At 36.8% G+C, this 72,089-nt stretch overlaps 1 protein-coding gene and 1 pseudogene across 1 annotated transcript; both read left to right on the top strand.

Moving 5' to 3' along the window:
• The first annotated feature begins 38,460 nt into the window (after positions 1-38,460).
• Positions 38,461-52,376, top strand: LOC143614322 (protein BONZAI 3-like). The gene is made up of 16 exons (XM_077087796.1): positions 38,461-38,622; positions 48,298-48,344; positions 48,558-48,707; positions 48,814-48,862; positions 49,285-49,341; positions 49,832-50,008; positions 50,111-50,245; positions 50,378-50,439; positions 50,567-50,666; positions 50,776-50,890; positions 50,953-51,029; positions 51,149-51,286; positions 51,392-51,556; positions 51,628-51,741; positions 51,823-51,919; positions 52,025-52,376. Exons 1-16 carry the CDS (start codon positions 38,461-38,463, stop codon positions 52,162-52,164), a joined length of 1,785 nt encoding a protein of 594 aa, XP_076943911.1. The 3' UTR covers positions 52,165-52,376.
• A 5,164-nt stretch (positions 52,377-57,540) lies between these two features.
• On the top strand, positions 57,541-64,088 carry LOC143614321 (protein BONZAI 3-like; annotated as a pseudogene).
• The last annotated feature ends 8,001 nt before the right edge of the window (positions 64,089-72,089 follow it).

Here is a 72,089-nt window from a genome sequence, read left to right as displayed (position 1 = left end):
AGTTATGACATGTGTTCTTTCAGTTGCTGAAAATTAGTCGGTCATTCTTAGTAAGAAGGACACATACTTGTATGTGGTCGGTCCAGTTGATCCATTGGATCTTCAGGATAGCCGTTTACCTGACGACTTTGACGTGATCGGGGCGATTGAAATCAAAACCTTATGGGAAATGAAATTACTTTTCAAGTCTAATACTTCGTATGAAGTTCTTTGCTGTGTTTAACAGAAAATTGATCCAACCTTGGAAAATGATATATATACTGATTGTGTGTGCTTAACTAGTGAAGTTATTAGGCTTAAAAGGCTTTAGAACAGTCATTGTATGTCATGGTAAATTTTCATGGTGCGTAATAGTGTATGTGATACTAACTTAAACTACTCGAATTTACGTGGAAACTCCTTAAGAGTTTTGAATGTCTTCACACATATCTTTCCGAATGATAGGCAGAAAAGCGACTACCCAGTCATACACGAGCCCGTGAGTGTTCTGATTCCCGTGAAGAAAGCATTTCAAGACACTGCAGTGATCCAGATACGGGACTTGCAGTGGTTTAGTACTCCGAAGTCAATAAGAATGTTTGGTTTTAAAAAAAAAAAAAAAATATATGTATAGTTTTAGTACTTATGAGACATAGTAACAATCAAGACTTCTCAATTCTGGAGTAAGAAGAGAACGGGAAGCAGACAACGAGTATATACAAGTTAATCAGACACTATGGGTCGAAGTCAACTCGGGGTGACTTGGGTATAGCCAAATACGCTTTGAGAATAGATAGAAGACATCATTATCTCTGAGTTGGTACCCACTTAAAATTTTGAGCTTAACTGAACCTTAATCCGTATCACAGAAACGATGAAAACCATTTAAGTTATTTACATGCTTACAACCTGTTTCTCTATGTCATAATACAGCTAAACACGGATCCAAGTGCCAGTCACATAGTTAGTATGATTCCTGTTAGGATCTTTTTTAAAACGTAGTAGTCCCTGACTAGACTGAAATTTGATCCCTTATTTCGTTAAATTTTTTAAGTTTTTCTATTTTTGTAGTGGTATTATCTTATAACTGGTTACTTGGACATGATCTTTTTTGTTTAACTCTTTTTGGAAATTTCTAATGTTAAGTGCAAGATTATTCAAACTTAAAGGGCTGATTTTGAAATTACGGGCGAAGTTGTTGAATTTGGCGAAGTTGTGCTTAACTTCGCCTAGGCGAAGTTAAGCTTAACTTCGCCTGAACCAACTCTGCCCTATATAAGGCTTTTGATACAGTAACAGTATCATTATTTTCGAAATTCCGGCGAACTTATTATCAAAACCAAAGTATTCCGGCGATCTTGTTTACATTCCGATTTCGATCGTTTGTTTCCAGATTCTTGTGTTCATTGACGGTATGTGTTGTCAATATCATTCCCAAACTCACTCGTTCGTAATAGTTTTACCCGGTTCGAGACCTCGGGTCGTCGAACTTTCAAAACCAAGTTTTTCACCCGTGTATTACGTGTTCATGGACGACCTTTACGTCTCAAAATCATTAATCTATGTTGTTCTTCACTCCTAAATCGTCAAATCGTTGCGAAAACATCGGATCTAAACCTTTGAATCTGAACAGTCGCCGTTTCAGATTCAGGCGAAGTTAAGGTTTAGGCGAAGTTATCCACAACTTCGCCAGGAGATTAATTTCGCCTGTGGCGAAGTTATCCGTAACTTCGCCTTGAACTCAAGTTCGCCTGTGGCGATGTTGTGATAAGGCGAAGTTATCACCAACTTCGCCTATACCCATTTACTTAACAGTTTTTTGACGAACTTACAGTTGAAGCGAAGTTGTTCCCAACTTCGCCTCACCTATAAGTTCGCCTGTACAGGTTTAATCACAACTTCGCACGTGGTACAATGCGAACTTGTTAGTTGCTTAACTGTTCTCTAACTTGTTTTGTTTTGTGCAGATATGGCTGCTGTTGGAGGTGCTGGTGGTGACGACGGTGATGATCAAAGACAATTCTTTCCAGCACATAACCAGTACATCACTTTAGATCCAGACGCACGAGGCGTAGAAGACTACAGGGAGATTATCACGTTTCTCCTGCGATCAAGAGTCTTTCACGCGCTCACAAATACACTGCCCATTTCTCTGCCTAACATTGAAGACTTTTGGCAGACAGTGTATTATGATTGCAGGCCTGAGCCTCCGGTGATGCGAGCAACCGTAAATGGTCATAACATACAGTTTTCCTCGGAAGACATACGGTTGGCTCTGCAGTTCGGTGAAGAAACAAGAGATGACCCAACGGAGTTCGTAGCTCCTTTCCGTGATGGAGCTTATTTGAGGATGGGTTATTCGGGTCCGCTGGGGGACTTGCAGAGGAGGAAAGGGTTTCTGCTGGATCAATGGCGCTTCCTGATGCATGTACTGATTGTATGCATGTCCGGCAGGAAGGCAGGAACAGATGGGATGGGCGCGACTATGCAGTCGGCCATGATAGCGCTGACTTACAACCGCAGATATTCTTTTAGTCAGCTAATATTCTACGAGATCGATCGTCAGAGAAGGGCTGTGGCGCGCGAGCGATTCACTATGTATCCTCGTTTCTTACAAATGATTTTGAATCATGTCGCTCCGTCGCTACCGCAGAGACGCCCGATTAGATACGTCGAATGCGTGACGAAACGTATCTTTGCTCAGTGCCGCACTTCGAGCACTCGTAGCAAGCCTGAGCTGCGTCCCAGGCATACTCCACTGTTCGGGTATCTTATCAACCCGGGGTATGTTCCTGCAGGAGGGGACGAGTTCAGAGACCCACAGCCACATCAGGCGGCAGCACCACATGCTGTATCAGCTGCGCCTGTTGTATCTACTGTTGCCTCTGCTGCTGTGCCAGCTGCGGTATCTACTGCTGTGTCTACTGCTGAAGATGTTGATCTTAATGCTGCCTTTGGCGTACATGGTGTGTTTGATATGGATGTCTCGGGTCCTCAGTTTGTGGATGTTACTAGAGCAGTTACTTCGGTAGCTGACTCCGATCTAGACGAAACATTTGCTGAAGCGAGACGACTTATGGTGTCTCGGGAGAGAATTACAGGAAAAAGGCCGAGAACGGTAGACGAGGATGAGGACGAAGTTGATGAAGAGGAGGCAGTGCAGATTGTGATCAGACGTTCACGAAGAGAACGGACAGGTATGGGTTCCGGAGCTGGAGAATCTTCAAGGCTGGTACGTTTTGCTCCACCTGCCTTGTCTGGTATGTCTCTTATTCCTACGACAGCACAGGTTACTGCTGCCGAGACGTCGGCCCCAGCAGTTGTGTCTCTACCACCCCAATCGCTTACTACACCGGTGGTGGTTGCACGATTTGTGGAGTCGACAGTCACTACTACTGCAGGGTTACCAAGTGTACCACCTGCGGTCACTTCTGCTACTGATGTCCCGCCGACTCCAACGCCTACTTCAGATTCCGAGAGGATTACATCACTAGAGCAGATTGTTGCTGATCAGACAAAGACCATTCAGAGCCTAGTGGAATCCAATCGACTACAAGCAGCCCTCCTGGTTGAACACGGTAGAGTTATAGATGCCTTCAAGGCATTCTTGGCATCTCAGGGGGAGAAGACGTGTAGGGGAGATGAGTTGAGGACGAAACGGAGAGAAGATCATGACGATGATCCCAATGCACCAGAAGGTGCAGGTGGTGAGCTGCCAAGAACCTCTCAGGCTCTTGGGGCTTCCACAGCTGAGGGGGAGTCTACAAATGCAGCTGGTGACGATGTTGTAGATGGTGATGATGATGCTGATGTTGAAGATGTTATCGACGCATTGAAAGAGTTGGATGAGGAGGATGATGAGTTTATGATTGAAGATGATGTGTTGCCAGTTGATGAGATCGAGAGGATTGGAGAGCAGATTACGGTTGAAAACGTGTTGGAGGAAGGGGAGATTGTTGATGACTCCGTGGAACATGAGATTCCGGAGGTTGAGAGACCAGGTTTGGGTGATGAGAACGTGGAGGAAGATGCTGAGTGGGAGGAACAACCGAAGTGGAAGGAGGGTTGTGCCCACTGGTTCGTAAAGACGAAGAAGCCGGCGGTCCCTAAGATGTTCAGAAAAAGTTACAATATTAAGGGATACGCGGAAGCCAAGAAAGGTATTATCTGCTGGTTATACGACGAGCAGCTGCGGCTCTTCGTGATCAAGAGATACGATGGCATTCAGTACTTCCAGAGAAAGTTGAGATCTCTAAACACACTGCCAGAATGTGAAGTAAAAGATTTAGCCAGATTGGGATTGGTAAACAGAAGTGAAGACAACATGGCGAGAATCATTGCGAAGATCGTGTGGAAAGAGTGCGTTAAAGAGAAAACGTTTGAGCTACTGAAACCACAAAAAGGGAAACTTGTCGAAGACAAGGATAGAGGTCTGAGAGTTGATGGAAAACCTTGGATGGTCATGAAATACAAACCGATCCGGTGCCTTAAAGAAGTACCGATGAAGTTCATGCCCAAGGACGTGCTCAAAGATCTAAAATGGTGGTACGTGGATTGCGAGACAGCTGATGCGGTAATGGAAGATGAGGATGAACAAGAAGTACTTCGGGTTTACGACCCGATGCATCTTGTTAATCTATCGCAGGCTGATCTGAAAGTGCTCAACGAGAAGAAGATCTTCTACATTCCTGCTTGGAAGGATCAAGCTAGGAAATATCAACGGGTGGTGTCGGTATGTGTTAGAGAAGGAGCGCACGCGTAGAGATGTAAGATTACAAGACTCAAGATTTGAAGATCAAGATATGAAGCTACTGCCAAGGGGGAGTCTGTTGGTACATGTGTGTCAGTAGTTCATAGTCTAGCATTTGTAATCGAGTCTGTAATGCAATTATGTTTTGATTATGTTTATTTGTGTAATACGCGAAGTTGTCAACAAGTTCGCTATGGCGAACTTGTTGAACCAGCGAAGTTATTGACAACTTCGCCTGTGGCGAAGTTGTCGTGTTTATATACTGTTTCAGCGAAACAGTTTGTGTTGGTCGTTTAGGGTTTTGTTTCAGTTATTCAGTAACCGAGTTACGTGTCATAGTCTGTAACAGTGACCTCGGGTCACGTGTTTTGTTATCAATATAACGTGGTTGGTTTATTGCTTGTGTGTTCGATCTCTACATAATCTACACTCGTATCTACCTACGCAGGGATTCCGCACCTGCGTTGTTAGCGACATCCCGTGTACGATCCGTCCAGGAACCGACAGTTCCCAATATAACAAGGCGTACTTGTGCTCCGTACAAGTACTTACTACATGTCTTGATACATTGCCTTCGGGGACGCAAGGGTGGCTTTGACGAATGTCGGATTATGCTTCAATCCGCATTTGTAGCTCTAATATTGCACAAGTCGTTCAATTTATCTGAGCTCATCTTTTATCATCTGAAAGAGAACTGCTTGATCAAGAATCGTCGTAGCAAGTTCCTCGTGTATACACGCTTTGTGCAGTTAATTATTCGGGACTTAATTCCTGATCTGGTGATTGGTCAGTCATTACAGGATGATTTGTTAAAGTTGGAACACATGACTACCGATACGATGAAGAGGATGAAGACTTATCGTGGTAAAGAACCAGAGGATCGTCCAAGAACCAAGTGTTTGATTGGTCACTTGGCGAATCCAGCTTATGTATGTCCTTCTGATGATCGTTGGATTCACAACGACTCAATTTCTGAATGTGAAGAAGGACCAGGTGGGAACGATGGTGGAGATGGTGGTAATGGGGGTGACGATCGACGTATTGACGTTGAGGCAGCCAACTCACACGCTGCTCAACAAAAACGAAAGGGCAAGGAAAACTTGCAAGATCAACAGCCAAAACGATGTATTAGGCACGATTCAGGTGTGGAGTTTAATCCACAGGTGCCTAAGTCGTTTGCACAACAACGGCCGGTGGTGTCGCTTACCCCGGCATTACCTTGACGATGACCATTTCATCTTATCCTAGGCTTGGCGCAATTCCTCAATCTATTTTATCTCCTATGCTAACGCCTCCTGCTACATCAACGGTGATGTCTCCTACTCCTATGATGATGCTGACACAACCTTCGCCTTTATCATTTTTGAGAATCAGCGTTCCACAAGTTCCGGTGCAGCCTGTTCCAGCTTCTTTTCATGCTTTGCCACCCACACATCAAATGGACATGCTTCTCAGTCTGATTCATTTATATGAGAATCAAATGGCGGCTGATCGTCAACTTCAAGAACAAATGATAACGAATCAACGTCGTTTGATGGGGTATGTGTCGTTTTATCAGAAAGAGACAAAGGAGTTGCGTGAGATTTTTGCAGCTCAGGGGTGAAGATGAAGGAACAAGAGTACCTTATTCTTTAATTAACATGCAAAGAAGATGCGTTAAAGAAATTGAAAAATGATGATGAAGATAAGGATCCGGATGCGGCCGTTGCTAGTGGAAGTGAGCCAAAAAAAGCTTACGCCTCGACCTATGCAGGTACGAGTGGTGGTGGTTGTAAGGCCCCATTACTGGTGCCCTACTTTGGATGTTGGATTTACTCATAAACGCAGTTCTAAATACCAGAGTTAATTAAAACTTTCGCGGAATAACATAAAACATCAACAGTCGTTACAAACATTCATAACTTGTCTTTAAAACATAGCTTAAAACATGTCTTTTAGTTCAACATTTACAAGTAAATCTTCAGATGCCAGCTTTTTTATTCATCCGCCATGTGTCCCTCTCAAGCCAACTGTCTCATCCTACTCACCTGCGTGCATACTAAAAGTCAGCTACACTGAGTGAGTTCTAGTTAATCATACAACATACTACATATTCATAATTACACACTTTCATACGTACCCCAAACTTTCATACTTTCGTATATATATACTTACTTAGTTACTCTTTTTCTTTCATATCCATACCTTACGTTATAAAAAGCATTTCTCCCTATAACCTTCGCATATATTATTAGGGTATGCAACCCCTTAACCTTCGCATATATTATTAGGGTATGCAACCATTTAACATTCGCATATATTATTAGGGTATGCAACCCTTTAACCTTCGCATATATTATTAGGGTATGCAACCCTTTAACCTTACCTTACCTTTCATTATCATCACCATTATCATATCCATACATTTAATATCATACATATCATAGTCGTACATACTTCCTTATTCACATACGCATAACATACATACTACACTATATATGCCTTAACGATACGTGCAATGCCCGAAGGTCGTTCACGTACTGTCAAACATACATTCATAACTATCATATTCGTCATTAAGACATACACTTACCATTCAAGGTAAGTGTATTAACATTCACATCGAGTATGCACACAGCCCCGAAAACATAACAAGGAAGTGGGGCTAGAAACTCACCTGAATGCGGTTACGTTCACCGTTAATCGTAATCCCTTTTCTTGAGCTGTGCACGGGCTAACTGTATAATATTTACATGTATCAATTAACTATTACTACTCATATCGTATTTCTATCTTTATAAAACTCACAACGAACGGGGTCCGGGGGCAACGCCCCTGGCAGCAGGGTTCTAGGGGCCGAGCCCCTGGCTGGGGTTAAGCTATTTTCATTAACTGTCTTAACGCATTTTCCATTAGGATTTTAAGTTATTATTTTATTCACCTACTCATTCATCAGCCCGATTCGTGGTCTAGTATTGGATTACTTTTACTTAACATTTTAAGCGAACTTAACGTTAAGCGACCTCATCAGTGGCGAACTTAACGCCAGCGAACTTATAGCAGCAAAGTTAACAGCATGCAAACTTGTATGCGGCGAAGTTAACCATAGGCGAAGTTAACCCCAGGCGAACTTGCATACGCGCGAACTTATCATCAGGCGAACATACGGGTAGGTGAAGTTATCTACAGTAGTGACGGGTTTTGATTTTAACCCCATAAACATCTCTGTTCAACCCGTAACCCCTGAATATGATGTTAATCAATCCCACGAACATTCACATGGTCATTTTTGGATAAGATTCGGCCCGGAAACGCATAAAGTTTGGACCATTAAGCTAAAACGTTCAAAACCAGATCTACGGTTTATCTTAAACGAGCCGTTTATGTTCGCGGGCTCATTAGATTCGTTTTAACATCAAGTTTACAACTTTACATTTCATTTAGACCCGATTTATCATAGTTTCAAGTTTTGTGGTTAACCGTTTATAAAAACGTAAACTTTAAGATCAAAACATACCTTTTCATGTGTGTTTGGCTTAGTTATGGACTTTAGATCTTGTATTTATCCTGTGTATTGAAGGATCTATCAAGAATCACGTTTGCTTGGCCTTGGATCTCACTCTCTCTCTCGGCCGTGTATATGTGTAGGTCTATGTGTGTGTTTTTGAGTGTGTAGGAAATATGGAAAGATGGAATGAGGATTAGGGTTTTAGGATGGTTTAAGGGGATATTTATATCCTTTTAATTCCCATGGACCTAAGGCCCATTACCCTTTAATCCATCTTAATTAATCCAAGTCCATGATCTTTTCTTTATTAAACACTAGCTAATATTATTTAACGCTCGACAACTTAACACAATATTCCTTTATTTAATATTATAATATTTAGGACGTTCAGTGGTGAAGGAAATGATCGGCATATAGTAATTTATCAAGACTCGACTAATGTTGAGCCTATCGAGTCGATCAAAGCCAACACTATATTATATATGGATTATGAAAAGGGGGTGGTGATGAGTCCCGCTAATGCTGAAGAGATCGGGGAGGGTGAATTTGTTAATCATGCTCTGTCTCGTGATCAAATGTCATTATTGTTGGGGTTAAATGATGATGAGATGGATGCGTTGGAGGCTAAGTGTAGGTCCCCCCGAGGACGTCGCCGATCGATACGAGATCCGCACGAGGTCTAGGAGTGCGGAATCCTCCTAGACTCGTTTATTGGTGTAAAGATAAAGAACACAAACACGTACACGAACAAATACAAGAACGGGATAAACAAATCTGCAGATTCTTTATAATAATAATTAAACACGTTACATACCGTAACATAAACAGAAACACGTCCGACCCGAGGTGAGCTCTACCTCGGGTCGTCCCTCACGACACTTCCTCTCTTTGTTTGTTCTCTCTCGACACTCAAACTGTAACACACAATACTCTAATTTCTGGATACAAAACCTAAACAAGACACACATATATATAGACAAAACATCTTCTCGGGCTTGGGCTTGGGCCAGTAGGCGAAGTTGTTCATAACTTCGCCTATGGCGAAGTTGTGATAACTTCGCCTAAGGCAGAAGTTGTTACAACTCAGCCGTTGGCGAAGTTGTTCTAACTTCGCCTAAGGCGAAGTTGTGCTAACTTCGCCTGTGGCGTTCCGCTGGTCTGAATTGCATAGCGACGGTCACAAAATGCACCAACACTAAGGAGGATGTAGAGGTTGTGAATGATAAAGAGGTTTTGTTTGACATGAGTATTCCACATGGGAATACGTCGTATATTTATGAAGATGAGGAGATTGAGATGGAAGATGTTACAGCAGAGGAATACCCTGATCTTTATCATCGTTCAAACGTTGATCAGGGTGTTCCAACATTAACTGATGAATATGTCAAAGTTTCCGAAGATCATCTCGTCTGAACATGATATAGAAAGCTGGTTCAAGAATCGAAACAACAAGACTCGAGCTTTGAATATCGTTGAAGCTTATCAGTATGTTGATCAAGAACACCAACTCGATGTCATTGCACACGCCAAATCCAATCAGAAAACCACATTCAAATCTGTGCAATCTATTAAAGGTGACATCGTCTCTTGGCTTTTAAATATCTTACTGATGTTCTCTCACTGTCGAGGTGGGACGTTAAGAGTTTGTATTATTAACTGGGAGAACGGCGTCCAGTATTTTAAATATCTTACTGACATTCTCTCACTGTCGAGGTGGGACGTGCGTACGCTCGCCAATCGTCCATTTATTAACCGTGGTGGAAATCAATTAGCAGGTTGGTTTCATCATCCATCTGCTCTTTGAGGTTAACCACGGGTTTAAGTTCTTTAAACCACAGGTTCCAACCCGAAAGTATATTTATGAGATTGATCCTCGCACTAGTTGGAGGAATCTATTACTTAAAGTAAAATCGCCTAAGACTATGAAACGTGTACCGATGAAGACCTTTCCGCAAAATCTTCATCTGTCATTCAATCGATGGTACTACGACAACAACACGGACGAGGCAGTCATTTTTCTGGGTAAAGGGCTGAAGACTAATTTTATATGAGTCATAGATCCAATGTGGCTCGTTAATTTATCCAAGACAGACAATGAGTTGCTGTTCAAGAACAAGATCCTCTTCGCCAAACGTGAAGACTATGATTGGGCTATGCAATTCTAACATGTTGCTCACGCATTTGGAGTTCATAGATGTGCTGACTGGAAGATGAAAAGGTTCAAGTTACTTAAAGATAAAGAGCACGAGACGAAGGGGTGTTTGTTAGGGTACGGTTTTGGTCGTCTCGAGTCTTTGTAATCGTTTGTAATATATTATTAATTTATGTAAGGGCATTTTAGTAATTCATAAGTCCCGGTAGTTTAAGTTATGGCTCATTCGCTAAGGATGTTTAATGAATGAGTCCATTCGTATTTATTATTGTTCATTCGTTAAGGATGTTTAATGAATGAACCTTAATCGTTATTGTTATATGTCCATTCGTTAAGGATGTTTAACGAATGGACCTTAGTCGTTATATATTGTATCCATTCGTTATGGAATGTTGATGAATGGGGTATAGCGAACGAGTCGTTCACTATACCATTTTGGTTATTTGTGTAATGAAGACGAATGAAGGCCATTCACTACGGAATGTGTAACGAATGGTATTCGTCTTCTACATATAGGTTGTTCAGCCAAAGTTAAATTTAAGTGTTGATAAAGTTATTACTCTCGTGTCATTACTATGCCCAATTGTCCTCCTAAACACTTCTATTAATATTATCAAGTCTATTATACATAAACATATATCAGATAACTAGATCCATTGATCAGTTGATATGCCGGAATCGATCAATTGAAGCTCAATTGTTTTCCACAACTAGGGCCTTACATCACTACAATTTCCTTTCATAAATTAGTATCACATCCAAAGCATTCACTATAATCTCAAAATACAATATGAGTTTTGCTTCATAAAAAGTTTGAATAAACATTTAGCTCTTCTCGGTTTTGATTATTCCTCAATACATAATATGACAACTCTCCCGCTCTTTCTAACAGCAATCATACTATTGAAAACTAGGATAATTTGAGCACAATGTCACTTATGGTAATCAAGAACTCATTTAAATAAATGTTATCACTAGAGTTATTCTAAATTCAGTTTTTCCTAAAACTAATCAAAATAACTCCTAAGATGCATGCATTACTTCTAAATTCTAACTATATGGTTAAATGACATTTGTGAATACATCATAATGTACAATACCATGATCGATAAAATTAAGGGCTCGCACGTGGAAATAAATGTAATTTTCTGGTACATTACATACCAAAAGTTTTCACTAGTAAAATTTGATTCATTAAAAATCAACTATAAGACTCAGAAGTACCAAAGGAAAATGAGTGTATTGATCATCAACATATGTACAAGAAAAGAAATATCTTGTACTGGAAAATAAGATGTCATTCAACGCACTACCACTATAACCTAAAAGAGGATAGTGCTAAAGTCCATGAACGAAATACAAGTACTTATTTTAGCTTTAAGTTATCTAAGGAGAAATATTGTTGTAAATATTTAGCATTAAACTAGACATGAGCAACGAGACTATGCATAATTCAAAAGAACAACTGACTAAAATCGGTAATCAGCTATTAATAGTATTTTGGTCTGATAATCCTAATATTCCAATTAACAAATGATAGGTTGAGTCTAATTCTATACGTTTCGTTACCCAAAATCAACAAATAACTAACATGAGGGTTAGTGACAAATTTAAATGTTAAGGCTACTAAAGCCATAAGAGATTGTATTCTAGTTATGCTTTAAGATACCTTACAAAATATTGGAGATTATTCAAAATTCAATATCAATACTTAAGCTGCATTCTGACTCTTGTGAGATACATAGAGCCAACAAAAGGTCACCCTTACCTTAAACTCTCATATTATTAGTAATCAATATTTAGATATAACAAGATAATACTATACATTTTCACACCTTTTGTTATCATGCAAATGAGTATTTAACAAAGGACAAATAAGATCTAAAATTTTCATCCACTGAAACCAAATTTCATGAGAAATCATGACATGCTTAATGAGGATTATTTTTCATCTAGTCTCATTCTCTATGATTTTAAATCATGTGTTACATGCCCTAAACATTACTTGGCTTGAGGAATAAGTATGGATCCACCAAAAATATTCAGACATAATTGAATTTATCATTTATATACTATATACTTGTATCTAATTTGTCTTCTATGGTCCATGGTCTTAAAGAGATCCATTCATATATACTTAATGTGATTTGTGTCCCTAAGTTTCTTGTACAATACCGTTATAAGAAACCCTCATCTTAAATATTCCCCGTCTAGCAGTTTCTCTTCTTGAATGAAAATTTACCTAAGCCAATTCAATCTTCATTTTTTGGATTTCTCTTTCCTTCTCTTCAGAAATTATAGACTTCACTGCATCCCAATCAACTTTTCTATTCTCCCACATTCAGTTTTAAGTTCTTCATATGTCCAACCTCTGAATTTGTAGAGAGCTACATTGTACTTAGCATGCTCTTTCGGCCATAAAAGAGTTGTAATCTTGGTTTCCATCATTTGGTCTTTCAAAAACAGCCAGACTTCTTTCATAGGCATGTTGTTCAAGATCTCTTGTCTTTAGAAGATCTTTTTGATACACTCTTGTTTCTTCTTCATCAGACATTATCTTGGCTACTTTTACTAATGCTTTTGCTGCCTCTTGTTCTCAATGAGTGATGAAGTCATCAATATTCTTTGGTTTAAAACTATTAGCAGGATGAGATGGTGGTGAATCATCTTCTTTTGGCTAAACCAGTCTTATCCTTTCGAAACTATTGTCAAAAGCCTTTGGTTAACTAGGCTTTGACTTTAAGGTTTCAGCTACTTTTGGAATAGTAGTTGGTTCTTGGGTTACCTTGGGTGCCTCAGCAGTCTCGGTAACTATTGTTGGTTCTTGTGGAGCACCAGTAGTTTGTGTAGCAACAACATCAGCTGTTTTTGAAACTATTGTTATTAGGACAATGATTTTAGCCTTTTTAACTTTGATAAATCAGATTCATCATGATTTTTCCTCAGTTGTTTGACTAAGGCTCTGTCATTAGCCTCTCTTTCTTTTCTCAACATTTCTTCTTATCTAGCAACTTCTTCTACAGCTTTGTTTTATGATTCATCATGCTTCTTTTCAGTTGCTTTCCTTGAGGCATCAAGGATGTCTCCTTCTTTTGGAATCAGGAGTAGCATCGGCTTGCTCTTGAAACCAGAGAGTAGGAGGACAAATCTCTAAAAGTGTTGTCAGTTAATTTCTCTGAACTACCATCTGCTTTCTGAACTCATTATTAAGAGTGTTTAGAGAGTTTCTAAGCATGGTGGTATCAGTATTGACTTTGGTGTGGAATATTTAGAATTATGAGGAGATAGTATTTTAGCTCAGCAAGCTCCAGGATAGAGATGGTTATATCTAGAGGTGCACAAATCGGTTTTTTTAAAAAAACCGGTTCGGTTATTAACCGGACCGGTTTTTTTTGGCCCGGAAAAAAACCGGTTCGGTTAATAACCGGACCGGTTAATAACCGGTTTTTGTCTGTCAAAACCCTAACCGGTCTAACCGGTTAGGACCGGTTTAGAAACCGGTTAGAACCGGTTAATAAACCGGTTTTTTTATTAACCGGTTTTTTAATAACCGGTTTTTAGGTTAACCGGTTTTTTTTTTTTTTTTTTTTTTTAAATAACCATTATTTTTTCACAGTATAAAAAAACCGGTAACTACAAGGCAAACCGGTAACTACAAGGCAAAACGGACTGACGAAGCCATTCTTTGCTTTCGTTGTTAGGGTTCTTTGCTTGGAAGATGAGTATGAGTGTGTGTTGGTGAATGTGTTTTCAACAAACCAAAGATTAAAAACACATAACTTTCATTTATAGTTTTTACATTAAAAATACAAACATTAAATCGTTATCGCATATTCGTAACTCAAAAATACAAACATTAAAGAATGCTTAGACACGATTACATGAACAACTTGCTGTTTCTTACTCATTATTTGCCTCCATGTTTGCTGTTTCTTTAACTAATTTTCTTCGCTACCCGATCCCGAGCTATTCCTTAGGTAATCGTCGTACGCGGCTTCTTCATCGGTCATTGGTTGAGTGTGTCCTTCATTGACCTCGTCTTCATACAAGCCCGCCTCATACTCCATTTCCCCCTCGAGTGAGCGTTGATGTTGTGCCCTATCTAAAGAGTCCAAGTAATCCTTGTAGCAAATCGACATCTCTATAGCTGGTGGAGTGAGTCGAGTCCTCCTAATCGATATAACCCTGCCAGAAACAGAAAAAGCAGACTCCGAAGCTACCGTGGAAGCTTGGACCGTTAGTAAATCTTTGGCCATGGCGGCGAGGATCGGAAACTCATCCTCCTTACCTCTCCACCAAGCCAGCAAATCAAGACTTCTAAATTCATCCGGAGTCATGTGTTTCACAAAGTTGGTACCACCATACCTTCCAAGTTCACTGCTTGGGGTGTTTACCTTTTGACGTTTACCGGCGTCTTCCCAAATCATGTAGTACATCCCCATTTCAAGGTCGGTTTGGGATTGGGATTGGGCAACAGCTCTTAACGAGTCATGAATTTGGGAAGACGACCCGTATTTTGTAAGGTAAACATCATACATGTTTGACAAGGTGGTGTTGAAAGCATTCTTTAAAGTTTGGCTATAATAGGGGTTTTGATCGTCGTTTAACTCTAGCTCATCACAAATTTTTTCTATTAAAGCTTCAACACCACCAACATTGAAGCAAGGGTTTAACGCAGCAGCACATGTCAAAACAGCGGGTAGTTCTTGAAAATATTTTCTAAATTTTTCTTTCATTTTTACACCCATATCAAAATAAGGTGCACCCCTACAATGAAGTTCACTCAACTTTGTGCACATGACAGCAATTTTTGGTAAAGCAATGGGGCTTGTTGGATAGTAAACCCTGGATAAACTAGTTGTGCAAGATTTAAAAATTTGAAGGACCTCCGTAACGATCTCAATCAATAACCAGTTTCTAGGATCGTACGGTGCACATTTACCCCTACTTGACAAAATTTGATGAAACGCAATTAATGATTCTTTTTGTTGGATGGCTTTCTCAAACATATTACAAGTCGAGTTCCATCTTGTTGGACAATCCCAATTTGGCCCCAACCATTGACAATTAGCTTCTACACAAAATTTTTTGTATCTTGAAAATGTTTTATTGTTGCTAAAAACATCTCGTAACATTCTTTTAAAATTGTTTCTTTGCGTTTCGATCACGTTTAACCCATCTTGCACGGCCAAGTTGATAATATGTGCAATGCATCGGCTATGAAAAAACGCTCCATCACAAATAGGTTTATACTTTAATTTTAAATGGCCAACCGCGGCCGTATTGTTGGACGCGTTATCAAACGAAATTGAAAAGATTTTATGTTCAATCTTGTATTGTCGAATGACTTTATCCAAGATTTTAAAAATATTTCTACCCGTGTGCGGGTAATCAAACAATTGAAACGCAACGGTTCGTTTCATCATTTGCCACGACTCGGGGTCAACCCAATGAGCCGTCACACAAATGTATGAGTCGGGCGAACCATGAGGTACCGACCACACATCCGTTGTTAAGTTTACACCAGTTTGTAAGTTTGAAAAGTATGAAATTAGTTCGGATTTAGCGTTTTTCCATGCTTTAAGACAATCTCTTCTAAAGGTCGAACGACTTACGTGTTGGTAGCGTGGTTGAACATACTTTTGCATCATCTCCGTGAATTGAGGGTTGTCGAAGTGGTTGAAAGGAAGTGTTTGTTGAATCACAAAGTTTGAAAACTTTTGACGTACCGCTTCAAGGTCGTACGTAAACACCGCTCCTTGATTCGTCATCTCCGGCTGCGAACTACTTCCCGATTCGTCCTTCAAGGCCTTGCAAAAGGGCCTTTGTACATGCGCTTTTAAAGTGGAGTTTGCATCTTTGCCATAAAACTTCAAACAATGTTTGCATCGAGCTTTTTGGCTACCGTTAGACATTTCGCATAGGTAGAAATGTTGCCAAACATCATGGTTTCGTTTCGTGGGGATGACCCGAACGACCGTTTCTCCCGTATTCGAGGCACCCATGTTGACGGATGAAGCAGCACTTTGGGAGGCCATGATAATCGACTACGAAATAAGAGCGTATGGAGTGGTAATGTGGTATAATTGAGCGTGAGATAACAAAATAATCGCGTATGAAATAAACGTTTAGAGCGTTTGGAGTTGTATAATCGAGTGTGATCTAACCAATACCCAACCTAAACTATATATAGATGTTTGTGGGGGTAAAATGGTAAAAAAAAAAAAAAAAAAAAACGGTCAAAAAAAAAAACGGCCATATAGCCGTTATACAACGGTCAAAAACCGGTTTTTAACCGGTTAACCGGTTATGGAGAAACCGGTTAACCGGTTTTTCCACAACGGTCAAAAACCGGTTTTTTTATAAACCGGTTAACCGGTTTTTCCATAACCGGTTATTAAAAAAAAACCGGTTTTTTCATTAACCGGTTTGTTAACTGGTTTTGGATCTAAAACTTGTAACCGAAATACGAACCGGCGGTTTGTAAACCGGTCAAACCGGTTTTTAAAAAACCGGATTTCGTAAAAACCGGTTTCCGGTTTAAACCGGCAAACCGGTTCCCCAACCGGTTTTTTTGACCATCTCTAGTTATATCCTTTAGAGTGTTGGAGCTTTGAGTGGCTTGTGGCTTGTGACTGACTAGTAGGTGGATGGAATTTCGAAATTCACTCTCGATGGAGGCCAACAGTTAGGTATTATCTTAGGGTTGTTGGACTTGAGTTTGAGTCATTTTGGTGATGAGCTTCTTGAGCTGCAAGACCTTAGAGATCAAATTTTGAACTTGTTCCGTCAATTCTTGAATAACTTTAGCATCAACTAAGTTAATAATCTCATTTGATGACCTGCTACAAAAAGGTTTACCTACATCGGCAGTTTATCTTAACCAAGATCAGGATTCCATCTTGAGCTTGATTAGATGCCCTTTTTTCTTGATACCAGGGACTTCCAATGGATGGTGATATAAAGATATCAGCAATTGTTGTCGGGATAGGAGTCCTAGAACCTAAACTACTGTCCAACTGAGAAACAGATGTTTCAAAAATTGTAGCAGTTGCCCCTAATCCCAAATCCAAATCTCTTGTAGTCATAGGGGTTATAACATCCTCTTGCTTTGGGATAGTAGTGCCTATCTCCACATCATCAGTTTAGGGTGACATTGGCCTTTCAAGTAATGAGGTGAAAAGGACTATTTTCAGTGATGTTGGATACTTTGGCAATTACTTGAGAAACATCTTCATTGTGATTATATGATGATCCAAAGGGAGTGAAAAAGAAGTAGCCGTGGGAGGAGGGCTTGAAGTTGGAGTGCTAATCATCCCTTCAACCCTTTTATGTGGGTCCCATATGCTTACAACAGTTTCCTTTTGTGAGGAAGACTAAGGAGTTGGCTTGGGTGGAGGTGTGACATGTTGTGGGGAAGTAACAATAGTCAATTTTCTTTGTGGCCTTTGTTTTATCACAGGTGATTCAGACACCTCATCAACCGGAACTACCTTTTTGGTTTCTTTTGAGATTTGGCTTTTGAATATTTTTGGGATTTTTTCTTTGAAGTGGTTGTTGTGGGTTTCAAAGTGCTAAGTTGAGCACTTTGATCACCAAGAGCGGTGGGCTCTATTTCTGTAAATGTTGTTGCCGGAGCATCAGTAGTTTGAGCAGGTTCCTCTTCTTGAACAATAGTTGAAGATTTGGAAACCTTCATTCTCGCAAAGATCTCATTACTGAGACTTTGAATTCGAACATATTTTCCTTGGATCAAATCTAAATTTGGTAATATATTCATGAGATATACCATTATGAACCTTGGATACATCAAAAATGAATTTTCCTTTGGTGTTGTCTTTGCTTTTACGTTTGAAACCAAATCATTAAAAAGTAATTTTAAAAAGTAGTAGTTTTCACCTGTTAGAATGGAGTGTGCCAAATTTTGAACATTTATAGGTAACTCATTCTAACTTGTGGTTTTGCAAGACATACACTGAAGTCAAGTGTAAAACAGATTTTTCATTGAAGCGGGGGAAAAATTTTTATAAAGAGTGGGCTTTTGTGTTAATGCGAGATATCCCTTTCAATAAATTTTATTTTCAGTGTAAGTGACGCAAATTTTGTTTGTATAGTAATCATCATTTAACTCAAGATGTTGAGAAAGAAGATATGAAGATACAAGCACATCAGTGTTACCTACCTTTGAGTGAATGTACAGAGGCGTCTTCTCATCAATGTCATATTGGATTTTTGCATTTTTTTACAAAATTCATTGAGGGTTTGAGGGCAAAGGTCGGGATCCGTGGTTAAGAGACTGAAAAATCTGCTTCTGGTGATTGTTCTGATGATATTGTCATATTCTCGGTAGTTATGGTTTGTTTTGAGATAAGGTATAGGGTAAACATTTGTGTGGTTTCTTGAATTGAAGGTTTCTAGGGTTTTGAGCCATGTTTACAAAGTACGTGAGAACGTTTATGGTAGAAAGCAAGTTGAGTGATTTAATTGTAGGATGACGAGGTGTAATATAGGTAAAATCTTTCAGGATTAAGAAATATGATTATGGAAGGTAAATTTTTGATTGGTAGAGGATTATGTGGTATTAAAAAGGGGTGGATAAAATTTAATGTTAAAAACACTATTTTATTAAAACAACGGCTAGTAAAACCAAACAATTGTTGAAAAGTAAAACAACGATTGCCAGTCTTTGATCAGTATTTTTGAAAATTTTTAATTTGCATCAATAGTTTGAGAAACAAATGTTTTAAACAATTGATTTCATATTTTTTCTTCAATGGTAGTTTCAAAAAACAGTATTTTTTAAAACATTGATCAAAGAAAAATTGATCAGTAATTTTGAAAACTCTGAACAAATTTTAGATATCCAAAATCAGTTTAGAAACAACTATTTTGATTTTGCAAAAATGAAGATTCAAAGGTTTAACATTCCCAATCTGGAAATCATTTTTGAAAACTTGTTGTATCAGGTGCTTTTGTAAACACATCAGCTAACTGGTTTTCAGGTGAGACATGTTCAATTGAAATCAAACATTTTTAATAACAATCCCTTATGAAATAATGTTTGATCTCAATGTGCTTGGTCTTTGAATGTTGAACTGGATTTTTGATGATGTTCAAAGAAGCTTCATTGTCCAATTTCAATAAAAATTTTAAAGTTGTTATCCCATAATCTAGCGACTACTTTTGTGGCCGCAGTAGTTGAATTGTGCAGCTTACAGCAGTAATATACCCAGCTTCAACAGTTGAGTTTGAAACAGTAGTTTGCTTCGTGCTCTACCAAGACTCCAGTGCATCTCCAAAGAACTGGCATCCTCCAGATGTTGATTCTCTAGTCATTTGACAACTTGAATAATCATTATCCGCAAAACCAACAAGCTCGGTTTTTGTGCTGGATGGATGCCAGATACCAAAGGTAGGTGCACCTTTGAGATATCAAAATATCCTTTTAACAGCACTTATATGAGATTCCCTTGGTAAAGCTTGATATCTTGCATACACACATGTTGCATGCATTATATTAGGCCTAAATGCAATTAGATACATTAAAGACCAATCATAGATCTATGCAAGGTTTGATCAACATACTCACCAGATTCATCAGGTGATAATGGATCAATCATACTCATTGGTGTGGAACATGCTTTGCAATCAGTCATTTTAAACGTTTCTAGGATATTTTTAACATATTTTGATTGATGTAGAAAATTCCAGTTTTAGTTTGTTTGAATTGGAAGCCCAAAAAGTATTGTAATTCGCCCATGTTACTCATTTCAAATTCAGATTTCATGAGTTTTGTAAAATCATCACATAACTTTGGATGTTGATCCAAATATGATGTCATCTACATAAATCTGAACAAGAAGTTAGTCTTTTCCCTCCCTTTTGAGAAACAAAGTTTTATCAATTTTTCCTCTTTGAAATTGATTTGAAATAAAAAATGAGGAAAGTATATCATACCAGGCTCTTGGAGCTTGTTTGAGTCCATAGAGTGTTTCCATAACTTGTAAACATAGTCTGGATTGAAAGCATCTTCAAACCCTGGTGGTTGTGTAACACAAACCTCTTCTTGAATGTCACCATAAAGAAAAGCTCCTTTGACATCGATTTGGTACACCTTGATGTTATGAGTGGTTGCATATGCAAGAAACATCCTAATAGCTTCCAATCTTGCAACAGATGCAAAAGTTTGTTCATATTCAGCACCTTATTCTTGAAGATAACCTTGTACTACTAAGCTTGTCTGTTGACTTCTGGTGAGAACCACATGTTATATGTCACCAATGATTTGTTCTTGAGGATAAGCATGATGAAATACATAAGGAATAATGTCCCTTATCGTGTTTGAGGAAGGTGTTGGTGAAACTACTGTTGTGGAAGCGATTTTTAAAGGTGGGGGAATCGGGGGTAAACAACTTCTTTCATAAACAACTGATAAACTCTCAAAAATGGGATAAGGAAGTTCATTTTGGGTGCTAGTTGTTTGAAAGTGAAAAGTGGGGGTTTGATGCGCACGGATTAGATTAGCATTAACAAAAGCTATTACACATAGTGGTTTGTAGGGTAAAGTTAAAATACAAAGGACAACAAAAATGAGAATGGTGAGAATGAATCTAGTCCGTTGATCTTAGATTTGAATGACTGAGATTAATTTAATAAATAAATATTGATGGAAAGGGCATGAAGGTAATAACTAATCTTTGTTGACTTTCTCTCTCCACATGCAGGCACATGCCAATTCCCCCATCATTTTAAAATGTAAATAACTTTTTCATACGACATTATTATTTAAAAAAAAATTCACAAATAATAATAAACATTTTTTATCTTTAATATGAGTATCATATTGTTATATAAACATAAAAAAAATAATGGGTTTTTTAATTGTGTTTTTTTGTTGTTCATTGTGTCATTGTGTAATATGTTGTTTCCGTTGTGTTTTACGTTTCAAGTCATTGTGTTATATATATTCACCATTGTGTTATACGTATTCACCATTGTGTCTTACGTTTTAGGTCATTGTGTTATACGTATTCACCATTGTGTTTTACGTTTCAAGTTATTGTGTAACATGTATTAATCATTTTGTTTTATGTATTAAATAATTTGTTCTTATTTTATCATTATTTTTACATATTATTATTACACAATTGTGTTATTAGTATTTAAAAAAACATAATGATGAGTTGAAAGACACAATGACGAAAAAACACAATGACGAAAAAAGACACAATGATAAGCGAAAAGACACAATGGCGAAAAAAGACACAATAGTGTGCGAAAAGACACAATGACGAAAAAAGACACAATGATAATCGAAAAGACACAATGGTGTGCGAAAAGACATAATGACGAAAAAAGACACAATGGCGAAAAAAGACACAATGATAAGCGAAAAGACACAATGGTGTACGAAAAGACACAATGATAAGCGAAAGACACAATGGTGTGCGAAAAAACACAATGACGAAAAAAGACACAATGATAAGCGAAAAGACACAATGAAGTGATTTTTGTTTTAAATTTTATATAACAAAAATCATACTCATATTAAAGATAAAAAACGCTTGTTATTATGATAAATTTTTTTTAAATGTCATACGAAAAAGTTATAAACGTTTTAAAATGATGAAGGTATTAACATGTGCATTGCATGTTGAGAGAGAAAATGTGTACAAATACCTCTATACCTTTTTTTTCTTTTTGTCCCTACTTGACACATGTCAACTATTTATGACTTCTCACAATTATCATTTTTATTACCCTTCGTAGAATAACTTAACAAATATGATAATTTATGTTTGGGTTTGATCGGGGCTGTGTGTTTTGGGTGGGTGGGTTCCAACCACTAGTTAATTTACAACATTGGTCGAATAACTTCTTTTTATTATTTTATTTGGAAATAAAGAAGAGCACGTCACCCCCATTACGTATGTTTTCAAATGTCGAACGTAGTTTATATACATACTTATCCTATCCATAACGAATATATCATGAGCCCATTGACACAGTCTTCGTCAACACAGTGTGAATGTGATTTATTAGAAGAGAAACAGAAATTGAATAGAAGATACATACATGATAATAAAATAAAAGTATAACATAGTGCATTGACGTTGAAGCAAATAAAAATTGATCGTTTTTAGAATCATTGTTTACCAGCCTGGATGAAAACTTTGTATAAAAACATTTACTAAAAAGAATAAATAAAAGAAAGTAAATTAAAGTATGAGAAAAATGGTTGTAAAGAATCAACTCCCCCAATTATCAAACCCAATATATCCTATCCATTTTATCGGTCTAGAAAATACAGATTAGGTTCATTAATCGGTCTAATACCGCGTTCCTAAATTTTAAACTAGACGGGTGTCCACACGATACAGCGGTTATTTGACCCTGTTAATCACGTAACAAATATGAGTGTTTATGGTTCGGTTAAAATCTTGAAATCGTTTAAACCGGTCATTGGTTTGGCTTCTTTTTTCTTTTTCTTTTTTTGCTTTCGGTTAGTTGGTTGGTTTCAGATTTTTCAAAACGTAGTAAACCATTGGTTCGCGGTTTATACTGGCAACCGGCCATATGAAACCAGACCAGACTGAAAATGTTGAATGCATCATAAATTTTTTTATTATTAATTATAAGATTTGTTTTGTTATAAATATTAGATATAGTTAAAATGTAATTGAACATAATCTTTTTAATACAAATAACTTGGTTATACAACTTTAAATTAACCTAATTGTAGTATGATTTCTTTGTGATCTTTGTTGTTATTATTTCGCGTCCTAGATCTTCCATTAATATTTACCATTTATGTGGCTAAAAGTATCATTCTTTATTTATAATCCTCTCAAGTATCATACTATGTTGGTGTTTAGTTAAAATTGATGGTACATTTAAATTAATAATTATTTTAAACTAAATTTTATAATAAAGTTTAAACTGTGAAACCAAACTGGAACCAGGCCGTTGGTAACGATTCGGTTTCAACTTTCAATGGCTGAGTTTGGTTTTGGATGACAAAAAATCAGTATTAACGGTTGGGCTCACAAGCTTAACTTTAAAACCATCAAAACCGTCATTGAACACCCCTACGTAACGTATTAATTTGTTTAAATTGAAAAAAAATTATAACAATATCTTGTTCAAATTCAAGAGAATAAAATGCTCGTTTTTATGGAGTAAATTTTTTTATAAAAATATTAACGTATGAAATGTTATAGTCGTTTAAAAATCATGGGTGGAAAGTTAGTTTAAAATTTAAATTAAAAACATAATATGATTACAAATGAGGAACCAGACTTGTAAGTTGAATGAATTGCGTTTAAAAGACAAGTTTACCCCTACTATTACATGTACTTTATGCATTAGCATTTGTAAAACTCTTAAAATCAAGTATCTTAATTTACCATTATCTCATGTATTATATATAGTAAGAGTCCATCAATTGCAAAGAAAGATTAATGTGTCGTTTAGCTAAGTAAGCGAGTCTATAATATTACTCCCCACTTACCTAAACCACTTATTATGGGTACGTTAACTCAGGTGTTATGGACAATAAACCTAATTACCGGGGGGGGGGGGGGGGGTTATGCACAAACAATTACTACCAATTACATTTAGACCATACGCTATGGGGCTTCAAAGGGTGATATGGCGGGCACCGATGGGCGCTCAACACCACCAAGGGGCGCCCTTGGTGGTGGGGGGGGGGGGCGGTGGTCAAGGTGGTTGTGACGCTGGGCGCGGATGGGGCTTGGATGGTGGGGCCCTCTCTTTCTCTATCTCTCAAACACACATACATACATATGTATATAATGGGCGCCCTTACCATAGCGGGGCATTATTGGATTGGGCTTAGATGCCTCCTGGTACTTACGTGGCGCTGACGTGGCACGGTGGAGGGACTTCGAAGCCCCCACCATAGAGGATGGTCTTAGAAATTATTAAATTTGAAAATCCTTGGGTCAATCCGTTACAGATAATCATTATCATTTAGATCTAGAGCATCATGAAACTTAACAAGTAAGGTGGAACGAGTTAAATATATTACATGTTTGAAATTACCGTGCATTATGACGAGTACACACATAAATTAGTTGGTATTGGTTTGATTTCTTATGATAAAAGTTTACTGAAAATATTATTATCAAAGTTCAAGTGGAAAAAAAAGATGTAACAGCCAAGGTTTCATTAAAAAATTTCTAGAAGAATGATGGTTGTGATTATTGTTGGTTGCTACCTCTTTAATTTGTTAACTTAGGTTTTCCTTTATAGTTGCTTCACCACTTCTCACAATCTCATACGTTAATTAGTTACATCTTATCTTAAATATATATAAACGTAACCTTTAAAATCTTTCTGGTTGTTCCCCGTATCTTTTTAAGTCACCAAGTTATTTTATTTGTAAATGAAGTTTTCTCATGCATTTGACCTGAATTCATGGATAAGGGTCTCACCAAACCCAGATAGCCCTTACACGTATTATAACATCTCATTAAATTTAAAATTAATTTTAACAAAAATTTGATATGAAAATCCTATAAAATATAGATATACTAAAAATTAATATCCAATATATTATTTATAATTAATAAACAATTTTATAGTAAAAAAAATATGTGGGTCATGGGTCTCATCATACCCAGATAGCTTTTTAAATGAGTTATAACATCTCTTTTTTGTGAAACAATTTCATCATCAAACCCCACATATATTATTAACTTCTTTACAACAAATAAAATTCAAATTCAAAAAATATATAAATATTAAAAACAAAAAGTGTAAAACAATCCTCGTAATACGGGAGATAAAACTTAGTTAATAAGGATGTACTTTCAAATTTCACACGACTACATCAACCTATACCGCCTATGTGATTTGAGAAACATAGCCATTTCCTTTCTTAAAACAAATTCTAAAAAAACAAATTTTGCTAAACATCAAATGGCTATGTATCTTGGATGTATATACTCATGTAATTTTTTGAATCAAAGTCTTTACCTAATTGGCAAGAACTGGAAAACGTGAATAATCTATATACAAAAAATAAATATTTTAGATTAAATTCGTATTATTTGACAAACCACAGTAACAAAAATGACACTTTACTCTTCTTTTGTCATATATGTGAGTATCTAGACCCATAAAACATATATAAAAGCAATTGACCATTACTTTTAAAATTGTATCATTAAAAATCGTAACATAAAAAATTTCATTAAAAATCACTCTTAGAGCATTCACATCCTATTCAATATCTCTAAATCCAAAATTACATTAAAAATTACTCTATCTTCTTAATTAAATAATATTTTTAATACCATTATCATTATTATTTCGTTTTTCTTCACTCACAAGCATTTTTAAAATATATTAAAAAATTATATGGATGAACAGTAACTTTTTAAATATATATATTTCTCCCTCCTCTACTCATAACACGATAAACCACTCATACATTAATGGATTGAATATGAAAAGGCATGTATAACTTGAAGCATATTATCATTGTTCACTTAAAATTGAATGAACAGTGTCTAAATGAAAATCGTAGTGAAGCTTTGATGCATTGCACTAGATATGTTGAATTACTTGCAAATCATGCCCTTTAACTTCAATAATTAAATTGATTGCAAACTTTTTTTCATTATCACTAACATACATTAGATTCGTCTCCTTAATCGAGTTAGAGCATTCACATTCAATCCATGTGATGTACATGCACTCATTTCAAGGGGGTGCAACACTTCTCAGTTTGGGCCTAATCTTTATCCTATATACCATGTTCGTATGGTGGCGCGATGTTCTACGTGAATCCACGTTGGAAGGACATCATACCAAAGTCGTACAATTAGGACCTCGATATGGGTTTATTCTGTTTATCGTTTCGGATGTGCTGTCATGATCTCATTCACTGTTTCGTACGAGAACCCTTGTTTTGTCTTTCTCTCGGGTTATTCCAGCTGTGTCCTCACTCCGGGAGAATCACAGTAGATAGCGATAGAAGACGCTGTACACAAAGTGGTCTTAGCATGAAGGGTGAAAGGGAGGATGTGGGACCATTCCTGATATCCACTCATTCAATAACCGACTTCGAAAGCTTACTCGTACGAAATAGTCTAGGATAGAAGAATCGAAGCACTAGCAGAGCCAACAGAATCAATAGCGCCAACAGATTCATAACATGTCTTCAAACCTAACTTGATTTCACTCTGATACCAGCTTCTGACTCCTTGCCTTTGTATACCTCGCCCTCAACTAGTTGCCTTCTTAGCCTCAACAGCTAAAGCATCCGGGAACAGCTGAAGAATCTGGAGGTAATGATTCCAGCTGGTAGGAGAGGGTCTTTTATAACTCATCAGGAGTGGATTATGCTACTATTTTCTGTTACTGATAAAACTACCTTTTCAGTTGAATTAAGAGGATATTCCGATACTGCAACCAAAGAAAGAAAAGCCGGTGAATACCTGACCGGTGAAGCCTTTATCCGAGACTTATGCTGCTCCTGCTAAACCATTCGTTTCCTCTTTACTGGGCCTCCCTGGTAAAAGAACCTGTCGGAGGCCTCTTACAGTAAGGAATCAGCTATGAAATCTCCTCTGTAGGGAATCTTTGATTTAAAATGAGTGAGTGAAGTTTTTATAATGTAGAGCCGGTTTAAAGTGTTACCAGTGGAGGAGAGAGAAATCTGTATATTTGAAAATTACTATTCATGTCATATAATCTATTTATTCTAATAAAGACTACTCATTCTTATCACTTGTCAATTTCTTAGCTATCCTCACTTTTTTATTCAACTCATTTCAATATACGGTCCTTATTTTTTAAGCCATTTCAATATAAGAATTCAACTTTTATTAAATGTAAATCATAATCCATTCATTCATTAACATTAATTATGAAATAAGAAAATAAGGAAATATCACAATTGAAATTGCAAGTTTATAAGAACAAAATTTTTCAGTCACAGATCATTGCAAATTAAAGAAAATAAAGGTGCATCATTGTCGAATAATTTAGATTTGTATGGAAACTAGAAATTGATTTTAAACTGGGATTCGAGTAGCAGTGCATAATTTTTTATATAGAATTATTTTCAAATTTAGATTTAAAATTTTCACATATGCATTTAAACTCAGGAAAATGTGTATTTTTCTTAATTTTCTCTAAACATTTTGTATAATTATTGCAAACATAGAGAATACCTATTATATATATCTTGAACATTGTAATTATAATTCATATGTATGACGATTTACTATATGAACTATTTGTCATTTATTTATATTTTTTTTTGTGTAGTATAAAAGGTTTTAGCAATAAGAAGATCAATATTTAGTTTTCAATATTTTATTCCGCAACTCAGGCTAAAATACTTCAGAAACATATATTTTATGGCTTAATTTATACTTTTTTATACATTTAAATATATTTAATTTAATATGTTTTATAAGACAAATTACTTTACTAAAAGCATTCAAAACATTAAACCAAAAAAATTGTTTCGATCTCATTCCACTATTTTCGTTTCCCAAAAATCGTTTAGGATATTGAAGCCTATAATATTTTTTTCATCAGTTATTTACATAGTTTCAATATTATATTAACTTAATAACTTTATTTTAATACAAGTTCAACGAACTGGGGTTATGTTAGTTTTACATGTTGGCTAGTACAAAATTAAAGTATTTATATTCAAAATAATAAAGTTATAGACGATTTTTTAAAAAACAATTATAGTTATAACATGTATTATTAAAATTTATAAAAATTCATTAAGATTCACATCTAAATTATAATGTAATTGATAGAAATGTATATTATTTTTATTTTCACTATATACTATTTGTAACTTAAACATGTTTCTCATTATATTTCAAGGATATTTAATATTCACATTAATTATTTAAAATAAAACAGTTAATCCGGTTAAAAGTCATTTAATATGCTTCCATAAAATCCGAAATCTTTTTTTTTCTATAAGTTGTTAAAATTTGTATATGGAGTAGTTAAATATTCTAACAATTTCCCATAATATTAACTAATAACATGAGATTAGTATTCAAAATGTAAACATTCATGTTTCAATGTTTTCAAGTATTATAAATAAGAATCACTACAATCACTTTATGCAACTTTAAATCTTCTAATATTCTACTAACTCAGAATGATCACTATTATTTGAACATGTTTTAAGGTTAGTATGTCCTTGTCATTTATGTGGCAATTACATTCATATAAAATGAAACAAATCATTTTGTTATATTTTAATTTTCAGGTTTTATATCTTGCTTGATTTTACAATTGTTAATTGTAAAATATAAAATCAATTAAAATTTTGTCATACACAGAATATTAATGACAACAAATTTATCATGATCAAATCAATTATAAATTTTAAAGATTCTAAGGATGATTATCTAATAAAGTTTAAGTAATCTGTTTTTTGAGATAATCATGATTTTTGGATAAACATGAGAAAATGATCTCAAATGACATCATATTAATTGATTAAAATGTATGATATTTTATGTATATGAATTTTTTGTTAGTTTTATGGATACATTATCATTTATCCAGGGTTGGTATGTACTTGAGGAACCTTACTTGTCATACGAAAGAATTATAAGCAGACATATATGTTACCTTATCAAGAGCTACAAGCAGACATTTACTAAAGATTTTGATTTTTGATAAACAATGTACACGACCAAGCAGACATTATATATATATATATATATTAAATTACAATTTTCTTAACAAAGAAAGTTGTATATTGTGCTTCCCAAATTGTAAAGTTGGTTATTAAAGTTGGATTTCATGCATTATGTTTTATACTTATTTGCAATAATGCTTAATTGTTTTATAATTTTGGCTTTTAATGTTGTACATTTTCTATTCATCTAGAAATCCTCCACGTGTGATTAACCTTTCCATCTGTCTCTCCACATTGTAATTGAACCTTCTGCATCTCTGGTTTCCTACGTCGTTGTCGGGTTCCTTTTTGGAATTCCAGGCGGCGGCGGTGGCGGGGTAAGACGAGCGGTCCGGTAGTTAGGGTTTGTGACATAAACCCCCAAATTATTCATGACGTTGGGTTAGAGAAGGGGTTTGCTTCCTGAGTGGACTGTGGTGCTTTGATTCGATTTTTTTTTTTGAGTTTTATATGACATACCTTTAATACCAAGTTCTCTGATGTTATTCAAAATCAAACATCAAACATCAAACCATAGTCTTGCATCTCATCTGACATGTAGGCCGTTCATTTTAAACCATCCAAAATCCAAATACAAAAAAAAATAAAGAAAAAAAGAACTGGTTCTGTTTTATGCTATAAAACAATTGGGTTTAATGTTTTGGTTCACAATGTGGTACTGAAGCTGGCCTTTGTATTTACATAGTTATGTATGCGTATGTGTGGGGGTGTGTCTCGCCATCTAATTGTCTAGCATGTTTGTCGTTGCTTGATGCTTTAATTTCGAGTATGTTTGCTACCGTTTTTGAACTATGATGGTTTCACACATGAGATTTTTTAGCCTTTGTTTTTATAGAGAGGCAAGCAAAACACGTTGTTTCTTCGCCATTCAAGGCGGCGATAATTTAAGCGACGCCTATGGTAGCGGCTTACATTTGTTTTATTGAATATGCTTATGGCTGGTTTTGTGGCTTCGATTATCGCCATCTTTATCTGAGATTTGTTGGGGTCTTTGTTATCTGTTGTCAATGATGGCTAGGTTTTCCAAATTTGAGACACTGATGAAGAAAGATATAGTCGTTACATCCGTCAATGATGATGATGGTGATGAAGAATCCTCGAGGTCTCGTACAAAACAATCTCATATGTTCGTGTGTAGTTGCAATGTAGCATGTCGACGATATGAATTTCATTTTGATTCTTATAAAGTCGTTGGTAATGTCGTTGAATTTCAGTTTTACCCCTAAAATCTGTTGTAGCTAAGCTAAACAACGCGGGATACTTTTGGCCGGGGATGCATACGGATGCGCTGGCATACATCAGAAAGTGTAGGGCTTGCCAACTCTACGCACCCAACACGCATCGCCCGAAGAATGAACTTGTTCCAGTCACCTCTTCATGGCCATTTCAGAAGTGGGCCATCGATGTGACATGGCCATTTCCCACAGCAGCAGGAAACGTTCAGTTTCTTGTGGTAGCCATCGACTACTTCACCAAGTGGATAGAAGCAAAACCCTTAGCCCAAACAACCGCAAAACATATTAAAAAATTTATTTGGGAATTTATTATTTGTCGTTTTGGACTTCCACAGACTTTGGTGAGCGATAACGGCACCAACTTTGCTGACAAGAAGCTACAAAAGTGGCTGGAAGAACTTCAAATCACCCACACCTTTACCTCAATGGCGCACCCGCAGGGTAATGGTGAGGTGGAAAGAGCAAATAAGAGCATCGTCGACGGCATAAAGAAAAGACTCTTGGAACACAGATCCGGCTGGGTGGACGAAGTTCCACACGTCCTTTGAGCAAACAGAACGCTGAAGAAGGCCAGTACGGGAGAAACCCCGTTCAACCTCACTTATGGTACTGAAGCCATGGTCCCGGTCGAAATTGGTTTACCCTCACCAAGGGTCTTGATTCAGCCAGAAGACAATGATGCGGAAAGACGGTTAGACCTTATGTTAACCGAGGAACGCAGAGACTTAGCCGGAGCGCGTGAATAAAACTACAAGCGACAAATGCAAAAATACTACAACAGGCGGGTAAAACTCTGCAACTTCAATGTAGGAGACTACATATTGCGTAACAACGAGGCTTCGAACCAAGAGCGCCCAGGAAAGCTGGCCACGGTCTGGGAAGGACCATACATTATCAAAGAAGTTTTGGGAAAGGGCGCATACCGGCTCGAAAGGCTCGATGGCACTCCCATCCCAAGAACATGGAATGGAGCTCAATTACGCAAATGTTACATGTAGATCAATTCCAAACTTGTAAAGAAAAGGCCTAGAGCCACTTCTAATGGAAATGATTCTCCTTTATCACATTGTGTTGATAGCCTTACCTTTATACTTATGAACTTCCCACACTGATATGCCGGTATTCACCGCCTAAATAAGTATGGGAAGAAGTAAGTCGTTGCGTGTGGAAGGCGACAAAACCCGCATAAACACAAAAAACGGAAAAAAATTTCTACGGAAAAGATGAGGAAAACCTTCACGCAGGTCAGTTATAGGTGAAGTTTGGTCATCCCACTAAATGAAAGTGACGGTCTTACCCGCACAATCATGATAGAGGAAACTGAACATTAACCTATTGACAACCGCGCGTCGAAAGGTTAACTTATTCAAAACACTTAGAAAATTTCTAAGGAAAAGATGAGGAAAACCTCCACGCAGGTCAGATATAGGTAAAGTTTAGCCATCCTACTAAGTGAAAGTGACGGTCTTACCCGCACAATCACGAAAGAGGAAGCAAAACTTTAACCTATCATCTGCCACGTTGAAAGGTTAACTTATCCAAAGTACTTAAGAAATTGCTAAGTTAAACTAGAATATGCATGAGCAAAACATATAAGGTTTACAAGGCAAGGCATTAACAAAAGATTTATATTCCATAAAAATTTAAGTATTACAAGAATGGCCGGGCACATACCCGCATACAAGAATATAAATCTATACAAAAATAAAAATCTATTCCAACGGTGGAGAGGGATCTAAAGGCTCAAGCTTCAGGACCACTCCCACTTGAACCCGCACCATCAGTTGAGTGTGGCGGTTCAAGGAAAGCCTTGAGAATAGCTAGCCCATCATCAGCAGCAGTAATCTCGTTCACCTTCTCCACCACCGGATGCGGGAAAGCAGCATACTGGTTCACTGCTTGGTCATAAGCAGCTTCAGTATCTACGTCATATAGAGGGAAGTTGGAAGGCGGGATGCCCTTCTCAACAAACCCTAGACCAAGCAGGAAGCCAGCCTTTTCCCCATCCTCATGAGAAGCGTTGAGGGCTGCGCTCATGGCATCGTCATAAGATGTGTTCGTAAGAACCCGATGCACAACCTACAAAACAGAAGTATATCAAAAACTCTTCTAAGTGTAAGGAAAAGCGTAAAGAAGTTATGAAGCTGCACATACCTGCGACAACGCTTCTCGTAGAAGCCATTCCTTGGTAACCAGAGCCTCCCGGAGGGCAGCTTGAGCTTCATCACGGGCGCGTTCTGCTTCGTTTTTAGTAAGGTTGGCAAGCAACACATCTTTAGTTGCAGCCTCTTCAACGCCCTTCAGCTTACGCTCAGTGTGGTCAAGCATGCCTCTCTGGTCCAAGATCTCTTGGAGCTTCTTGGCGTCTTCCATGGCCAAGGCATCATGAGCCTGCTGGAGCCTCTCGAGTTTGGCTTTAAGTTCCTCATTCTCGGTGCGTCGAGGCTCAGCAACAGCTTCAGCCTTGGTGGCCCTCTCAGTTGCGTTCCGTGCAGTTTCCTTAGCCAACCGAAGCTGTTCGTTAACAGCTTGGGTAGCCTTGGAACGGGCCTCCAGCCGGGCCTGAACTTCAACCTCGAGGGCCTTGAAGGCCTTCTCCTTTTCCGCAGCAACGGCGGCGAGCCTCTTATTCTCCTCCCGGATAGCCCGCGCCTGAGCCACTTCCACGCTACGCGCCGTCTTTAACTTGTCATTTTCACGACAAAGCAGCTCGACGCGCGGCTGCATCCGGGCAAGGAGAATTCTAAGCTCATTGGTTAGCCTACCCTCCTGGTAGCTAGCCATTGCCTCCCCCAACGCACCGCTTGGGGCGGCGTGGCGCGCCCATTCGACGCAATCCCCAGCAGTCCGGAGGGTCGTTCCCCGGCGGATACTCCACCGAGGAGCGTACACCTCGTTGGAATCACGAACTGCAATAAAACAAAAAACAGTTAGAGAAAAAAAAATGATAAAAGGGATATAAGGCCAAGATAACCCCACACACCTGTAGGGTCGACAACAGGCCGATAGCCACCAAACCCATCACCTGAACCTAAGGGATATCCATCCAAAAGGTCAAGGAGACGGGAAGGAGGCAAAGATTGGCTAGACGCCTCAACCCCGAACATACCTGAAGGACCGGCCGCGGTCGCCGGCGCCGGAGGAGGCATGGTGGAGGCCGCCGCGGTAGAAACCAACGGAGATGAACTCACCGGAGGTGAACTCACAACCGTGGCAGTCGCCGCGGAAGAACCCGCAGAAGAAACCACCGCCGGCTCAGTGAAGGATTCCGTGAAGATGGCACTGACAGCCGGCGAGGATGATGTTACAGTTGGAACAGTTGCCTCAACGGGATGAGCAACTGAACCAATACTGCAAACAGGCGTAGCCGCCTGGGTCATCGCCTCGGGTAGGTTGATCAAACCTACCGTCATGGGTCCAGAAACGCTCCTCCCCGCTCCACTTTGGAATGCGGTAGCATCCACGCCTGCACGAAGACAAGATATATAAGTATAATGGCGGAAAGATATGCAGTTAAAGCAAATGAAATTTATACTTACGAGTTCTCTTGAGCTTGAAGGATCGGATAGGCAGGGACGAACCTGATGGAGCCGGCCTCTTCACGCCGGTCACCGTCGTCGTACTAGGCTGCCCGGAGGTGACAGCTATCTCAACCTCCGGAACAATGGTCTCACCACCACCAGGGTTCCCCGCCGCCTCCTCGCTTCCGGTCTCCGAGTCAGACCGGTTCCCATGATCGGCAGTGGAGGCAACCTTCGCCTTGCCCTTCCCGCCAGCAGCCTTCTTCCTCGCGAAAGGACCATCTGCGGATTCCTCATCAGAAGATGACAAAATTAGAGGAATTCCAGCAGAGGTTTGAGCATTGAGAGGGCGAGGGTTAAATAATCCCTTACCTGGCCGCGTGGCGCTCAGAATTTCGTGGCCTGGCGGGTAGGCCTCCACAAACCGATCCGCCGTTTGCTCAAGGATGGACAACTCGTTCTCATCAAGAGCACGAGTACCCAACCGAGCGGGACCACCGCTCTCCCGCGGCTGCAGAAGAGACTGCAAGTTGTTTCCCTCTGAAAATAAAAAGAAAGAAATGGTTAGAACAAAAACCTTAAATTAGCGGATAATATGAAGCATACCGTAAGGGATAGAGTTCAAACCGTATTCGAGGACGATGGGAATCTGTGGCGCCTCTGCCCCAGCATCTTTCCACACCTGGCTCATGCCGAGCATCACCATCCCAGACTCCGCAAAGCGGTAAACCGGAGTCTGGATCCGGGAGATTTTGGAAAACCATTCCGCCTCCTGGTAGTTGGAGGCGTGAAGGCTGGGGAGTGCTCTCCCGTTCTTGAATGTCATCGCAATATGGACGACACGGGCAGAGATGTAGAAGAACTCCCGCTTCCAAGACCGAAGACTGCGCTCGGTAGCACAGATCTTCAAACCCTTGATCCGGGTGACCAAGGTGTACCAGCCTTGGATGCACCTCCAGGAGTAGAAGGTCATCAGGCGGTCGACATGGGGCTCCACACCAAGAATGAGGCACACCCATTCAAAATGGCGGATCTTGGAGATCGCCATTGGGTGTACCTCCGTCAGGTGCACACCGTGTCTCTCCAAAACACGGTATACAAACTTCGTCAATGGGAACCTGAGATTCCCATAGACGAAGAATGCAGCATATACCCCTATCTTGCCTTTGGGGGCATCGTACACCGTCTGATGAGACGCAGGAAACTCAGGCTCGAAAGGCTCGAGCATGAACTTCCTGACGATGTACTGATAGAGGTCGACGGGAAGAGCACACTGGCACTCGCCAGCAGTACTCTTATCGTCCTTGTCAGAAGTGGACGATGGGTTCTCGATATACACGTCGGACTCTTCGGCGGTGACTTCTGGATCATGAGTAGAAGACATGTTTTAGATGTAAAGAACGATTTCAGGAGAATGCTCGACGGAAAGTTAGAGTATTCGCCGGAAATCGTTTAGAAGAAGAAGAGAGAAGTGAAAGTGTGGATTAAGATGAACCCTCTCCCCCTTTATATACTCATCGCAATGAATGCGATGAATTTAATGCGGAAGAGAGAGGAAATCGCAAGTGCAATGAAACTATGACACGTGGAAAAAGCAAGCTGGCAACAGCTGTTGACAGGACGCGCGCCGTAAACTTCGCACCCACGCGCCCGAAAACTCGCGCACACGCGCCTGAAAAAGCGTCTGGAACGACCATATACTGTCACGTCGCCATAACTTCCTGCACGTTCTGAAACTGTCAGAAGAAACCGTCAGACGACACTAACGTCCCTTCAACAGTTTGGACTGTTCTTATCCTTTCACTAACTCTTCGAATTTCAAAAAAAAAAAAATTCAAAAAGATTCAAAGATTCAAAAATAAGAGGGAATATACCCCCTTACCTTGGTGCCCAAGAAACCGTAAGACAAGTGCGGGTATAGTGTCAAGGCGAAACCCTTCACATACCTAGCACCTGCAGGGAATGGAAGCCAAGAATACCTTGGAAGTAAAGAAACTATAAGACGAGTGCGGGTACAGTGTCAAGGCGAAACCCTTCACATACTTAGCACTTGCAGGGAATTGAAACCAAGAAGGATCTTCCGGACCGTGCTTGCGGAAAGAGAAATAGCACCTCCGCATAGCTGGAAAGTTGAGAACTAGCTTGTTTGAAACTTCAAGGCGGAGTTGGTGGTTTAACATAACTGATCACTATGTCCGAAACTACCAAAACCTCGTGAAGAATCTATACAAGTGAAACTTAACGCTCCCGATGTGCGAAGGGGTTAAACACCTACCCGCATCACAACCAAAGATCAGGCAAAAAAGTCGGGAATTTCTGCGAGTGTCATTAGGAAAACCGCGGGAAGAATCCCGACGGAAAACCTTAAAACTAAAAAGCCTTTCCAAAACCCCTTGCTTAAGTCCAAAAGTTCACCTCACTTATTAACAATTCATGAGAAGAACATTGGACTGGGGGGACTTGAAGAGGTAGGTCCCAGCAGAGCCCAGTTGGACCCGCAAGACTCACCTTGAAGGGGGACGTCTGCGCAAGGACCAACTGGTTCCGCAGGACCAACCATGCTCAGAGATGAAGACCTTACGCGCAGTACGCCAGCTGTTCCCGCAGGAAAAGCCTCCCAATGGTGAAGTACCCCGCCTGTTCCCGCAGTTGCGGATACAAGCCATCAGGGAAGGCTACCCGCACTAATAGCAAGGCTACACGCACAAGGCACTAACTCTCAATAATTCAGTGTCACCTGAAGAAGGAATGAGCAAGGCGGGAATACTCCCGCCAAATGAGCCAGTCCGTACGCTTCTGGAAGATCTTTTGTACTATACTTGCCAAGGTATGGACAAAATAGACAAGATCTGACCAAAGCAGCCCATGAACCAATCACAGGGTGACAGCTCACCGACAACAGTACGAGGAGCACGCTCTAGTACAAAATGTCACTATCAGCCGCTGCCTACTCACCAACCCTTGTCGTGGCACGTACATAGCCTGCAGTTGGTGGAAAAGGAATAGTACATAGCCGGCGGAAAAGGAATAGTACACAGCCGGCCATGTCACTATCAGCCGCTGCCTACCCACCAACTACCAGCATGGCACGTGCGTAGCCCACAGTTGGTAGAAAAGGAATATTATACAGCTGGCTGTACCTGCTTGGAAACCTACCTTCGGCTATAAATACTCCAACACCTTGGAACGGTATCATTATCTTGTATCTTATCTTCACTAGCTATTTCTCTTAGTATACACTTATATTCAGAGCAATCTAGTCTGATTCTCACGCCGGAGGGTGGTCACAAGGAGGAACCCCCCCTTCTCAGTGACGAGCTCACGGTGTCTGTTTTGCAGGTCATCTGAAGAATAACCATCTTTGCCGGAACTAACCCTCGTGGGAAACATCTATTTAACCCCCAGATTATCCGTAATCTGCCCGGGGTCACTTAGTGTTTCTTCAGAGGCTTTATGTTGCAGTCATGGTGTTTACCTGATGGCATGTTGAAAATGTTTATTGAGTCATGTTGATGCATATTTAAATTACGGGCATGAGTATTGGGCATATGTATGTCTTTGTTGTTCTTGCTACTGGCTTTATCGGTTACAATCTAAAAGTGCAATCCTGTTGGTTTTGGCTCTTAAGACTCTAAAGTCGCTTTTGTGGATCCATTTTACCATTGGTTTTAAGCCATGAATTACATCAGTGTTATGTATTTATGGAAACTATGGTTGTTGTGGTAGCTTACTTTGGAATAGACATACATGTTATATACATCTTTTTTGCTGCCATTATATCCACTTTTCAAATGATATCACTTAATACTGACAACCTGCAAAATAAAGTCACTTAAATTTACATGGCGCTAAACTCAATACGTATTTGTGTTAAAAGAAGGCGGATTCCAAAATACTTGCGATCGTCTCCTCTATGTTTGTTCATTCGTGTTTTGCTTATGGGGTTGTTGATTTTTAGGTTTTTTTTTATGTTATATATTTTCTCTTTTCATTTGTGTTTCAGCGTCAAGATTCTCTCTTTCCGAGCTTTTCAATGATAATGAAGCCAAATATTTTAATGGTTTGTGGGCTCTAAATTAGATTTAGATGAATATTGGTTGACGGTGTTGGAATAAAGGTTTTAAATATTTTCTTCTATGAGCACGTCATTTGTTGATGAAATGTCATTCGTTTTTTGGGTTTTGTATTTGGCTATGGTTTCACAACCCCTCGCGTTAATTTTCATAAACTACACGGCCCTCACACTAGTTTTTTAATATATTTGAAAATAGTTCTGAGTAAAGAGAAGACAAATGGTAATGATAAAAGTATTATTTAATTAAAAATAAGATAGAAAATGTAATGAGTTTTGGATTTGAGAGATTGGTATTTATTGAAAAGTTAAAATGAGAAAAACATACGAAATAGAGACAGGAATTTACCCTAAAGTACACTTTGTTTCCATTTTGAGAAATTGAGCGTTGAATGAGTGGAAAAATGGTATGTTAATGAGTTTCGAAACAATTTGAATCCAAGCAATAGGAAATTCCCAATTCAATTCGTTATATAATATAAGAAGATGAAGTTCATAATGATCGAACTCAAATTTACTCTTGAAATCAATCCATCAGAATAGAATAGAATGGGAGGATGTTTCTCTGACGTAAGCGGAGGAAAAGCTGGCGTCGGCGGCTATAACCTTCAACATCAAAGTAGCAGCAGCAATGCTGTTTCATCACCTAATGAAGCTGTCGATCTATTCTACCACTTCAAAGGCCTTCAACCACTCTACACCAGAATTCAGGTATTTATTCATAGCGTCTTCAACTTCAAATTTCTGTTATTAACCACTTTAAATTACTTCATTTTGATATTTCGTATTAATAAGTTTGTGATGTTAACTATTAAGTTGGTCTCATTGTATTAGCTTTTTCTAATCATAACTGGGGAATAGTATTCATTTTGATACTAATAGGATAATTTCAGTTAAGCTAATTGCCTAAGCCTAATTACTACATTAACCGTTTTATTATGTTTCGGGACAGAGCATACCGATTTAAAAAATCACTTTGGCTCGGGTCAAAATTGGTTGGACTAGAATTAATTAGCTTAGCTTCATATGAGTCGTATAAAACAAGGTTCAAGATAGGTTAACCCACTATATTTATTTTATGGCGACTAGTGGCGGAGGTGGTGCCAACGACAATAGTGGTGTCGATCATGGTGGTAGTGCCGGTAGTGGGACAGAGAAGGCGGCGACGGTACCATTGATTAATGTTGCAGTGGCGGTGGCAGCGGTTGTGTCATTTGCTCGCCCTTTTGGACTTATTTTACGTTATCAACTGATTTAGGAGCTGCCCATTTTGACTCGTTTAAGTTGATTCGACCCATTATGATTCGTTTAATTTGTGTCAATTCATGTGAACCCGGATGCATACTTTTCATAATCAAATCAACCCACCTATTGATTAGTGGGCTTAGTATATTATGGTAACTGCTTTGCAAGTATGAACTATGGTTGACTCTAATGAAATATCAGTGTTATTTAAAACTTGGGAGGCACCTTTATTGTGTGTCCATTACCCAATGGAGGTTAAAATTATTTGGCCTTTTATGCTAGGTGAGAGAATATCCGAGTAGTGTCATTCATTTAAGTAGAGTATAAGTCAACTGTTAAACTAACTTTGGTTTCCATACATGCAAGTCTAAAGTCACATGATGGCTTTTGGTGGTTCTCAATATTGTGTATGCCCTCCTAGGATGTAATATGGAGTATAGTAGTGCTTTATTAGTGTTTCCCCATAGCTTGATTAGCTTCCCTTTGTGTTCATATTTAAAGCGTACAAAACATACACAATTTTCTGGTACCAGTCACCGTAGTGTTGGATATTTAGAAGCAACACATAAACTGGGAATATTTGCACAGAAGTTGTGCAGTAAGAAGAATAACAATTAAATTGAACGTGATATATTATTGATGGAATTGATGAATGTTTACATGAGAATTGCCCTATTTATACTAAAACATCTCTTCTAATTTACGCTAATATTGTAAACGATTTTATACAATAACCGTCATAAACCCTAAATATCTTAACGGGCCTAATTCTATATTTACAGTTCTGGCCCTTTTATAATAACAATAATTACAGAACTAAATAATTAAACTACTTTATGATTAAATTCCAATATTCCCCCTTAAGCATAAAGTGTTATTCAAGCTTCACATCTTCTCTTCTTTCTTTCAAGCGTGACTGCTTCAGGACCAGCTTCCTTTTTGTTGACATTGACTTCAATCTTTCTTCCAAGCATTGTTCCATGGCACCATTCCAATGTTTCTAAATAGAGCTTGTAAACTGTCCTTACTTCAATGTGCATGTTTTCTTCAAAGCCAAGTTTCATTGCTATTGATTTCCATCCATTCTGTATAATGGTTTCTTCATATCCACCATAGAGTTGCAGCAACATAAACAAATCGAAAAGATCGATTTCTTCCCAGAAACTGAAGTAAGGTGGTATAGGTCGGCTGAAATACGAGTCTATATACTCGTTGTGGAACCAACTGAGTAAACCATAAAATGCTTCTCTAAACTTATAACCAAATCTTTTAATTAAGACATGGGTCTGCAAAATGTCTAAAAATGTCATACAATCATCAAATGATGTCAGAATTGGGGGATAGAATTCCTTTTTCTTATCATCTGTTTCAGCCATGATATTCTTTGTTTCAAAATAATTTACCAAATCTTCATCGGCATATATTGTCCCATTTGGTATTTCTTTTACAAAAACACATCCCACCATCTACTATTATATCAAAACCATTTTGCTTTAACAGTTTCAAACTTAACATATTTTTCCTAGGCTTGGGACATAAAACACATTTGGAACACTTATCTCCGTTCCAATCAAAATTGAGGGATACTATACCAGCACCTTTAACAAATAAAAAATCTGTTTCTAATCGGGTTTCAGTTCCGTAACTTGGTTCAAAAGTTTTAAACACAACCATGTTTCCTGTCATATGATTGTGACACAAAGTGTTTAAATACCAAAGTCTATCATATGTTTCAAATTGGGTTCCATGAACCAGAAACTCCTTTTCTTTAAATAAATTGAAATTTTTTAGGGGACATTCAAATGCAAAGTGACCCGTACCTTTACATTTATGGCATTCAACGAGTGATTTTGCTGTTTGTTATGACGTTTCTGCCATGTTTTTTCGGGTACTTCTGTTTTTTTGACCGTACATGGCTCGTTACAAGACGAATTACTTTTCGGTTCTTGCATCTTCTTTGCTTTTGCCTTCATTCTTCTTCACAGATTCTTTTCTTGGGTTTTCGTTAATCTACGCCCATCTTTAAACTTTAATCTATCATCTTCTAATTTTAGACCTCCCAATTCCCTTTGTATTTCATCAACGTGACTTTTCGGTATTATCGAACCGAACTTCGCAGCGGTGTTAGCGCTGCCACACATGATCCCATCTTGATCTTTCTGAGTCGCGAATATTGCATGAAACTCCTGGCCAACATTGACACTTTCATGACTAACACCCGGGACGCTCCTTCGTCCAATCTTCCTGAGATCGCTCATGATCTCGACTTCAATCGCCGCTCATTCATTCTTTCACTTCTCCTTGCTTCTGATTGTAATTGACATAGGACTTTGTAATCTGGCTCTGATGCCACTTGTTGGATATTCAGAAGCAACACATAAACTGGGAATTTGCACAAAAGTTATGCAATAAGAAGAATAACAATTAAATTGAACGTGATATATTATTGATGGAATTGATGAATGTTTACATGAGAATTGCCCTATTTATATTGAAACATCGCTTCCAATTTACGCTAATATTCTGTACGGTTTTATACAATAACCGTCATAAACCCCAAATATCTTAACGGGCCTGATTTTTATATTTACAGTTCTGGCCCTTCTATAATAACAATAATTACAGAACTAAATAATTAAACTACTTTATGTTTAAATTCCAATACGTAGAATAGTCTGCCTGTTTCTCTCTTTTGGGTCAACATGGCAGTGGGTTCGGCAAGAGCCTCGGCATTTGACATATGGCAGAGTGGATAGTGATTGGTTGAGGCTGTTGTGTAGGAACCTGTTGTATAGGAACAAGTGAACAACAGGTTGTTGTGTAGGAAATTTATCGAGATAGTTGAATAGAATTAATGTAGCCATTTGATAGGAGATATCTTCGTGGAGAATGGAAACATGGTTTCATCAAACTCGGCATGTCGAGTTGTATAAATGCGGTAAGTAATCGGATACAATAACCTTTGTATTGAGTGCTATAGCCAATAAAAATACGCTAGATACCGCGGATGCTCATTTATGAGTAAAGTAATCACGTAAGTAATTGAACACTCAGCAAATGAATACACAAAAGTTATAACAGTTAGGGGCGTTATTGGACAGCAAACCAAAAGGAGTCCTGTACTCCTGTTGTCCAAACAGTTTAGTCTTTTATTGGGCAACTGGTTGATAATACGTGCGGCTAAACTAAAAGCATCAACTCATAAAGTGTGTAGGCATGAGCACTAAAGAGCATGCCTAGACCTTTTTTAGTGATGTGACACTTGAATTCTGTTGAGGAGTGTAAGGGCACAATAGTTGTTGGTGAGTGTCATTTTCTATAAGTAGAGAGCGTATTTGACGCTTCATATATTATGTACCACCATTTCGGTTTGACCTTGCATAGGACCTGTGTCTGTACACAATCAAGGAAAATATCTAGTAGATGAAAAATTGGATTTTGCCTTCAAGGGTAAAACCACATGAACAGAGAAAAATCGTTAACAAAAATAATAGAATAGTCGTAGTCACTCGTAGTAGCAATAGGAGATAGACCCATAGATCATGGTGTCTTTCTGAAAGTTAGCATGAGGAGCAAATGATCTATTTTGGTAAAAGAGAAGTAACAAATAAAGGTTAAAACTTGTTTAATAAAGAGATAATATCAAAAGCTAGTTGGCCTAATCTACTATGCTAAATTTTAGTAAGATGCTTGGAGTCATGAAGGTGTGTAGATGTGTTTGCTTGTCTTCATGCCTTTCCATGCTGGGAATTTCCCTTTCAAAAGGATCCTGAATAATATGAAGTTAGCTAGCTAACTAAAGTTTTTAAGACGAGGAACAAGAACATCTTGCATCCTTTAAATCAAACTTCTCAAGATGGACCAATACGTGAATATATGCAAAACATATCATTGCCAAAAGGTAGCTTTGTTTTTTATACCAAGTGCGGGCAGAAGAATTTAGGATTGGAGATTGTGTCATGTGGGCAGTAAGCGTCTAGTAGGTAGATGGGGACATGGCAATTTGCATGAAAGCATGGCCAAGTTGAAATCAATATATGAGGTTCAGTTAGCAAAAATGGCTGAATCAAGGTAAGTTTTGGCATAATGACAATCGATTCAACAAAGTTGCCAATGAAGTGAGTACCGCCTTAGTCATGATTGCATGATTTGGAAGACAGTTGTTGTGCAATTATTGAAAATCAGTTCATTGCCTTCACGCTGAAAAATAAGCTCCCCAAAAGAAGGTCGAGGTTGAATAACCCGATGAGTGACAGAGAATATCATAAAAGACGAAAGAGACCCACAAATAAACTATTGTGACTTGCCATTTCAGCAACAAGGTGTCCAATAGTTGTCAATGGTCTCAAAAATACTTGAACTTTTGACCCTAATCAGAAATAGAATTCTCTCTTGAAGTTTTCTTAGTCCTTGGTTTTAAAAAGCATGATGTGCTCTTAGTCTCCGATGCATTTTGATCCCAAGAGTCGACACTGCTAAAAAGTTATCTATAAATACCATTTTCATTTTGTAACCTTTGAACACTTAAAAGTCATAAATTTAATCAAAAAAATAAATACGAGAAAAACTCTAGCATCATCTTATGTATAACCAAAATAAGTTTGACCTCTACATATGCCGGTATATGCGTAAGATACAAATAATTTATTCCGAAAACGCACTTAACGACTTCAACGCCTCATTCTAGAGCCATATTAATCAATTGTCTTTGAGGTTTTTTTTTATTTTAAATAACATCCAACTCTCATAACTCTACTTCAAGCCTCCAACTCTTCATCGCTCTAATCATTAGAGTTAGGAAAGTTGAAGAGTCTCATGCACTTTGTATTCTTCTAATCCTTGAAAGTTAACAAGTCTTCTCCTCAAGAATGCCACGTTTACCTATTAGTTTCGGGTTAGAGTTCAAGCCTTCAAGGTACTTTTAGACATATGAGGAGTAGGAAGAGGAATAAGAGGTGGTGATGGTGGACATTTGGTGTTGGTGAAAAGTAATAACTAGTAAGAGGTACTTTTAGACATATGAGGAGTAGGAGGAGGAATAAGAGGTGGTGATGGCGTGAACATTTGGTGTTGGTGAAAAGTAGTAAAAGCAACAATTGAGAGACGATTGAAAAGGCATTCAGTGGCCTTCACTTTGAGAAATAAGCTCCCAGAAAGGTCGAGATTGAGCAACCCGATGAGTGGTAGAGAATGTCTCACAAGATGGATCGAGCACACAATGAAAGCATTGAGACTTGCCCATTCTAGCAACAAGTTGTTCGTTAGTTGTCACTTGTCAGTAATCTTAAGAGGTGGTGATGGCGAGAAAATTTGGTGTTGGTGAAAAGTAGTAAAAGCAACAATTGAGAGACGATTGAAAAGGCATTCAGTGGCCTTCACTTTGAGAAATAAGCTCGTCGAGATTGAGCAACCCGATGAGTAGTAGAGAATGTCTCACAAGATGGATCGAGCACACAATGAAAGCATTGAGACTTGCCCATTCTAGCAACAAGTTGTTCGTTAGTTGTCACTTGTCAGTAATCTTAAAAAGACTTAAACTTTTGGCCATCACAAGAAACACAAGTACGTTTTGAAGTTTTCGTAACAAGTCATGTAGGTTCTACACTTCTGCATGCTTTACATGAAGTCCTTGGTTTTAAAAACCGCGATGCTCCCCCATTGCATTTTGAGCTTAGAAGCTGATGCACATGCATCACATATACGGCTTTTGTCGATCTATAACTGCTCATTCAACTTTATTGTATTTAAACGGGATAACTTCACCAACTCTCACAACACAAACTTTTTAACCATATATTCTTAAAAAATTTTCAATTTAAACAAGCTACTAGTATTTATTATCACACTTGTTAATAGGTAGGGTCAGAAAGAAAGAAGAGAGGAGTTAAAAGGAATTTTTGAAAATTCATCTATAATATATACAAACGAAGACATAAAAATCATACGTGTCGCGATGTGGTCGCTCCCCATTTTTTTGGAGTCACCAGATTTGCTTTATTTTTAAATGGAGGCTTCTCATGCATTTGATCCAAATTTATGGGTATGAGTCTTACCAAACCCAGATTTTCCTTAAACGGGTTATAACATCTCATTAAATTAAAAATTATTCTCACCAAATTATTTATGTAAAAATCCTATAAAATAGGATATAATAAAAAATAATATCTTATTTATTTTAAAAAAGATATATATATATTATTTAAATTAAAAAACCAATTTGATAGTAAAAAAAATAAACGGGTCTTGGGTCTAATCAAACCATAAATATTATTAACTTTCATAAATATTATATATAATTAAAAAACCTATTTCATAGTAAAAAAAATAAACGGGTTTTGGGTCTCATCAAAACCATATAGCTTTTAAACCGGGTTATAACATCTCATTTATTTGTGAAACAGTTTATCATCAAACCATAAGTATATTATTAACTTTTATACAATAAAAAATATAAATTAAAAAAAAAATAAATATTAGAACAAATAATATAAAACAACACCCGTAATACGGGGGATAAAAACTAGATAACTATTAATAATATCAAACTATTGTCTCATCCTTTAGTGTATAACTGATATATGTTTGTACTATCCACTACTAGATAAAAAAAGAGCATCAATGGTGGAGTTGTCTGTCGATGGTATAAGCCTTGCCGATGACAATCCCGACATAAACAGGTTGTCGAATGATAGGAGGTTTGCTCTTGCTTACAGATTACCAATGGTTGTTACCTTGGAATCACCATTGGCCACTAAACTGACGGGTCATCGACAAATGTCGTCCAAGTTGACTATTACCGACAAATTTCCTACACACCCTTTGTTGTATTTCTGTTAATGGAATCAAATTCTATGTTTCTGGAGAAAAAGTAACCGTAGGTCTTCTCTATATGTGTATATATGTATTTGATCAAGTTTTTCTCATTTACGCATATGGCATCATCGGTCAAATATAAAACACCTATTACACTGTTATGAGCCCATAAACCATTATTAAAAGCCCACATAATATATTAATGAAATCATAAAATCCTACGTGTCGCGATGTGGTCGCTCCCCCTTTTTTTGGAGTAACCAGATTTGCTTGATTTTTAAATGGAGGCTTCTCATGCATTTGACCCGAATTTATGGGTATGAGTCTTACCAAACCTAGATTTTCCTTAAACGGGTTATAACATCTCATTAAATTAAAAATTATTCTCACCAAATTATTTATGTAAAAATCCTATAAAATAGGATATACTAAAAATTAATATCTTATTTATTTTAATATATATATATATATATATATATAGTATCTAAATTATAAAACCAATTTTATAGTAAAAAAAATAAACAGGTCTTAGGTCTCATCAAACCATAAGTATATTATTATTAAATTTCATAAATATTATGAATAATTAGAAAACCAATTTATAGTAAAAGAAAACGGGTCTCAGGTCTCATCAAACCATATAGCTTTTAAACCGGATTATAACATCTCATTTATTTGTGAAACGATTTATCATCAAACCATAAGTACATTTTATTTTCATACAATAAAAAAATATAAATTCAAAAAATAAATAAATATTAGAACAAATAATATAAAACAACCCCCGTAATACGGGGGATAAAAACTAGTTACAAATAAATATAAAAAATATATGTAATATTATGAAAGAATGAGGAGGATATTTGAATACAAGAAAAATTAAGGAAATAGAATTTGTTTATAGAAACGATAATGTTAATAAGAAATTAAAGAAACGTAAATGATATTAAACCTTGTGATGCGGACGCGGTAACATCGGAAGTTACGTGGGAAGGTAACAAGGAAGGAAAGGTACACGAAAATCAAATTTACCCCTGTGTTGTGTATATATGTCTGACACTCATATCATATAATAATAATAATAATAATAATAATAATAATAAAAAGTTCACGAGTTGATCAATTGGAGGTTGTTTATCTGACGTCAGCGGAGGAAAAGCGGCCATTGCAGGCGACTGTGGCCATAACCTTCAACATCAAAGACGCAATGCTGTTAATTCTTCTTCATCCGGTACGGTACCTAATGATGCAGTTGATCTCTTCTACCGCTCTAAAGGCCTTCAGCCACTCTACACTAGAATTGAGGTATCACTGTTTTTAGTTCCGTTAGGGTTTGAAATCTCTGCGATCAGTAAGCTCTAAGCCCTAGAATTAGGGTATTGTGACTTGAAGGACGAGATTAAGATAATAATCAGGCAATGGCTATAGTTAATTTTGTGGATATGTGTGCAATCTGTTTATTAGGAAGGATAATTTGACACTAAATAACTTGAAAATCGTGATCATAACCGGTTTTTTTTTGCACTTTGAAACCTCCTAAAACAGTTGATTCAGAGTCGTTAGGCTGTGAGTGTGTCTTTTGTTTTGGCTTTATTAGCACATGTTCATCATTTGTTATATTATATAATCGTATGATGTTTAGAGGTTTTTTTTATTGTTTTGATATTAATCAGTTGACAATGTTACTTTGGTAAGTGAATGGTGATACTGATAACCAAATGATTTATATTCATACTTTACATCATACAAACAGTTTTCTGATATCAATCATTTTACAATAGCCTGCTTGGTTCTTTCTTTTGGTTTTGGCATGTCAACTTCACTGATAAAAATGATAAAACTAATATATTGGAGCTTTTCTGAAGTTAATGATCTTTTCGATGTTTAAGTTGATTTGTTGTGAACTATTTATTTGCTTGATAAGTGACAATGGTAAGAATAAAATGTACTTTGTGCTTGTAATCTATTCAAATGCAAACACATGTGAAAAAGTGAGATGACAAGTAACAAGTATTAGAAGAATACAACATTAGTCTGAAAAGAGGACCTTCAGCTGCATAGGAGCATTGTTGTTAGAATGGAGAGGGAAAAAGAATTTCCATATTTTTTTCGCTTAACATTTTGTATGATTAGATATAAAGTTCTATCCAAACAAAAGTCAGAAAGATATATTTATTATCATTTCTTTCTTGCTCTGTATTTTGTTGATAGTGACGTTAGATAACAAAACAAACACAACACCAACGTTCTTATTAACTTTGTTTATGTCTATTTATTGAAAGGTATTCCCCTCCACATGTGACTGACTCCTTGATAATGAAATTGCAGTTATCTTTATCAGCTTCAAAGTTACGTGATCTTGACATCATGTCAAAGGTACCTTAACTAGATCTTATTTTTATATGATTGTTGTTTTTATGTATTCTTTTCATGCAATCTTTTTCTGACTTCAAATTCTCTCTATTTCTTTTAAGTATTCTTTATGAATGTGTTTTATGCATACACTAGATATTAACATCTTTTCTTGTTTGTTTTGCAATTCAACAACCTAAGATTATGTTGATGTTATGATTTTTTCTTAATTGTAGAGCGACCCCTATGGCAGTGGTATATGAAAAGAAGAAAGATGGAACTCTTGAGGAAGTTGGTCGCACTGAAGTGATAATGAACAACTTGAATCCCATGTGGATTCAGAAAATCAATGTTGCATTTAACTTTGAGATTTTTCAGCCATTGGTGTAAGCATCCCACTATTTTATTTAAGTTTTCATACTATTTGGTATGACACCATTCGGCCATTGAATATTTAGTAAATTATCTGCATATCTCCGTGTTCATTTTCAGCTTCCGGGTGTATGATGTGGATACAAAGTATCATAATTTGTCAACAAAGGTCTATTAAGCTTCTTTTATCTTTAAATAGTTTTGTTAGAGGTGGCATTGTCATCCCATTTACTTATGAATGTGTTGATTCGTGTTATGTTTTCTCTCTAATGGGTCAAATAGCTCTCAAGGGTCAAAAGTGTTTCAAGGTGTATTTTTAGTACAAAAAAACTCATAAATCATTCAAAAAGCAAGATTACTATTATAAGAATATAACTTTTGCAATCATATCTTACACCACAATAATTTATAAAAAGTTCAATAATTTGGGGTATACCTATACTAAACATTACCCGTTTTTTCACCAATTTCCAAACACACCTGTACCATTCCAACTTATAATTTTATGTTTGTGTGATTATTGTATGTGTTCTTCAAAGTTGTTCATCTTTTTATATCTTAAATCATCTTAATTTTGTTAATGTTTCACAGATGCTGGACCTAAAAGACCAAGATTTTATTGGTGAAGCTAACTGTGTTTTGTCAGAGGTAAGTTTCCTTCCTAGTTTTATACGAGTTTGAATGTTTATTTTGCTTGTATGAAGATCACTTCACCAATGAACACACTTGTCTCGCTTTTTTTAAACACTTATCAAGCCTTTGTAAATGGCGCTTTCTAAGACATTTAACCTTTAGAAAACATACCAAATGTACTATTACTAAAAACGACTATAAGGGTCAAAATGTGTCAGATCGAAAAAGTATAGATAGGTGAAAGTATTAACATGATCAAAAAGCTACGCTACTTAGATTATAATCTATTTTTTTGGGATTAAGACAATTTAGTAGACATTACCCGCCTTTAGTTCTTGTGTCGTAACTTGATACTTTTTATGCTGCAAATTACTATTTTAGTAATAGTGTGTTAAAATTGCACCTAATATATGTCACCTAGACATAAATTCGACCCAAATCTATTCTTACCTGTTAGGCTGGTACACCTGATTAAAGCTGATTCCCGTTCATCTAACATTCTCAGATCATGACGCACCAAAACCGGAGTATGACCCTAAAACTTCATGGTAGAAATGGGCATGATATTGGATATTTGGGTTCAATAACTGTTCATGCAGAGGAAACCATTGCTTCCAGAATGGCTATTGAGATGAAACTCCGGTGTTCAAACTTGGATAACAAGGATCATTTCTCTAAAAGTGTAATTACTCACTCAATGACTACTAACAAAATATTAATATTAATCATGGTCATTTGATTATCAGAATCTGTTTTTAAATTTTTTATCTTTTTACCTGTTTAGGATCCATTCTTAAGAATCTCTAGGGTTGTTGAGGCTGGAAATCCTATTCCAGTTTGCAAGACAGAAGTTGTGAACAATAATTTGGACCCAGTATGGAAGCCTTTGTGTATAACTATGCAGCAATTTGTGAGCAAGGTGAAGTTGACTAATTTTATCCTATACGCATTATACTGTATCTTTTATTAAATCGCCTTTATATGATATTTTTTTAAGCAGCCTTTTCTTTTGTTTTCTACTGAATTACATATATGTTATTCTATTTTACAGGATAACCCTCTAATAATAGAGTGTTTTGACTTCAATAGCAATGGCAACCACACATTTATGGGGTAATTTTTGTTATTTTGTTGTAGTTACATAAATGACACATCTCACTTCAGGTTTTGTGTTTTACCCTACCGTAACTAAGTATAGCTGTATGGCTAATTAATTTGTGAAAGCTTTTATTATTTACAGTAAACTGCAAACATCAATTCAAGATATGGAAAATCTTTACAAAATGAAAGCAGGTGCAAATTTTGTCATTCCATCTTCTCGTAGCAAGGGTCATGAGAAGGTAAATTGTGTTAATTTGTGAAGCATTGTAATTTACTTTGCAATTAGTGAACCATTATAACTACAAAAAAAAGCAATAAAATTGCATCTTATGTTTACATGTTATATAGGTTCTGAAGGGTAAACTTTTTGTGGATACGTATGAGGAGAAGGAGCTGTATAGTTTTCTTGACTATATTTCTAGTGGGTTTGAAATGAACTTCATGGTAGCCGTTGATTTTACAGGTAATTGTTTTTAATTAATTATGCTAAAATGTGACATCTGCTAATGATTCATTTTTTCACAGCTTCAAATGGTGATCCTCGAAATCCGGATTCATTGCATTATATCGACTATTCTGGTCGCTTAAATGCATATCAACAGGTTGCTAGTTTCCCACTTTTTTTTCACCTGTTTATAAATAATATATGCATCAAGGGGTCTTCATACACTTAATATATGTCTGTTTACTCATTAATATATATAAATTTTTGTGATTACAGGCTATTATGGAAGTTGGGGAAGTTATACAAGTTTATGATTATGATAAACGCTTTCCTGCTTGGGGTTTTGGAGGGAAGTTATACAATGGCTCTGTTTCTCATTGTTTCAACCTTAGTGGAAATGCTGGTAACTTCGAGGTACCCCTATTTTGGCCTGTTACTTGACCCACCCCTTTTTTCCCCTGTACTATTTTTCACATAGTGAAATCATTGTAGATTGCTAAAATAGACACAATTTTGTAGGTTGGAGGAGTACAAGGGATAATGGATGCTTATAAGAATGCGCTGCATACGGTCTCTCTTCATGGGCCCACTTTATTTGGTCAAGTAGTCAATCAAGCTGCGGAAATAGCTGCTCAATCACTTTCAACCAATCCCACCAAGTACTTTGTGTTGCTAATCATAACGGTAAACACTTGTATATACACATTACTCTTTTTATTTCTATGAAATTTATAAATCTTATGCTATTGTATTAGGATGGAGTTCTTAGTGATCTCCAAGAGACTAAAGATGCACTGGTCAGGGCCTCTGATTTACCCCTCTCAATCCTAATTGTTGGAGTTGGTAATGCTGATTTTAAACAAATGGAGGTAAATATTGTGGTCTTTTTGTTAACATTTTATACCAAATGTGGGTATGTGATTTGCGACCCTCATAATAACTTGTAACAGATTTTGGATGCTGATACGGGGCCACGTTTGGAGAGCTCAACGGGAAGAATAGCTACTCGAGATATTGTTCAGTTTGTTCCCATGCGTGAAGTGCAGCGTAAGTATTTTTGAAACATTTTTAGTAATCAGCACATGTAATTATATTTAACACACCAAATATTTATATAAACCTAAAATAATGTGTTTTTTGAACATTGTGTAGAAGGTGGAAGATCAATGGTTCAGGCTTTATTGGAAGAGTTACCGGGTCAATTCTTGACATATATGAGAAGTAGAGATATCAAGCCTCTTGGTACTAAGGTCCACGAGTCTCCTATCCCACCAGATCCTTTTGTCACTTGATCATTAGTCAAATGCGTACTAGAAGCCTCTTAGTAGCACGTTTTATTTGTTTTTTTTATTTTTTTTTGACTTCTCAATGGTTTTAGAATCGTATTTGATTGTGGGTGCGAACTTTATGAAATATGTTTTTGGATCTCGACTTTATTAACACTTCCTTTTAAGTGTAAAAATGCGGTGTATATATAATTGGTGGTTCTATATTCAAAGTTGAAAATATTGTGTTTGTGATCTCAATGATTGAAATGGGTGACCTGATATCTGATCCATGATGATTAAATGGATTGTGATATAATATGGGTCTTGCAAATCTATATAGATGGATATTGTGCATATAGTATGATAAAAGTGTGGGTTAAAGGCTACATGTGTGTTTGATTTGATTGGTTTTTTATGAGTAAATTAATGCATTAATTTTAAATAGTAATAGTAATATTATTATTGTTATTATAACTGATATTTTCAGAAAACTAACTTAAAAGGTTGTGGAAAATGGTAATAAATACAATTTCTTCTTTAAAAATGTATGTTCATCTTCGTCTATTGTTTTGCTTAGAGCAACTATAATGGGCTCCAATGCCCAAGGTCTGAGCATATGCGGCATATTATGGACTGAGCAAGTTGCGGTTCATCGATATGGAGGTAGAGATTGTGCTGCAGGTTTGTACCTGCAACCCTGCAATGGACATGAAACTACCAATTGGAAAAAGAAATAATAAAGGATAATAAATGACAAATTGAATGCATATTCCAACTTCCACCGGCTAGAAGGATAAATATAAAATATTAAAGATTTTATAAACTCTATAAATTAGCACCCACACAACTAACATCAAAAAACCAAACTATTACCAAATATTCACTTTCAACCAAAAAAATGAAAAATAACACCCCGTTTCAACATTTTTTATGCAATAACTCAACTTCAAACTTGAGCCAACCCATTCCAACCCAATTCCTGAATCCATTTTGATCAATTTCAAAACACCGTTCACCCACCAATCCAACACCCAAACTATATGATGCAAAATTATCAAAATCTACAAGTTCAATTTCCACCACACTTTCATCTTGGCTTTAACCCGTATGCAATGAATCCATAACCTCCATCTACTCGATCGTCTAGAACATCATCCTCATCCTCAGTAGCTCATTTGGGTTGAAAGAAGAAGGATAAACCCATTGTCGAAAGTCACGATACATAAATGGAGTATTGCCGAAGAAACAATTCTAGCACGTGCTTACATTGAAATCTCTGTTGGAATTTTGTTATAAAATATTAAATAACATAATTTATGTGTTTATTAGTATTAATTAATGTTCCGTTAACTCATATTAAAGGTAGTGGGTTAAATAAGGTAGGTATGTTCACTAAGATTTATAATTTTCTTGTAACTGCACTACAGTCTGTACATGCACATAAATTGTATAAGTTATACTCAAATTAATGACGTTCAACTTCTATATAATAAATATATGTTTATTAATTATACATAGATGACACTGTGATGGTTTACATGCATGTTAATTCATGTACGTGTGAATCGTTAGAAGTTGCTTCCCTATCATGTGATCTAGCTAGTAACACTTGATATGATCAATATATACACCTTCCATTGTGAACTGGTATTAGTGTTAGATGTGACGCCCTTGAGTTGAGAAATAATACTAGTACACATGTGCTCAAAGAAGTTTGTTGCCTAGTGAACTACGTACTATAAGTTCACATTTTATATTTGCATCGTTTAAAGTTATATAGTTCGTATAGCATTTAAAATATAAAATATATTTGAAGACCGAGCATCATCCCTATAAGAGCATTCTCATCCCATCCCTATCTCCATCTCTATAATTACACTACAAAACACTACATTTCTCTCTCATGTTCAATTAAATAATATTTTTTTATACATTTATCATTACAGTTTTCTCTCTCCTCTACCTACAACCAATTCAACAAATATTAAAAAATAAATAGGGACAAACAAAGTTTCCCTAAATTTACAAAAAATCACTACCTATTCTCTCTCCACCCTATAATTTACACTCATAACCACTCAAAACCCCACCTTATAATTCACATACTCTCCTCACATAAATTTAGAGGATGGGATGTGAATGCTCTAAGGTGTTTTTAACTTAATGCATTTGAAAACCCACCATACGAAGATTCAAGATCAACTTCCATGTTTGGAGCCCTAATCTACCGCCCCATCACACCGTTCGAAACCCTAGAATATAATTTTCAATTGAGAGCGACAATGCTTGAGGTGAAGACGATGAGGTTTTGTGGAGGGAAAAAGTTATACAGACACATATATGTGGGAGGCAGATGGGTTGATTTAACGGGGAATTTAAATAGTCATCCAACCAAGGTACTAAACTTTGAACTACTGGTGTGGCTTCCCAAACCTAGGAACCACAAGTAAAATTCAGTCAAACCATAAGTATCATTCGTATACTTCAATTCTTACTAAAAAGATAATTGTAACGTCCTGCTTTTGAAAAATAATTAATAAAATAAAGTTCGTTTATTTAATAGTATGTCGTTTATCGGTTTAAATAAATAAACTAATAAAAGGTGGGCTTGGCATTTAAAAGATGAATTAAGGGATGAAATAGACTTTAGGTTTATGGGCTTAAGGAAGTATAAATACCCCTTAAACCCTAATCATTTCCATTTTTATCCATCTCTACACCATAGCCCACCTTCAAAAACACACACGAACATCATCCTATATCCCAAGCCAAGATCCGAAGGTGAAAACTCGAGCTTGTTGGTGCTAGAACGTCATAACGAGCCAAACCGACATCAAACCTAGATCGTGTTCGTGAAAACCGATTCGTTAAAGGTACGTTTATAACGGAAAATTGTTCATTTATGTTCGTTTATATAAGTAATCCTAGATCTATATGAATATGGTTAAAACGAATCAAACGAACTGATTCACAGTGCAATCCATTAACAATTGATAGGTTAATCGATGACATGAAGAACCGGTTATAAAGATGAATCAAATACGCCATTAAAAACGAAGTGTTTAACTGTTTGGTTGATTAGGGTATGTAGGCGCTATGGTTACGAGCATACTGATACCAAAATTGTGATGTTTCATCGTGATTTGGGGTTTAATCGCAGATTTGATGTTGACTGTTCTTGACAATTTTGACTTTGACCCCTGAGTCAAAGGCTTGGATAAGATTGATGCTCATTCGTCACAATTGAACAAATCACCGTCATTCGTTAGGTAGTCATAACGAATGAGAATGCATGCGTAACGAAAGAGCCCTCATTCGTCATGTAGGAGTCACGAATGACCTTGTTCATTCCTCATGTTGGGACAACGAATCAAGCCATTCCTTATAATAGGTGGAGCCATTCGGCATAGCGAATGATACTGAAACCAGAACGAAGATGTCTTAACGAATCAGACCATTCGTTATAACGAATGAAGTCATTCGTCATAGCGAATGGGTTAGCGAATGGGATAACAAATGAGGCTTAATCAGTGGCCATTCGTTATAGCGATTGGGATAGCGAATAAAATAATAAATTAAGAATTCTAATAAAAATCGTGTTAAGACAGTTAGTAAAAATAAAATTTTCCCAAGCCGCAGGTCAGGGACTCTGCCCCTTGGACCCCCGCTAAGGGCTGCCGCCCCTAGAACCTTGCTGCCAGGGGCGCTGCCCCCGGACCCCCGTTCATCGAGGGTTATATTAGACTAGAAATATGATATGGGTAGTATTAGTAAATTGATACGTGTAATTGTTATACAGTTAGCCATGCCCAGTTAAAGAAAGGAGTTACCATTAACTTAGAAAGGAACCGAGCTCAGACGAGTTTCTAGCCCTACTTCCTTGTTATGTTTTCGGGGCTGTGTGCATACTCGATGTGATTAGTTAATACACTTACCTTAAGTGGTAAGCGTATGCCTTCTATGATTTTATGTATGAATGAATGCTTGACGATACGTGAACGATCTCCGGATATTGCATGTACCGCCATGTAATAGTGTGATATGTTATTGTTTTATGAATAAGGTATGAATGATATATGAAAGTTATGGAAAAGATTAAGTATATATGTGAAAGTACATAAATTTAAATATAAAGAAGACAATGCATGGTTGTATGGAGGTATGTTTAAAGGGGTTGCATACCCTAACAATATATGCGAAGTTAACAGGGTTGCATACCCTAATAATATATGCGAAGGTTACAAGGTTGCATACGCTATCAATATATGCGAAGGTTATAGGGCGAAACGCTCTTTAAAACGTTGGGATGATTACGTATCTATAAGTAAGCTAAAACAAGAAAGAATTAAAGTATGAAAGAATGAAAGTATGTATGTACGAATGAAAGAAAGGTAACAAACTAAATATGTAATATGTGTCTTCGGATACATATATATGTAAGTATGTGAATGTATTGTATGTTTCCTGATTAACTAGAACTCACTCAGCGTAGCTGACTTTTAGTATGCACGTAGGTTAATAGGCTGAAGCACTTAGCTTGAGGGAGACACATGACAGGATCTGAAGAAGCTGGCATCTGCAAAAAGATTTGTGAGGATGTTAAATAAGATGTTTTATGTTATGTTTTTAAAGACAAGTTTGAATGTTTGTAACGAATGATCGAAACTTTATTTATTCCGCGAAAGATTTAATTACCTCTGATATTTTTGAACTGTGTTTATGAGTAAATCCTCATAAACAATAATCTTAAACAACCGAGGCCTTACAATAATCTTAAACAAAAACTTAAATAATTAAACGAAAATAAAGTGAAAATGCGCAAGATATCCATTTTGACCAACAACATTACTTGACTAGCCACCATTTCTAAAAATGCCTAAAACGGTCATCCAAGGCAATAACAGACGGCCATATGTTTAAAACCATCAAGGCAATAACTAGCCACCATATGTTTAAAACATGCCATCTGCCGGGTTATGAAACCATCAAGATGACAAGGTCCATTTCAGGTAATTTTTAAATAATAGCTGGTCGTGGGAATTTTTTTATTTTATGTCAAAATGACTATTTTGATCATTTTCCATGACAATAAAATAAAACCTAATATAAGAGGGGTGTTTGTGATTTCTTATTTTTACCTTCTTCTAACTTATAACTTATTTTAAGGAGGTTAAAAAGGTGTTTGAATTGTTTTATATATGTGGGAATAAGTTGATAAGCTACATTAGTATTGTAACTTATAACTAATATCCCAAAAATATGCTAGGATCCTAAATTACATGGAAAGTTAGAGAAAAAGAAAAGCGTTACTATACATACATTTCACATGAGGAAATATAGAAATTTACCAACGGGGTTTGTTGGTTGAAATTGAATCATCATCATCATCATTGGTTGAGAATGGGAGGTTGTTTCTCAGACGTTAAGGGTGGAAAAGCGGCCGTAGGCGGTGGTGGCCATATTATTAATAACATGCCACCACCTGATCATTCCAAGACGACATCCAGTAGTACGCAACCAAATGACGCCGTTGATTACTTTTATCGCACCAAAGGCCTTCAGCCACTCCGCATTTTCATCGAGGTACGTGTTTAATCACTACAAGCATGATCATTTTTAGAGATTTTTTTTGTGATCGATCAGCAGCAGCTGGTTATATATAGTTGCTACTTTTTTATGATCGGTAGTTTTTTATATATAGTACGTATTGATTTTAGTGCTACTTAATTCAATTGCCTGATTACATTACATTAGCTTAGCTGTTTTGTTTTGTTATACATGTTATTATATATGTATGAATTGAATCCACAATTCTAAAATAATAATTCTAGATATTGTCTTACTTTTTGGCGGGAAATTAATAGTAGCAAGCATGTTTATTCAATTCCGTACAGTACTATTTGCTTATTAAACAATCACTTACTTTCAAAATTTCTTCTGTTGTTTTACTTTTGATATATCAGCTAGCTAGCTAGTTAAACAATGCTTTAGGCTGAGGGGTGTGGAGCGCGAGAGGGGGCGCGTGAACCCATCCGCTCGCGCCCCGGGGCGCGAGCACCACACCACCGAGGCGCGAGAGGGGCGCGAAAGGGGCGCGAGCACGCAGACCAAGGCTGGCGCAAGGCCAGTCACGGCTGAAAATGGGCGTAAAGTGGGCTTGGGAATGCGTGCATGGCCGTTGGGGCTTAGAAATAGAGCCGTTGGCTCTTTAAGTTTATTAAAAAAAATTTTTTTTTTCTCTATATAAACCAATATCAACCCAATATCACATACCACACCCAAAATCACATAAAATACTTACCACAACCTCAAAAAAACCCAAAATCACCCCATCTTTCAAACCTTTTTTTAAAAACATGGCTGGAAATTGGTACCCAAACCTAGATTCAGATTACAGTTACGACGATTTATGGTCGGCACCGGACCAACCGATGTTTTATTCGGGGTCGCAACAATCATCCGGCTTTCAACCATCCAACATATAACCGTCTCCTAACTTTGTTGTTCCGGAGACACAAGAACCAGAAGGTGAATCTGCGGGACAAAGAAGACGCGTCCACCGGAAAAAACAAGTTGCAACGGACGGGTCGGGTTCGGCTTCGACTTCGACTGGAAGGACGAAACGGAAAACCACTCCGTGGTCATCGGATGAGAAGGAAGCCCTGTGTCGGGCTTGGATAGTCATTTCTGAGGATCGGCGTTGCGGTAATTGTTTTAACGTTTTTAAAAATGATTTTTAATAAAAAAGTTAAATAAAAAAGTTAAATGACTTACAAATTTATTTATGCATTTTGCAGCGGACTACCAAAAGAGCAAGGTCTTTTGGACAAAGGTTAGGGAGACGTTCTATTCGCTCGTTGGGAGTACAGAGCGGAACGCCGATATGATTTCGGGTCGGTGGACCGAAATCAGAAAATTTGTCGGCTTGTTTACTAATCTGTTCAACAGGAACGCCGGTCGTATGAGACCAAGTGGCAGTGACGATTTGGCGGTTTATAATTTCACTGTCGAAGAGTGGAAGCAGGAGTGCCTGCGGAGGTATGGGACGGTGAAGACGTGGGACGATGTAAAGGTGTGGGAGAGGTTGAGAAGGTGTTCTAAGTGGGTTGAGCTGGTGGCGCCGGACCTTGATGCGGAAGTAGGGCCGAAACGGACTAAAACTAGTTCGTCTGGAGCGTATAGCACTTCCGCCGGGTCGGATTGCCGGGTTGGATTCGACCTAAACGTTGCGGGGGAGGAAACGTCTTCACCGCCGAGGAGGCGGCCATTGGGAAGGGACGCCAGGGGGAAAAAACCGGCTGAGGGGGAAGCCGTAAACATCACCGATCTTGTTGAATCCCTCAATAAATTCAACAAAACCATGGAGGTGGTCTCTAATGACAAAAAGGAAAAAAAAAGAATGAGAGATTTGGACTTCCTTACAAGAGACTTCAGTAACCTAAATCCGGTCGACCAAATGCTGATGGAAAAACAAAAGGAACGTATCCGGAAGAGGTTGATCGAAGAAGACCAAGCCGAAGAATAAGAATAATGTTTTTTTTTAGTACCTTAATTTTTTTTTTAGATATTAATGTGTTTTTTTAATTAATGTGTGTTTTTTTAAATAATTTATGAGTTTTTTTAATAATACGTTTTTTTAATACATTTATAAAAAAATAAAAAAAAAACCGCTCGCGCCCCCTCTCGCGCCCCTCCACACCAGGGCCCGGGGCGCGAGCACCACAACCAACACCCATCTTATCAAGTTTCTCTCTCTGCCATACGTCACAATATTATTGGCTGGAGCCCCCACTCGCGCCCCCTCTCGCGCCCCCCACACCCCTCAGCCTTATGGTATATTATTACTAAATTGACAGAGGTTAAATCATTCATTTAGTGTGTATATATATATATATATATATTATACCTGACTTTAATCAGTTTCCACACATGCAAGTCAACATGCATGATTACATGATGGCTTTTGGGATTTGGAGTTTCATACTCAAAACATACAGCATATAAACAATTAATTATATGTTATAGATAACTTTACACATTTTGCATTCTTGAGTTTAATCTTTCTTTACACAATCAATTATCATTTCTATTCTGTGTTGCTCTATGTTTTGTTGATGTTGATATTAGATAACAAATGAAAACAACAAACAACCTTCTATTCAATATGCGGCTAGTTGTATATATGTGTCTATCTCTTGGAAGCTATTCTTAATTTCCCACATCGATCATGTGACTGACTGATAATGAAATCGCAGTTATCTTTTTCAGCTTCAGGATTACGTGATCTTGACGTCATGTCAAAGGTACTCTTCAACTAGATCATACTTTTTAGTGTTTTAATGTTTTCTTTATCAATTTGCTTCACATATTTTCTTCTTGTCTGTTTTGCAATTTAACAAAGCTAAGAATATATATATGTTGATGTTATGCTTTTTCTTAATTGTAGAGCGACCCTATGGCAGTTGTATATGCCAAGAAGAAAAATGGAAATCTTGAGGAAGTTGGTCGCACGGAGGTGATCATCAACACCTTGAATCCTGTGTGGATTCAGAAAATCAATGTTGCATTTCACTTTGAATTTGTTCAGCCACTGGTGTAAGCATACTGCTAGTTTGTTTAGTTGTTCATACTATATATTAGGTATGACTTACCATTAATAAATTATCGGCATATCTATGTGTCTGTTTCAGTTTCCGGGTGTATGATGTGGATACAAAGTATCATAATAAGCCAACAAAGGTTAAAATGTCAAAGTTGTTCGATCTTTTTATGTCATATATAATTTATCTTTAATCTGTATATGTTGCACAGATGCTGGACCTAAAAGTCCAAGATTATGTTGGTGACGCTAACTGTGTTTTGTCAGAGGTAATTTTACTTGCAGTTCTAGTCATTGTCAAACTTTTAAACAAGTTTTTCTTTTGTTAGATTTTGGGTTTCATAAAACATATTTAAACGGGTCAAATGTGTTAAAATTTATTTGAATACTATAGATACCCCTAACACGCTCTCTCTTTAGATAATAATAATCTGTTTTGTGGAAATAAGACAACTTAGGAATCCTTGTGGCTTAGTTTAATACTGTCGATGCTGCAAATTATAATTTCAGTAATACATAATAAGTTTTTTATGAAGTTTTCAAGGACTCGAATTGACCGGAACCTTTTTTACCCATTACACCTGATCAAAGCTGATTAATCCTGTTCATCCAAAATTGGCAGATGATGACTCACCGAAGCCGAAGTATGACTCTAAAACTCGATGGTGGAAACAGGCATGCTGTGGGTTCAATAACCGTTCATGCAGAGGAAACCATTGCTTCCAAAATGGCTATTGAGACAAGGCTCAGATGTTCAAACTTGGATAAGTTCTCTAAAAGTGTAATGACTCTCTCTAAACACCTATTAACAAACTTTTCAATATTTAATATTTAATTTTTACTTATTTAGGACCCATTCTTAAGAATCTCTAGGGTGGTTGAGATTGGAAGTCCTATTCCAATTTGCAAGACAGAAGTAGTTAACAATAATTTGGACCCTGTATGGAAGCCGCTATGTATACATACACAGCAGTATGTGAGCAAGGTGAAGTTGACTAGTTTTATTCTCTATGTATGATTCTCTTCTTTTATGTTCTACCAAATTACATATATTTTATTCTTCAGGAAAATCCTTTAGTTGTAGAGTGTTTTGACTTCAATACCAATGGCAACCACACACTTATCGGGTATAGTTTTTGTTGTTTTGACTTCAATACGTAAATGGTCAAACTCGTAAATAATGGGTTGAAATGGCTGCATCCAATTCTCGTGCTTACCTAACTAATTATAGGTGAATAATTTTCTTATTACAGTAAGCTGCATACATCAATTCAAGGCCTGGAAAATCTTCACAAAACAAATGCAGGTGCAAATTTTGTCTTGCCATCTTCTTGTCACAAAGACCACGAGAAGGTAAATAGTGTTTATTTGTTTTAATACAATTTCCAAAGCACTTGTGCAGTTTTATTTGAAAATTGAATGATAAATAATATACTTAATGAAGCATTATAGCTACTAACTACGAAACAGTTGCATCTTATGTGTACATGTTATATAGGTTCTCAGGGGTAAACTTTTTGTGGACGGATATGAAGAAAGGGAGTTGTATAGTTTTCTTGATTATATTTCTAGTGGGTTTGAACTCAACTTCATGGTTGCTGTTGATTTTACAGGCAAGTGTGCTTTAATTAAATATGCTAAAATTATGCGATATCTACTAATGATTAATTTCGCAGCTTCTAATGGTGATCCTCGAAGCCCTAATTCATTGCATTACATTGACTATTCGGGTCGCTTAAATGCATATCAGCAGGTTAATTAGCTAGCTGGTTTACCACTTTTTTCTATTATTTTAAACTGCTTAAATGTCTACTTATTTGCTAATATATGTTTTTTTTTTTTTTTTTTTTTGTGATTACAGGCTATTATGGAGGTTGGGGAAGTGATACAAGTTTATGATTATGATAAACGCTTTCCTGCATGGGGTTTTGGTGGGAAATTATACAATTGCTCTGTATCTCATTGTTTCAATCTGAACGGAAATGCACTTTGAGGTAAAATTATTTTGACCAGTTAGCCAACCCGTCCTTTTTTCCACCTGTACTATTTATTTACCGACGCAGGTTGAAGGAGTACAAGGGATAATGGATGCTTATAGAAACGCGCTGCATACTGTCTCTCTTCACGGGCCCACTTTATTTGGTCAAGTAGTCAACCACGCTGCGGAAATAGCTGCTCAATCCCTCTCAACCAATCCCACCAAATACTTTATCTTGCTAATCATAACGGTAAACATGTTACAAAAGTACAAAACAATTGTGCATACGTGTTACTCGTTTTATTTCTTTATAATCTATAATAAATCATCATCTTATTTTATCAGGATGGAGTTGTTACAGATCTTCAAGAGACTATAAATGCACTTGTGAGGGCCTCGGATTTACCCTTCTCGATTCTAATTGTTGGAGTTGGGAATGATGATTTTAAACAAATGGAGGTAAATGGTTAAAAGTCATATCAACTAAAGTTAGGCTCATTCACGTGTGATTTGCAACCCTAATAGTAACTTGTAACAGATTTTGGATGCTGACACCGGACCACGTTTGGAGAGCTCAACGGGAAGAATAGCTACTCGAGACAATGTTCAGTTTGTTCCTATGCGTGACGTAAAGCGTAAGTAACATACAAATTAAATTCTGCACACTTCTCTGTATTTGAGTTATTTATATCTCCTAACGGGTCAAATGGGAATATAAAATAGTTCAGTTATAAAGGAAACATGCCAAATGGGTTAAAACGAGTTTAAACTGTACATTTCAAGCCATGCAACCATATATACGGTTTGAATAAATGATATAATATTGTAGCAATTAGCTCAAGTTGTTATATTTAGCACTCTAATTATTTATATATATATAAAAACACTGAACCAAAAGTGTTTTATGTACATTGTGTAGATGGAGAGAGATCAATGGTGCAGGCTCTATTGGAAGAGTTACCGGGTCAATTCTTGACTTTTATGAGAAGTAGAGATGTCAAGCCACTCGTACACCATACTCCTTAATTGTGTTTAATGACTTGAATCTTGGTGTCATTAATCGAATGCATACTCGGTCTCTAACTAGCAACAATTTTTAAAAGTTATAAGCTTGTGGGCGCGAACTCAATGACAATATGCGCTTGGTTCTTAAAGAAAGTTATATAAAGCATGAAAACGCAGAGTACGTATAGCGTATGATCATAAATTCGAAGTTGAAAACAATGTAACCTTTTGTGGTCTCAATGATTGAAATGAATGATATAGTGTTTGTCTGTTTGATAAGAATACATCACTGGATTGTGCATATGATATGATTAAAGTTATGGGTTTAGGGCTACAAATGAGTTGTTAGATTAGATTGGTTTTATGAATACATGAATGCATTAATATGACAATAATTACAGTATTATTATACTGATAATTTGAATTATTTTATAATAAAAAATAAGTTTGGAGGTGAATGAATAGAGACAACTTTTTGTTTAAAACTGTAATAGTTCGTCTTTGTAACACATTTGCTTAGGAAACTTGTATTTTTAATTAACAAAACTTATATATCAATTATAATTAATGCTTCACTTTGTAATATTGATAAAAAATAATTAATTACACAGAGGGTTCATCTACGTGGTTTGATAAAACTACTGGTTTTGTCGCTAATTACATTGTTCGCTTTCATAAGATGTAATAATTTAACAGGTTTATTTTAGGTGTTAATGGACTCACGTGCTATGCACACCAGGGGTAATTCAGTCCTTTTAGTTCATTCCTTTTGACGTACAATTATCAATGTGGGGACCACGGCTAGCTCACTTAGGCCATATGTAATGGGGCTACAATTTGGGCGATTTTGGGCGAGTAGGGGCGCGAACACCCCCCCTTCCCCCGGCGATTTTTGGGCTATAAGGGGGCAGGCGGGGTTCTTTTATCGCCCAGAGTGTTTGAAAAATATTATTATTATATTCTAATGACCGTTGCAAATGGTCAAATTTAAAAAAAAATATTAATTAATTAAAACAATATATATATATATATATATATATCTATATCTATATAAACATACACCTTCTTCTCCATTTCATATCCATTTCATACACAAATTCTTCAAAAAATCTAGCAAAATGAATCCTACAAACAACCCGAACCAACCGAAACCCGTGGAACTCACCGCTATCATGACCGAAATCATCAAAAAACACGAAACGTTTGTCGAGGAACTCAACGATACCGTGTGAGAAACCAACAAACAACACGAAAAGATTGCCGCTATGATGGAGTTGCGGGAAATGAGTAAAGAATACGAATCCCTCAAAGCGGTCGGGTCACACGAAGAGGCCGCATTGTTGCAATGACGACGAGTCGAAAAAATACGCGAATATTATGGATATCAGTATTTTTTTTAGTTATGTTTTTTTAGTTATGTATTTTTTTGTATTTCTTTTTAATATTAATGCATTTTTATTTAATTATTTAAATAAATTGGTTTTTATTTGATTAGTTTAATTATAAAAAAAAATAATAAAAAACGATAATGTGGGCCCAGTTTGTAGCCCCTACACCATTACACCTCAAAAACAAATTCCCACTCCTTGCTGACTGGGCGCCACGTGTCACAATTCGCCCCCATTTGTAGCCCCCTCTACTACGCATAGCCTTAGAGCATTCAAATTCAATCCTCTATCTCTAAATTCAAAATTACACTAAAAAACACTACATTTTCTCTCACATTTCAACTCAATAATATTTTTTTATACCTTTATCATTACCATTTCTTTTCCTTTCACTCACAACCACTTTCAAAATATATTAAAAAACTATAGGGTATGAACATTTGCTTTTCAAATATACAGAAACATCACTACATGTCTGACTTCTTCACTTACAACACCCTAAACCAGTTCCCACATTATAAAAACTTCACTCACAATTTTTTATGTATTGAATGTGAATGCTCTTATTAGTGGTTTTTGCCTCTTAATGAGAGTTCTTGGGTTCTAATTGTAACCATCCCAAATGTGTGATTGAGAATGTGAACTATGGAAAAATGGATTTGTCCTACATTGGTGAAATGAAAAATTTCTTGTTCCAGATTGATAAAATGATAAATTGTGAGCTCCTTATAATGTGGCTCACAAGATGATATTTTTGTATGACAAGACACACTTGGTGGCCTTAGCAAGAGTGCAGAGCACCCAATCTGCACACGCACGACCCGAGCTAGTGCTAATCGGCAAGCCTATAAGGCCATAGCGCTGTGCGAGGACCTTCCTTTGAGGCCGTTGCGATACGTGACTGACTTCAAAATAAGCTATAAATGGGGAGCTCATGCTTGTTATGCAGCTTATTCCAAATCATTCCCTCTTGTTTTCTTATATAATAGTGTTGGTATAATACCACTAGTAGCTACAACGATACCTTGTCCGATTGATCGAGACTTTGATACATGAATCCAAATCTATGCCTGAACAAGATAAGACTTTATGCCATTGTGTAAAGTTTTCAATCTCGTGATTATCATTAAAGCTTTTCGGTTTATACTAATATGTACTACACGGTATTAAATTACGTGCTTACACCAGGAAGCTCGTAATTTGTAAATTTGCAAGGTGAGACATTCAAGTTTTTGTACAACTCACATTTGTGTGAGATAACCGGTTTTCCAACACTGTCATTGAGATTTTTAAACCTGTTTAACTCAAGACATAGTATAAAAGTCCAAATGTTTTCAAAACTGTTTTCATTACATTACAATGATTAAGTCTTTGTAAACTTATGGGATGGTTACTACTGGTATTGTGGGTTTATATATATATATATTAATTATGTGTATCATTACTTAGTGGACAAAGATTTAACCAATAAGTAATATGACCATAGTCATAAATACGATCGAGTGAAAAGTACATTCGGCAATTGTTAAGCAAGCAAATGTAAAATCATCTTAATGTTGTACTGTAAATATCTGTCTTTTTTTTCAAATGAATGTACTCACTAGTATTTCCCACTGATTAAATATTTTTAAACATGTTTTAGGTGACTTGTTGTAAAGAAATAGAAACAGTGCTACAAAGCACTCCATCTTAAATAAGTGGTTTTTGACCAGAATAAAGAAATATTTTCTTTTTGTAAATTAGGGTTTATCCTTTTAAAACTACGGTTTGTATAAATATGGTTTAATCCTTGTAAAACTACGATTTGTATAAATTAGGGTTTACCCTCGTAAAACTACGGTTTGTAAATTAGGGTTTATCCTTGTCGCCAGAATGTACTCACCAGTATTTCCCTCATTCCATCACCAGCCTCCCTGCACACACTCAAACCCTAAAACATTCCCCTACAATCCGGATTCAGATCTGGGCTAAGGAGAGGAAGATTTCATGATTCAAGCATCATCAAACAGCAAGAAACACGTCCAAATCTACATCTAGACTCGAACCGGAAACAAAAAAAAGTATGTTCTTGTTGTAAAGGTTAGGTTTTTAGGTCGGTTTTCCATAGGATTTGATATTAGGGAAAATCAGGTTGTGTAATGTAAGAAAAACATAAACTAACAAGTTGTTTTGAATGAAACGGGACAACCGGGTATTGTTCGATATGTGAAACCCCGGAAAAATTAGCCTTATGTCGCGGTTAATGTAACAATGACTTTCTGAATAAAATATTGTAATAAATAAAATAATAATATTATATTCTAAAGTCTTCAAAAATATGTGTGCTATATTTAATTAAATTCTAAAAATTTAAATTTGTCTCGTAATGGACATTGAGCGTAATGAACATTGGCGATACCCCGGGAAGTTGAAAAGTCCAAAGTAGTTGGGACCAACCCGAAATTTTTATTATTAATAAAAATAGTGGACATAAGTGATAAACTTATCTTTAGAATTTTCCGTTGGGCGAAAACCAATAAGTTTGCAGTTAAGAGCCGGTAGCGGACACTAGATGGACCCGAAACCCAATATCACCAAAAATTATGTTCTTCGACTCAAGGCGTCAGGAATCTAAAATCGGATAAAGTCTGACAAAAATTATTGAAAACGGAACTCGTTTGATTAGTGAATGATCAACATACGTTAAAAACGGAAATGCTAGATCATAGTTTAAATACCACCAAACATTTCCTTTTCCCCACATTTCCAGCCGACCCCACCCTTTTTCTCTTATGTTGACCAATCACCATCCATGCAATCTAATGATTGCTATGGATTCTTTGAAGACGTTATTTAAGCCACCAAACATTCTCCACACTGCACATATCTATCCTACTTACCAACTCACCCTATCTACACTTTCCCTCTCCCTATATATCGATCATCATCTTCCTCCCTACCTTTTATCTTCCATTTTTCTCAAGAACCTCAATCAAGAAATCATCCATTGAGCTTGTTAAAATATAATAACACCACCACTTATCCTTAAGCAATAAAACAAATACCAAAAAAACCCATACCACCACCACCATAAACCTGACGACAACCCACCCCACCCCTACTTCACCTTACATTTTCATTATCATTCTCATCTCATCTCATCTCTCCAAGGTTTAAAATAGCTCTAAGGGTTGAACAAGAATCATAAGAAAACTAGGAAGCTTATTAAGGGTCTATGAAGCTCAAGATTCATCTTGTCTTTTTCTTTATTATCTCACCCAAAAACTAAGGTAAAATACTTGTTAAGCTTTGATTTTATAAGTTTTGTTGCTTAAATTTTTCACACACTGTAAAATCCAAGCTAGATTGTAAAGATGGTGAAATGAAAAGTTGGCTTGTGTGTATGTACATGGAGCCGTGGGTGTGTGTGAGTGTGCGTGGAACCCAAAACCCACATGCATGCGTACACACACATGAATCTATGATTATTATGCTTAGTTTTGGTTCTTGAAAAGTTAAATACATGCATGCATATAGAGAAAGATATGGATAAAAATTTATTATTGGACATTAAACATGCATTTGATTGAATCTTGATGATGTTATTATTAAATGAGAGAATGAAATATAAATAGAACTTGTAGTTGGGTTTTGAATGTTTAAGAAAGAGAAATTCCTTCTTCATTGACTCCTTAAGTTCTTCCCAAGGCATAGACACGACCAAATCAGACCCTTGGTCGTTCCTTAGGGCATTTCACCAGATGACAGCTCGACTCTCAAAACGGCTAGAAGCAAACTTGGTCCGTTTGGCATCCGGACATTCGCAGTGGATGAAGATGTTTTCCATTTCCTCGAACCACTGAAGCAAAGCAGTGGCATTTTCCTCACCACGGAAGGATGGAGGTTTGGTGCTCAGAAAGTTATGAAAATCATGGTTATTGGGTGCGGCCGAGGTGGCCGAACCGTTGGAGTTAAGGCTCTGGATCTGAGTGATAATCGTGGGCATTGCAGCAACAAATTCTTTTGTGATTCTAGCAGCCAAGCGGCGATCGCTTGAACCAGATGAATGTTGGTGACGACAGTGGTTTCTTAGAGACGACATTCTATAGGGATAAAAAAATAAGGATTTATAAGACGAAGGATAAATTGAGAAAAATCATAAGAATGGTAAAATATTTAACTATGTAGATAACTTATAAAAATGTCGCCTTAAGAAGTAAGGGGATTTGCGTCATAAAGACTAAATGTAAAAGATTATAAGATGAGGGGGGTACATTGCGTACATAGTTGTTAAATGATGTAGTCAATATGATAAATGTGTGATGACTACACGAGTAGTTAAGTCAGTTTAAAATTTAGATTATTAAGTTTACAATAAACTAATGAAATATAAATTGTGGATGTTGGCCTCCCATGAGCTTTCCATGGCAATTTGAATGGCCCAACAAAATTAACAAATAAAAGTAAGGTAGTTGGACAATCCATGAGCGTTACATGGCATTTTAATTGTACTAACTAAATAACGATTAAAACAGGTGGGTTGGACGGCCCATGAGCCTTACATGGCATTTTAACTGTCCTAACCAATTAACGAATTATCAATGCAATATAGTTTGTCCGCCGATGAGCGTTACATGGCGTTTTAACCGACCAAATTAATAACGAACTATCGAAATAAAATATGTGTAGTCGGAGTATCTTGTGAAACACCACATTGATTACTCCAACAAAAATACGAAAACAAGTTAAGAAATGGATAGTTGGGATTCCCAACTAACCACTTAAAATATCGTAAACCATAATCGGAAAGTTACTGAATTTAAGCCACTTAAAATATTATAGGAATGCAACCACTAATGTGGTTATGGTTGACAACCTAGGGTGTCGGTCATATGGCATTTGTGGGTCTCGCTCGGGTCCATGGGGTCGAATACTGTGGTCAGGTTATCCCCCAGGTAAGGAATAGCATCTTACCTTTGGTTCTTGGAACCGTTTTTCCAAGGCCCAACTCACAGTTTCTCTTCCCCTTTCATTTATCATAGGGACACGCCACATAACCTAGCCCTAAGGTGTACGAGCAAAAAAACAAGTGGCAATTCTTAAGGAATTTCCCGAAAATAAAAGCAATCTAATTTCGCAAAGTTTTCTTTGAATGCTGAGGCATAGCCTCAGATGTGTGTGTGTGCATAACAATACAATAAATAATAAATAATAAATAAATAATTATCTAAGAAAGCTATAAACAATCTAACTTGAACACATAAAGGTAAACATATAAGCACGTATGGGGCTTCTAAGCATGTTACTATGACACCACTAATGACCTATCTTAAAACTTCGGCTCTGATACCAATCTGTCACACCCCAACCTATGACGGAAATGCCGGGGCGTGAACTGATTGTCACAGCTCTCAACGTTACTATCATGCAACATTATAAGTTTCGATATCTATTAAATAAATTTCAAATAAAACAAAAATCAATACAATATCCAAACAAAACAAAAGTGCATCAAACAATCAAAAATCATAATTAATATTGTCTCATTTAATTTCTTCTAGCATAAGTCCTTAAGTGATCTTCTAACTTCACGTACTTCACATCACACGAGGTTGAGTGAGCAACACACCAGTTTAAATGTTCATATAGAAAATAAGTAATTACAACAAGTCATATGAGAATAAAAAATTAGCCAAATGAGCAAGTATAATGAGATGTCGAGATGCACAAAGCTATAACGACTGGCGTATGATCATACTATTATGAGATTATGTTGGACCTCTCCGACTGCGGTTCACGTAAAGCATGTAAGCACATAAAAAAGTAAGGTATAAAGTGTTAACACTTAAGACAATAGTTGTAGTTTTGTGTATAAGTATAAATGAGAAATATATTTACGCATATGTCCCCAAAACATGAGAAAACGAGTAAAATACGGGGAATGTGGTACTCACCTCAAAGACGAACAAAAGTGATTAAGATAATGAGAAGGCGGGAAAAATCATACACGAACGTTAAAGCCTAAGAGAAACGAGAGAAATACGGATACAGTAAGTAAAGTACAAGCTTTATTATTACAACTTTATAAAAAATATTAAAATAATATATATATATATATATAATGGTTCAAATAAAAAACAATTATTTTGTGAGAAGTGTGAGAAGACTTTAGAAATAAACCACACCACCTAAATAGGACACTATACCATGTAAATAGGAAACTATACGGTTTTTAGAAACTACTAATCTCAACTAATAGATCATAGATCCAAGGGCCTAGATCTATTCTTATGCTTCTCACAAAACTATTGTTTTTTACATTAACCTTACCCTATATATATATATATATATATATATATATATATATATATAAAATAGTTCAAATAAAAAACAAGTGTTTTGTGAGAAGTGTAAGAAGAGCTTTAAAATAAAACATACCGTCACACCCCAACCTACGGCAGAAATGCTGGGGCGTAACTGATTGTCACAACACTCAAGGTAATATCATGAAATTATAAAGCGACAATATTTAATTAATTTATTTATTATCAAACAACATTTAAATATAACAAAAATAAAGAAAATTACAAATACAAACCAACTATTCTTGTATATGTTTATTATCCTAAATTCATCTCTACGTGAGCTTCAGTTCGATAATCAATCCAAAACTATAACCTGCAAATGTGTACAAAATATATATTTGTCAACAACACATGTTGAGTGAGTAGATCACCAGTTTTGACACAAACAGAAATTGTAATATAGAATGATATAAATGAATGAATAAAAATAGGCAAAACTGTTATCTGTGAGTATAAACAATGAAATCGTTAAGCAAGTAATGAGTGTCGGTGAAACCATTGCCAATGCGATCGGGCTCCGGCCACTACGACGGTCGTATGATCATACTATAATGAGATTATGTTGGACCTCTCCGAATGCGATTCAAGTAAGCAAGTAAGCAAATAGCAAGTAACATGTAGTCATTCAATTGATA

The sequence above is a fragment of the Bidens hawaiensis genome, unplaced genomic scaffold, assembly GCF_021521415.1.
Source record: "Bidens hawaiensis isolate Kalapana, Puna unplaced genomic scaffold, B.hawaiensis_p1.1 tig00039639_1, whole genome shotgun sequence".
Taxonomy (NCBI): domain Eukaryota; kingdom Viridiplantae; phylum Streptophyta; class Magnoliopsida; order Asterales; family Asteraceae; genus Bidens; species Bidens hawaiensis.
This window is presented reverse-complemented; position numbering and strand designations above follow the sequence as displayed.

Excerpts from the sequence above, each read along its gene's own strand:
- LOC143614322 (XM_077087796.1), top strand. The coding sequence starts at position 38,461 with ATGGGAGGATGTTTCTCTGACGTAAGCGGAGGAAAAGCTGGCGTCGGC. Across the intron at positions 50,891-50,952 it reads GGTAGCCGTTGATTTTACAG|CTTCAAATGGTGATCCTCGA; the intron begins GTAATTGTTTTT and ends ATTTTTTCACAG. Across the intron at positions 51,557-51,627 it reads TTGTGTTGCTAATCATAACG|GATGGAGTTCTTAGTGATCT; the intron begins GTAAACACTTGT and ends CTATTGTATTAG.